General features: G+C 47.6%; 1 protein-coding gene across 1 annotated transcript; it reads right to left on the bottom strand.

The window, feature by feature from the left end:
* Positions 1-1,600: 1,600 nt before the first annotated feature.
* Positions 1,601-28,955, bottom strand: LOC140427385 (cytochrome P450 26B1-like). Its single transcript, XM_072512928.1, has 6 exons — positions 28,758-28,955; positions 21,062-21,286; positions 14,198-14,473; positions 6,851-7,000; positions 5,955-6,236; positions 1,601-1,975 (listed from the first exon to the last, which is right to left on the bottom strand). Exons 1-6 carry the CDS (start codon positions 28,953-28,955, stop codon positions 1,601-1,603), a joined length of 1,506 nt encoding a protein of 501 aa, XP_072369029.1.
* Positions 28,956-60,948: the final 31,993 nt, after the last annotated feature.

The following is a 60,948-nucleotide window of genomic DNA, read 5'->3' as shown; positions in this document are numbered from 1 at the left end:
GTGGTCCAAAGTGTGCGTACAAGGTTTACAGGGGTACAAATGTGGACGGAGGGTGTGCAAGAGTATATGAAGAGTATGGGGGTATATTGGTTGTACAGATATATGAGGATACACAAAGTACTGTACATACAGGGTGTGTGATATGCATTCTGTCAGGCTGGGGAAATATTATTGCTGGTGCTTTTCTATTGATTCACCTGGAACCATCCTGGTGTCTACTGTGTAGAAAATGAAAAAATGCATTATCTGGATAATTTTTATATTGACTTTTGACTAAACTTATCAATGTTTCTTACAGGATGATAATTCTTTTGGCATTTTTTTGTTACTGTGCTTACTGGATGAGGAAGACCTTTGAGTTTTTTGCTCCAATGTCAACAAGCAGGACGAGCAGGCGTTACCCCAGCTCAGGCAGTGATGAAGATAATCCACACAGATTTTGGTGGTGTGGACCCGAGGGAAAGGGAGCTAAACTGGAGAAATGCATTTTGTCTCTCAACATGTCTCGTTTTTATTTCAATTTCATATAGTTAAATACTCTATACTCAAGTAATGAAAGAAGAATCTTGTACATAAAAAAAGTTTAATCTTTTTAAAGCTACATAAATAAATTAGCATTCAAAATAATTAAAAGTAGGCAATCTATTCAAAGTCACACCAACAGATAACATCTGTCTGCCACAGGCAATGCAATTACTTTGCATAATCAAATATTAATAAACTTATACAACTGAACATTTATTAAACCACTCTGCTTTACAAGTGCCAAATGAAATGTTCAAGCACAGTTCTGTAAGTTTCCTGTATGAAATGCATCGGACATTCACCCGTGTGGTGAAAGGAGACAGACACAACCACGATAGTACAATGTTCATTCAACTTTGCAATGCGAGTTGAAGCAAAGTTTCAATAATTCTTCCTGCAGCTTGACTAACTCCATTGATCACGACAAATGCTGCATTGCACTTGGTGAGGACATGAAGCAGTTCATGTAAAAGAATGAACTGTTAAGCAGGATGGTGGATCCAACCTAACCGAATGAGATAAATATTGCTTTTCTCAATTGGTTGCCATGCTCTGACCTGGAATCAATTTGGAATATCTCAACACAGTTCATAAGTGTGAAGCTCAAGATCTATAGCACAAAGCTGCTCATAATTCGGTATAAAATTAACATTTTCAGTTTGTGAAGCTGGCTGATGACTAAAATTCAAAACAAATCACTCAGTTCAATTGGGCACTCTTCGGAATGTGTTAACACACATTACTTGAGAAAGTGTACTCTGCATTTAACTTGGGCTATTTCTGATCAGGAGGTGCTCAATGTTGACACTGGGTCCCAGGAAAAACTTTTTCTCCCCACAATAATAAGTGTTTAATATCTTTGTCATATTAATTCCATGAATTAGTGAGATCCATGACACAATATTGCATGAGCAGCAGGTCATCAATAATGTGCTCTTAATCAATCAATTCAACATCTGTGAGTCTGACTGGAATTGAAAAATTGAAAACAGTGAATGAATTATCATATTATTGGGGTATAAATTATCAATCACACCATAAGATAAATATTTCTCAGCTTTGATCGTGAGTTTGTCTATTCCAAACTAACCTCAGCAATGCCATTCTTATTACAAAGTTGAGCAGAAAACTGTACTTTCAGTTCATTAGCTGGGTGAACAACTGGCACCATCAGCATCTTGGGGAACGTTTTAGTGCCTAGTTCCCAATGACTGATTGTGGCCAGCTCGATAGCCAGGATTTTGAGGGTAAGCTTGGCGAGTTCTTTGCCAAGGCAGCGTCTAACTCCCCCACCGAATGGCAGGTACTGAAAGCGTGCATCCTTGCCCTTCATTTGATCTTCAGCAAATCTGTCTGGATTGAACGTTTCGGGATGTTGAAATAAAGGGGCGGTGTCATGTGTGTCTCGGATGCTGTACATCACACTCCATCCTTTAGGGATCTGGAAACCCTGTCAGAAACAAAATGATGGCCTGATTACATATTTGACCATTTCTTCCTCTCACGCACAAATTCAGCAATGTCTACCTTGTCCACAGAATCCCTTATGTCATAAAACATGAATTTTAAAATTGACCCACACAATTCTGTATTAAATAGTAACTCTGAAACCAGAGGTGACTGAAGCCACAAACCTCCACCAGTGAACATATGGGTCTGTTGATAAAAAGGGCCAATCTCTCCAGCTGGTGTGTGTGGTGGTATAATGGGCAAACTGGGAGAGGCCTTTAGGAAAATTGTTACATTAATAGGGCAGTCTTATTGTGTGGTTCAGTAAAGGGGAATATCTGTTATCCGGAACAAAACAGGGTGAAGACAAATTGAAAGCAAATTACTGCAGATGCTGGAATCTGAACAATCTCCGCAGGTCTGACAACACCTGTGGAGACATAAGGGAGCAGATGTTTTGAGTCTGGATGACACTTTTTCAAAGCTGAGGTTGAATATAATGTCCGGTTCCCTGCTGGTTATGTCAAATAATAATCTTTTCGCTCATTCATTCGCTCACACACCCTCACACACACAGACTCACAGTCACACACACTCTCACTCACACATTCACAGACACACACATACCCTCACTCACGTACACACAGACTCACACCCCCTCACGCACAGACTCGTAGTGCTGGATTCTCCGATGTTCAGGCTATGTCCACACCGGCCTTTTATGACCGAAAATCCGGCGCAAAACGAATTGCTGGGTCTGTGGCCGTGCATTCGCACGTCGGCCACCTGCACCCGGACCCGGCAATGCCTCCCCTTTGGCCAGCTCGCGACCCCTGGACCACCCCCCAACAATGCCCCAAGCCCCTGCCAAAATCCCCCCTGCTCACCGATCGGCTTTCCTCCGACTGTGACGCCGCTGGACTGAGTCTGGGGGAGGACCTCAGGCAACGTCCTGAGGCCGTCGATACGGCGTGCGGCATACTCCTAGAGTAAGCCATTTTGGAGGGGGCAGAGCACCGCAAAAGCGGTGGCGCCGCCGATTTTGCCGTGAACATTGATTCTCCGGCGGATCGCCGAACGCGATTTTGGCGTCGGCAACCGGAAAATCCCTCCTGTAGAATCATTCAGTACAGAGGTGGCCCTTTGGCCCATCAAGCCTGCACTGACAAAAAAAACTACTCTTATCTGCACTAATCCCATTTACCACCACTTGGCCCATAGCCTTGAATGTTAAAACAAGTGCTTATCCAAGTACATTTTAAAGATTGTGAGGTTTCCTGCCTCAACTACCCTCCCACACAGTAATCTAAATACCCCCCCAAAAGGAATGTATTTTCCTCAAATCCCCTCAAAACTTCCTGCCTTTCACCTTAAAATTATGCTCCCTTGTTACTGAGCCTTCGACTAAGGGGAACAATGGCTTTCTATCCACCCTATCCATGCCCCTCATAAGCCTCACGTCAGTCAGGTCCCCTCTCAGCCTTCGCTGCTCCAAAGAAAGCATCCCAAGCTTTTCTAGCCTCCCTTCATAGCTAAAATGCTCCGTCCTAGGTAACATCCTGGTGACTCTCCTTTGCATCCTCGCCAGTGCAATCACATCCTTCCTATAGTGTGTTGACCAGAACTGGACACAGTGCTCCAGCTGTGGCCTAACCAATGACCTGTACAATTTAAACATAAGCTCTTATCATATATGCCACGACTGATAAAGGCAAGTGTCCCATATGCCTTCTTAACTACTTTATTAACCTGTCTTGCCGGCCTCAGAGATCTGTGGACAAGACCCTGAGATTCCTCTGTTATCTTAACCTCCCGAGTGTCCTGCCATTAATTGACTACTCCCTTGTCTTATTACCCCTGCACACTTCAGACCTCACAGCATTTGTTGCCCATCTTTAAATGCCCTAGAGAAAGTGGTGGTGAGTTGCCTTCTTGAACGTCTGCTGACCATGTGGTGCAGGAACATCCACAGTGCTGTTCGAGAAGGAGATCCAGCATTTTAACCCAGTGACAGGGAAGGAATGGTGATATATTTTCCAGTCAGGATGGTGAGTGGTGTCACAAGGTGTCACTATCTTGTAAATTTTGTTCAGCTCACACAGGGATCTTACAATGTTCACCCAAGTAAACGGAATGCATTTTCAGAATTCACTATCTCTGAGGGGCTTGGAGGGAAGTTTCCAGGCAGTAGTATTCTCATTGTCTTCTCCCCTTGTTCTTCCCAATTGTTGTGGTCGTGGGTTTGGAAGGTGTTGCCTGAGGAGCCTTGGTGAGTTTCTGCAGTGCATCTTGTAGATGGGACACACTGCTGCCACTATGCGCCAGTGGTGGAGGGAGTGAATGTTTGTGAGTGGGCAGCTATGTTGTGGATGTGTTGAGCTTCTTGAATTTTGTTGGAGCTGCATTCAAGCAAATAAGGGAACAATATTCCATGATTGATCATACTTGTGGATGATTGGCAGGCTTTGAGGAGTCAGATGGTGAGTTACTTGCTACGGAACATGCTCGTGTAGCCACAGTATCTATAGGATTAGTCCAGTTCAGTTTCTTGTCAGTGCTAACCTCAGGATGTTGATAGGAGATTTAGCAATGTTAATGTCATTTGGGCAGCACGGCAGCATAGTGGTTAGCACAATTGCTTCACAGCTCCAGGGTCCCAGGTTCGATCCCCGGCTTGGGTCACTGTGCGGAGTCTGCACGTTCTCCCCGTGTCTGCGTGGGTTTTCTCCGGGTGCTCCGATTTCCTCCCACAGTCCAAAGATGTGCAGGTTAGGTGGATTGGCCATGTTAAATTGCCCTTAGTGTCCAAAATGGCCCTTAGTGTTGGGTGGGGTTACTGGGTTATGGGGATAGGGTGGAGGTGTTGACCTTGGGTAGGGTGCTCTTTCAAAGAGCCGGTGCAGACTCGATGGGCCGAATGGCCTCCTTCTGCACTGTAAATTCTATGAAATCTATGAATGTCAAGGGCGATAGTTTCATTCTCCCTAGTTGGAGATGGTCATTGCCTGGCACTTGTGTGGCGCAAATGTTACTTGCAACTTGTGAGCCCAAGCTTGGATATTGCTGTATTTGGGAATGGACTGGACTGCTTCATGGACTGTGTACTTGAATTCCAGCTTCAATCATCTGTGCTAAACCGACAACACTGACTTGCATTTGTATATTGCCTTTAATATAGTAAAACATTCCAAGGCACTTCATGGGAGAGTTATCTGATTGAAATCAGCATATTTCCCAACCAGGGCCGGAATTCTCCCCTACCCGGTGGGGCGGGGGAATCCGGCATAATGGAGTGGCGGGGACCACTCCGGCGTCGTGCCGCCCCAAAGGTGCGGAATTCTCTGCACCTTTAGGGGCCAAGCCCTTACCTTGAGGGGCTAGGCCCGCGTGGGAGTGATTTCCGCCCTGCCGGCTGGCGGGAAAGGCCTTTGGCGCCATTCCAGCCGGCGGCGAAAGGACTTCGTCAGGCGACGCATGCGTGGGAGCGTCAGCGGACGCTCACGGCATCCCCGCGCATGCGCAGTGAAGACCATGGCAAAGGCGGAAGAAAAAGAGTGCCCCACGGCACAGGCCTGCCTGCGGATTGGTGGGCCCCGATCGCGGGCCAGGCCACTGTGGGAGCACCCCCCGGGGTCAGATCGCTTCGCGTCCCCCCCAGGACCCCGGAGCCCGCCCGCACCGTCTGCTCCCGCCAGTAAGGTAGGTGGTTCAATCCACGACAGCTGGCGAGGGTTGACAGCGGCGGGACTTCGGCCCATCGCGGGCCGGAGAAGCGCAGGGGGGAGCCCGCTGACCGGTGCGGCGCGATTCCCGTCCCCGCCAATTCTCTGGTAGTGGAGAATTCGGGACACGGCGGGGGCGAGATTCACGCCAGGCCCCGCCGATTCTCCGACCCGGCGGGGGGGTCGGAGAATCGCGCCTCAGATGTAGTTTCATAGTTAAGTAGGAAGTATAGTTAAATTTAAAATAAACCAACTTACGCCCAGCTCGAAGGTCTGGAGTGCCACTCGATATCCTCCAGACACAGGGGGGAGCAGCCTCAGTACTTCCTTTATCACACCGTCGAGGTACTGCAGATGGGTGACATCGCTGAGACACGACACGTTCTCCCCTGTGGTACTTTCGGGCCAGAAACCATTGGTCTGGAGATCCATCCTCAACTTGGCGAGGACAGCTGGATTCTTCATAAGTTGCAGGATGAGAGAAGTGCAGGCACTGGCAGTGGTAGCATAGGCAGCAAACATCAGCTCCACCATGGCCTCCTACAATGAAAGAATCCAGTTTTTCAGCACGAGGTGAGCACCTGACCCTTTTGAAATTGTGACCCGCCAATGGAAACGCTTTTGTTCTTCATGTTTACTGCTAACATTTATTTTAGAAGGAATGCATCAGAGATTTTGTTTTCAAATGTTCACATCACTGATATTCTGCCAATAGATGTCACTAGAATGCTGCAATTCAGGCAAGCTGTTTGAGTGAGACCTGCATCCTTCCCATTCACTTTATTGGAAGCAAACCAGAGCACAAACTAGATTGAACATATCATTCAAATTCCTCTCATTTTCACAGATAAATTAAACTGAGTCAAATCCGAACTGTGTTGGTTTCAGTGCGACTTATTTTTATAAAATCACACATGGCTGAAAGGGGTAGCAGGGGTAGGCTGGGAATTTGTTTGAAGTTAGAAGGGAAGATACATTTATCTTATGTGTAATACCTGAGTTAGGCTTGATCTGGGAGCTTCTAACTCTGAAATGGTGCAAAAAGGTCTATTCCCCAGTGCTGGAAAGCCTGAAATTGATGGGATGAAAATCTCCTCCACTTCCCTGAGAAAAGCTGGCCCTGAGCTTTGGTTTGTAAGTTTATCAATTCCTACCTTCAGTTCCTGCATGCCGATCTTCATCCCTTGTTCTTGGCTACTCTTTATTAGGATGCCAAGGGCAGTCGAGTATTCAGGACTAGACTGAAGCATATCCTCAATGGGCTTTTCAAAGTATTCATGCAACTTGTCCCGAGCTTGCACACCCTGGAGGAAGACAACATTTCATGAATTTTCACATTTTCACTGCTCATTCTTTCTGTTTCATAAGAACGTAAGAAATAGGGACAGGAATGGACCATTCAGTCCTTCGGGCCCACACTGCCATTCACTGAGACCAAGACTGATCTTCCACTTCAACACCATTTTCCTGCACTATCCCCGTGCCCTTGATGTTTTCAACATGTAGAAATCTATTGATCTCAGTCTTGAACATAATCAATGACTGAGCCTCCACAGCCCTCTGGAGCCGCGTTCTCCAGCTGAGCAGCCTGTTACGTTCTTAGTCATTGACTGCCAAAGCCAACATTGAAGTGTCCAGAATGATCAAACAGAGGCGTTGCTTTTTAGAATTATATTTTTTCATTCATTGATCCAGAAACAGGATGTGGGCGTGGCTAGGCAGCATTTATTGTCCATCCCTAATTGTCCTTGAGAAGGTGGCGGTGAGCTGCCTTCTTGACCCCCTGCAGGTCTTGTGGTGTCGGTACAGCCACAGCGCTGCTCGGGAGGAATGTCGAGGATTCCATTGACAATGCAGGAACGGCGATACATTTCCACGTTAGGTTAGTGAGTGACTTGGTGGGGAACCTGCAGGCTGAGGGTGTTCCCATGCACCTGCTGCCCTTCTTCTAGCTACTAGAGGTTGCGGGTTTTGGAGGTGGTCGGTGCTGTCAAAGAAAGTTAAATAAAGAGGCCCTTGCCCCTCGTCTTTCTGTCAGTAAAGGCAATGCGGACTCAGTGTTGATGTTTCAGCTCGGTTTCACTGTCTGAACCATAAGCGACAGAGGAAGTTTGAACAAAGGGTACAATATTTCAGCAGCAATAAATAAACAATCGATAGACTTGCATTTATATTGTGCCATTCACAATACTTGTCAGCCTGTGTAGCCACTGTTGTAATATAGGAACTTCAGTAGCTAATTTGAGCACAGCAAGCTCCCACAATCAGCAATGTGATCTGTTTTAATGGTGTTGGAAGAGGGATAAATATTGACCAGGATATTAGGGATGGCTCCTCTGTTCTGGTCAATAATATTGTGGGATCTTTTATGGTCGCGTCAGTGCTTCACTTCCTCAGTATTTCACTGAATCAGCCTAGACTTTGTGTTCAAGTTGCTGTAGTGATGCTTGAAAACAATCTACTGACTGTTACAACTGAAGCATAACTGACACATAATTAATGCTATTATTAAGCTCACTGACAATGCAAACCCATTTTACAGTAGTGTAAAAATAATGGGATTTTCCTGATTACTTTCAATTCCGTGTGACACCAGAGTGTTCTATCTGATGCAATGGAGTTGTCAGATATACTTTGAGGTGTATTTATTGGAGGAATTCATTTTATTTGGTGGTCAAGGGATAAATATTGTCCAGGATACAGGGAAATCTTCCCTGCTCATTGTTAAGCAGTGGATGAAATCTGTTGTGTCCTTCTTGGGAAAGCAGAAAAGGCCTCAGTATAATGCCTCAAATGGAAGTGCAACACTCCCTCTTGAACTGTACTGAGATGTCAGTCTACATTAGAAAGTAGTTTCATTCAGTTCTGAGGTACCAAATGATTGCAGGGATTATTTTGGGAAGAACGCTGGCCGAAGGATGGTACAGGTTGGTTCTCGGACTTCATCGTCATATTTGTGGCGAGCTGCTGGCACCAGTCTCTCTTCTATAGACTGCTTGTCCAAATGAGAGTCCAATTTTAGGCCAATTACCTCACCGGCAGTAGGGCTCAGGTAGATTTTGGGGGCGAGGAAGGCAGTGAGCAGGGAACCTAGAGGATTGTGCTTACTGTTATAACTCCCACGAGGACCACAGGGAAACCATTGCTAATCTTCCAGTAGGAATCGTGGAGTGCGAGATTCCCAGATAGGGGGCGGAGGGCACCCAGTTGGAGCTTATTACAAACGAACATAAAAGCCGGCCAAAGCAGGGCCAGGTGTGGTTATTTCTCCCAGTAACGGTTGTACTGGGAGTGAGTTGCTGCTTGAGCAGAATGTTGTATGTAGTTAAATAAATCTCTGTTCTCTGACCGCTGGCTTCCTCAAGTTCCTAAGCTTTACTTATTGGTGGTGGCCATTGTCTCAACCACACCCAACTCCCACTCCGCTCAGGGCAGCCTAATTTGGCAGAGCGGTCGTAAAACTGTTTCTCAGTTCTTCATTAGCATGCAAGGTGAGACAAGGTGTTCTTGGGACGCAGGACCCCAAAAGTCAAATCTTGTGCCCTTTTTGGCCTGTAAAACAGGCTCAACAAGATCTGATGTCAACCATGTGATGGGAACCATCTTCGACTTTAAGACGAAGGTGTTAGGAGTGAAGAATGTTAATCCTTTTTGAAATTTGTTATTCATCTACTTGCATTATATGCCCTTATCTTCTTTTGGCTTCTCCCATTTTACTTGGGATCACCACAATGCTGGTTGATCACTCTTCTCCATCTCCTCCTGTCAGTCACACATTCATTTTCCAATGCTACTGCGTTTAAGTCTCATTTAAGTCTCTCATCACCGTCTGGTCTTAGGGCTAGCTCTTCTCCTTTTCCCTGGCAGTCCCATCTATATCACTCACCTCACCACGCTTCTTCTCTCTCGCTGTTACATATGGCCATATCATTTTAGTCTCTTCTTGGCTACTTTCTCCCCAAATCCTCACTGATCTCCTGATGTGCTGGTTCCTGATTTTGTTCTTTCTCGTTACTCCACACATCCATCTCAGGATCTGCATCTCATTAGGGGCCAGACGGTGTTTCTCTCTTCCTGATGTTGCTCAGGTTTCTGCACAATATAACAAGGCCCTTCTCACAACTGGCTTGTAGATTCTTCCTTTCAGTTTCAGCGATACTTTTCTATCACACAAACCTCCACTGCACTTCTTCCAAATACCAGAGCTAATCTGTTGCTTAATTTCCATTTTCATATTTCCATCTTCTGCCACTACTGTGAGGCTAATGAGCCTGGGTCCTTAGCACACTCCTCTGCAATGGTGAGCCATAGATGCTAGGCAGCAGAAAACGCTGAACAGTTTTCACCGTCACAGTTTCAGACGTGTCCTCAGCATCTCCTGACTGGACAAGACTACCCCCAATTCAGAGGTCCTGGAGCATTCTAATTCCGTTAAACCAAAGACCTCTGTGCTGGTTTGGTCATATTCCCTATGGATGACAGCCGTATACCTAAAGTCCTTCTATATGGTGAATTGGCCATCACCATCCTCTGGGTGCTGTAAGGATCCTCCTGTAAATCCTTGTCAGACCCTTGTTTTCCTTTATTATCTGTTCTTTTGGCTTTTATCATTTCTGTACCTGTACCCAGCAGGCTGTGCTGCTGCTCTGACATCAATGATGAGGCATCTTGATGGACTTGGCTGTCGGCCAATGGACTACTTTATTTTGCCGGGTCTTAACTGACACTTGATGCTGATTGGTGCTGATTATTCAGGAATGTTCTTTACTTTGTGAAGCTGTGTGTTGGCTTTCAGTTTTGTTTTGGAGAGCTGAGGGAAGCTCTTTTTGAAGCCATCTCTATCAGAGGGTAACACTCTCTCAAACACCTCAGTGTGGGCTCTGTTTTCTCCCCAGCCGAGCTGATCGATTTTCTAGGGAAACTGGACACCAAGTAAGATTAAAATCTGAGCTGAGAGCTGGCTTTGAGAGGAGACAAATAATCTTAAGGATCCAATCAGCCACTAGGGCAGCACGGTAGCATTGTGGATAGCACAATTGCTTCACAGCTCCAGGGTCCCAGGTTCAATTCCGGCTTGGGTCACTGTCTGTGCGGAGTCTGCACATCCTCCCCGTGTGTGCGTGGGTTTCCTCCGGGTGCTCCGGTTTCCTCCCACAGTCCAAAGATGTGCAGGTTAGGTGGATTGGCGATGATAAATTGCCCTTAGTGTCCAAAATTGCCCTTAGTGTTGGGTGGGGTTACTGGGTTATGGGGATAGGGTGGAGGTGTTGACCTTGGGTAGGGTGCTCTTTCCGAGAGCTGGTGCAGACTCGATGGGCCGAATGGCCTCCTTCTGCACTGTAAATTCTATGATTCTATAGATGATCTAGGTCAGTGTTTTTTAAAAAATCCTTCTTGCAATCTCATGTGGAGAACGCTAGTCTGATATCAGTGAGGCTGGTAGGTATTCTGGTGGAGTTAGAAACAAGTCAGAATTAAACAGACCTGAGGTGGATCTTCTGAGTGAAGGCCCAGGTTAATACAAGTTAAAGTGACTCCCCAGAGTGGATCCCACCACCTGAGATGGGATCCCACAGCCTGAGAGGTCTGCTTGAAGGTTCCAGCCAGAGTATCCCTGTTTGCCATCCAACTGGTCGTTTCAACACTCCTTGTCCTGGAAGGACAGTCAGCTGGAGAACAACTTTAACATCCGAAGCAAGGATACGCATCTTCAATCTCGCATTAATGCTCCTTTATTTTTCTCCTCCCCGTCCCTCTGCATGTGTATGTCTTGTGTGTTTTGGTAGAGGGTGGGTCGATAAAAAGCGGGAGTAGTAAATTAGCTGGCCGTTATTCCATTGTGGTTATTGCATGTCCTATCTCTATTGTTGTAATAAATAAATAATAATTGTGTTTTACGTACAAATCTGGTGCCTGTTAGTCATTGGAGCAGTCAAGGGTCAAAGATTTCAGAAACTCTAAACACATTATTGGTTAATTCACTTGTGTTGGGACTCTGGGGCCTGTTGGGATGGAATTGAATGTGCACTAGCTCAGAGTGTTGTAACAATAGAAACACCTCCATTACAAGGACTTCTGCAAATTTGAAATGAAAATGTTGGATATTGACACTGACAACTGGGAAGCATGAGTTGCAAAAGTTTGCAACAATCTTCAGCCACATCCATCTTGGTCTTCTCCCGAGATCCCCAGCATCACAAATGCCAGTCATTATGCCAAACATAATTCACTCCAAGTGATATCAAGAAACAGTTGAAAGGATATTGCAAAGGCAATGGGCCCCTGTCAACATTCCAGTAATAGTACTGAAGATAAAAGCCAATTACTGTGGATGCTGAAATCTGAAACAAAAACAGAAGATACTGGACAATCTCAACAGGTCTGACAGCATCTGTGGAGAGAGGACAGAGCTAACATTTTGAGTCTGGATGACTCTTTGTCAAAAGAATTGGACTAAAGACTTGTGCTCCAGAACTTGCCATGCCCCTAGCCAAGCTGTTCCAGTACAGCTACAACACGGGCATTTGCTGGCAATGTGGAGAATTTCCTGGAATGTTCTATCCACAAAAAGCAGCACGAATCCAATTTGGCCAATTACTGGCTCATCAGTCTACTCTCTATCATCAGTGAAGTTATGGAAGGGGCCACCTTTAGTGCTATCAAGTGGCACTTTCAGAGCAATAACCTACTCACTGACTTTCAATTTGGGTTCCGCCAGGGCCATTCAGCTCTTGGTCAGACAGGGACATAAGAGCTGAACTCCAGAGGTGAGATGATAGTGACTACCATTGACATTAAAGCAGCATTTGACCTGAGTCCCCCAATATCAACATCCTGCTGATTACCATTGACCATAAACTGAACTGGACTAGCCATCTAAATACTTTGGCTACAAGAGCATGTAAGAGACTAGGAATCCTGCAATGAGTAACTCACTTTCTGATCCCTCAAAGCCTCTCCGCCAGCACAAGTTAGAAGTTTAATGGAATACTCCCCACTTGCCTGGATGAGTGCAGATCGAACAACACAAGAAGCTTGACACCATCCAGGACAAAGAAGCCCACTTGATTGGCACCACATCCACAAACATTAACTCCCTTCACCACCGATGCACAGTAGCAGCAGTGCATACCGGGACTCACCGAGGCTCCTTCGGCAGTATCTTCCAAACCCATACCCATCACCATCTAGGACAAGGACAGCAGATTCGTGAAGACACCATCACCTGTAAGTTGCCCCCCCAACTCACTCATCAGCCTGACTTGGAAATATGTTGCCGTTCCTTCAATGTCACTGGGTCACAATCCTGGAACTCCCTCCCTGACAGCACTGTGGGAGTGCCTACGCCACATGGACTGCAGCAGTTCAAGAAGGTAGCTCACTACTAATTTCTCAAGGGCAACTGGAGATGGGTAGTAAACGCTGACCTAGCCAGCAATGCCCTCATCCCATGAACGAATAAAAAGAAATGTTCATGACCTCGGGAGGCTGGTGGTTTGAAGGGCATTGAAAAAGACAAAGAGAAATGAAAAGGTCAAAAGCAAATAAGAGGCCCCAGAGAAAACAGAGGCCAGTGAATCATTCATCTTCTCAGCCCACTGTCGTCCTCTGTGACAATTGTAGCAGAGACTGCCATGCCAGAGTGCGGCTCCTGAACGACACCAGGCAATGCCTAACACAGAGTTGGCCATCGGGGCATAGACCACCATCCAAGACTGCTACCATTGCAGTCAATTTGTATTACCCTCATTTGTGCCATACCTTCAAGATTCGTATCATTGGTAAATTTTGAAATGTTACTTTGTATTCCAATATTCAAGTAAGTTATTTATATATAAAAAAAACAGTGGTCATAGTACTGACTCTTGGGGACAACATTGTTTGCTATTCTCTAGTCTGAACAAGCTATTTTCTATCCTTAAGCCAATTATTATCCAAACTATACCCACCTTACTCATATAACTGTCTAAATTATATGGAGTTACATGTTTGTATGTTTAATTTTATAATACACAAAGTTGATATTGCAGTGATAAAGTAAGTGCTTGAATATTTGTGTAATGCATTATTACCACACCTTAAGGAAACTTGAATTTCCCAGTCTGTCCATAGATTGGAATTCCCAATTTGGTGTAGAAAAATTGGCATTTGCCAATGCAGAACGATGACAATTGACCTGAACAAAAGTGAATTATTGTTCCAACAGACTACACCATGAAGGGGTAGAACACATAATTCAACTACCAGCTCTCAGTCTCACCATCAGAGGAGGCGCCAAGTAAGTCTAAATATTTCCCTGTAAGGAGAAATGAAATAAAAGCTCATTGGATCTTTGGAGAACAACATACCCCTGAAGCTGTGCTCAAATCTTAACCTAGCACTGAATGACTTTTTACAGTTGTCATTACCGTAAGAACCAGGTGAAGTTTAATCAGTATGTACGAGGCCCCCCAGCACCATTCCCCAATTCAGGGGAGAATGTGGCGGACGGCAGGGATTACCTTTCTGTAGCCACTGCCTGGGACATCCACGGGCAATGAGAAAAGATTTTGGGTAAGTTGCTCAAAGACGGTGAACAGGTTGGTCAGCTCCTCCTTGCTCGGCAAGGATCCCAGCAGGACTGATACAGCGATTCGGAACGTGAGCTTCTTACTCTCTGAGTACACCGTGACAGGGCATTCCCTGGCACACCAGTCTCTCACTGTCTCTGCCACCACCTGCTTGATCCGTGGCATGTAACTCTCCAAGGCAGAATGGCTGAACATTTTTGCATAGACCTGTCAAGGAACAGAAATGATGTTGAAGGGACATGATCTGGTTGAGGAACACTCAGCAGATTGGAGTCCAGCAATTACTGAAAAATCTGATGCATAAGTTGCTCCATTTTCTACAGTCACCAAGATTGTATAAATCCTATGCTTTTCACCAGGAAGTAGGAGATGGGAAGGTGCACCTTATAGATCAGATTTTAAAATAATAAATATCGCAGAACTAGACATTTTCACATTAGTAAATTCTGGCTGTGGTTCGTACTTTACCAGTTAACCTGTGGACCCAGCCCTAGCACTATCTTAGAGAGGCACTCAGCACATGGTGTATGTCTGAGTGGCACGCTGTGAGCTCTGTGCTCTGTGCTCTGAGCTATCTCCTGGTGGAATGAGCGGGAACTGTGGTGTCCCCGTTTTATAGTGCGTGTGCTCTCACTGGTGATTGGCTGTGATGTTGTGTGTGTGTTGATTGGTCCGTCTACCTGTCCATCAGTGTGTGTGTGTGATTGCACCATGATATGTTTATATGGCTATCATGACACCCTGCACATCAGCGCGGGGATGAGACCCACTCAAACATGGACAGTGACCCGGGGCTGGTATCGAACCCGGGTCCTTGGCACCGTGAGGCAGCAGTGCTAACAACTCCGCTATTGTGCTGCCCCAGATGTATTTTACAATGGTTCGATATGCATGAACCTTATGGATAAAGAGTATCTCACCTTGCACAAGGTGACTCCCCAACATCTGGTGCAACCTCTGCAAAGGCAATTAACAACACACAAACAAAACACCTTGGTTCTCCGTGAGGAAATCATTGTTGTGCAATGTATAAATCTGCTTCTACAGACAAACGTTTTCAGTGTGAGCTGCAGGATTCTAATCCCGCTTTCATCGATACATTTTTTAGATTGACTGGAAGGTTTAAAAAGCAGTCGACGAGCAGGGTTTTTCAAAATATATTTTTATATTGAACATTTTCATTTATGAGAAACAAACATATCAAGCACATAATTGGAGTACACAATTGTATCTGCAAACTTAACAGGTATAAATAAAGTACATCCTTGAACTGAACATACAAGAAATGTTATTAACGTGTTTCTTGCATGCGTTCTCTGTATAGCATGCAAGAAACAATACTTTTCACTATATACTAATACATGTGACAATAATAAATCAGATCAACTTGTGGTAGCTGTCGTGTTGGGTGTTGCGATATACAAACGAACCAACACGGTTGTAGATGGTACAACTCTGTTTTATTATTCTGTACAATAACAACTATTAACTTCTGGCTGTGGTTTGTACTTCACCAGTTAACCTGTGGTGCGTACTTCACCAGCTAACCTTTCGGGAACTGGAGCTTCTCTGTTAGTTCCCCCAGAGTTTCTACTCTACTGTCTATGTAGAGCACCCCTTTGTCCTTTCACCACGTTTTGTAAGTGGCATCTATTTTTGCTGGAATGAATCTCTGGTTTCTGGAGATGGCGGCTGCAACAGACATATCACCAAGTTTGTAGTGGTGTCTGAGCTGGTTCCAGGTTCTTGGTGTAGTTACCACTACCGGGCTCACTGACTACTTGGTTGGGGTGAATGGAAGTGGGGCGGATGCCAGTGCCCGCAGAGACGTTCCAATACAGGAGGCCTTCTCCATCCACACCCATTCTGCGTCCGGCTCTTTTCATTATCATAGAATTTACAGTGCAGAAGGAGGCCATTCTGCCCATCGAGTCTGCACCGGCTCTTGGAAAGAGCACCCCACTTAAGCCCACACCTCCACCCTACCCCCATAAACCAATAACCCCACCTAACCAAAGGGCAATTGATCATGGCCAATCCACCTAACCTGCACATCTTTGGACTGTAGGAGGAAACTGGAGCACCCGGAGGAAACCCATGCAGACACGGGGAGAACGTGCAGACTCCGCACTGACAGTGACCCAAGCCGGGAATCGAACCTGGGACCCTGGAGCGGTGAAGCAACAGTGCTAACCACTGTGCTACCGTGCCCCCTCTCCCAGCCACTTCCTCACTCTTTCTATAGTTGCTGCCCAGTGGTAGAGTAGGTTCGATAGTGTCAGGCCTCCCTGTGCCACCCTCTCTGGAGGAGGATTTTGCGGATCCTGGGGTACTTTCCAGTTCACATGAAAGCTGTGATTAGCTTGTCCACCTTGGTGGAGAAGGATTTGGGGATAAGATTGGGAGCAATCTGAATATGAAGAGGACCATTGAACAAAGAACAAAGAAAAGTACAGCACAGGAACAGGTCTTTCGGCCCTCCAAGCCCATGCCGACCATGCTGCCCGACTAAACTACAATCTTCTAAACTTTCTGGGTCCGTGTCCCTCTATTCCCATCCTGTTCATGTATTTGTCAAGATGCCCCTTAAACGTGCTTGGGAGCACGTTCATTTTTATTGTCTGCACTCTTCCCGCCAAGGAAAGTGGGAGAGAGTTCCACATCTGCAGGGCCCTTTTCACCTCCTCCACTAGGTTGGACAGGTTCCACTTGTGGAGCTGTGGCCAGGTGTGGGCTACCAGCACCCCCAGGCATCTGAACTTAGTTTGGGCCAGTTTGAATGGCAGTGTTCCCAGCTCTGCTTTTCCCCACTGGGGGTTCACTGGGAAGACTTTGCTCTTGCTCAGATTAAGTTTGTATCTCGAGAGGGCTCCGAACTCCCTCAGGAGTTCCATTATCTTACCCATGCTGGCTAGTGGGTTCGAAACGCAGAGGAGCAGGTCATCCACATAGTGAGAGACCCTGTGCTCCTTGTATCGCCTCTGAATGCCTCTATACCCCTTCGCTGATTTAAGAGCGACGGCCAGTGACACAATTATCAGAGTGAACAGCAGTGGGGACAACCGGCTTCCCTGCCTGGTGCCTCTGTGCAGCCGAAGATAGTCAGAGTTGGTGGTGTTCGTCCGTACACGAGCCATGGGAGCACTGTACAGCAGTTTCACCCACGAGGTGAACCCTGGCCCAAACACAAACTGTTCCAGTATCTTCATGAGGTAGTTCCATTCCACTCGGTCAAAGGCCTTCTCTGCGTCCAGGGAGATGATTACTTCTGGTGTCTCCTCCCCGGGTGGGGACATGACCATGTTTAATTCGCCGTTAACTGTCTGCCCTTGACAAACCCTTGACAACCCCTTGACAAGCCCTTGATCACTGCCTTCACTGCCTTCTAGAATGTGGAGGGTGAGACTTCCCCATTCTGATTGCAGTCTGATGTTCTGTGATTACTTCTGGCAAGCAACTCTCCAGTTGCCCCACCAGAGCTATCACCAGAACTTTGGTGTCAGTGTTCAGGAGTGAGATGAGTCTGTATGACCCACACTGCGTCAGGTCTTTGTCTTTCTTTGGGATCAGTGAGATCGAGGCCTGTCCCAGCGTGGGCGGCAGGGTCCACTCCCTCAACAGTGAGTCGCTGAACAGCTCCATCAGATGGAAGGCGAGTGCTACTGCAAATGTTTCTAAAAGTCCACCAGCAAACCCATCCAGTCCCGATGCCTTCCCCGACTTCATGGAATTGATGCATTCCGTGACCTCCTGTAGACTTAGCAGTGCTTCAAGTCCCTGTCCCTTTTCTTCCTCACAGCCGGGATGTCCAGCCCATCCAGGAACTGCTTCGTCCTCAAATCTCCCTCCGGGGGCTTGGACGCGTACAATCACCAGTAGAAGGTCATGAAGGCTCCTCTGTAGCCATGACCACCCTACCATCTATATCCCTGACCTGTGCTATCTCTCTTGTGGCTGCCTGTCTCCTCAACTGGTGTGCCAGCAGATGACTGGCTTTGTCCCCATGTTCATAAATGGTCTCTCATGCCTGGTGGAGCTGGTTCACTGCTTTCCCAGTGGAGAGCAGGTCAAATTCCATCTGTAATTCTTTCCTCTCCATGCAGCCTCGGGGTCGTGGAATACCTCCGGTCCACTTCCAATATGGAGTCGATCAGTTGCTGTTTGGTTGCCCTATTCTTCCTGTCCCTGAGTGCCCTATGAGCTATTATTTCCCCCCTGATCACTGCCTCCTAGAATGTGGAGGGTGAGACCTCCCCATTCTGATTGCAGGTTATATACCTATTGATTATTGGTGTCATTCTTTAACAGAATGCATTGTCGGCGAGGAGGACTATGTCCAGCCTCCATGGGGGGGGCACTGGGCCCGGCCTGTCTCCAACCTCACATCCATGTAGTGTAGTGCATGGTCTGAGTTTACTATTGTGGAGTATTCCGTCCCTACTACCACTGGAAGCACTGACTTTCACACTATGAAGAAGTCTACATGGAAGTCAGCTTTGTGGACATGGGAGAAGAAGGAAAACTCCTTGAATCTCCATGGGTCATCCCCCCCATTTGCTCCATGAAGGTGGTTAGTTCCCTCATCATCCCTAATTTGGCATCTGATCTGGGGCTGAATCTATCTGCTTTTGGGTCCTATACGCAGTTAAACCCTTCCCCCATGATCAGTCGGTGGGAGTCAAGGTCGGGGATCTCTGCTATGGTCCTTTTAATGAACTCGGTATCATCCCAGTTAGGGGCATATATGTTGACAAATACCATGATGTACCACCCCCCTGGGTCAATTACCATGTTTGCCACTGTAGAGGCTATCCTTTTGTTAAATTGTATGGCCACTCCCCTCACTCTCGTATCGAAGTGTGACTGGTATGCCTGTCCCACCCAGCCTTTCCTTACCCTCAGTTGGCCCTTCTCTCTTAAGTGGGTCCCTTGGAGAAAGATTACGTCGACCCTCAGCCTTTTTAGATGGGCGAAGACTCTGGAATTTTTCACTGGTCCATTCAGTCCCCTCACATTCCAGGTGACAATCCTGACTGGGGCAGGGGGTGGGGGGCGGTTTTGTTCCCTCCTCCTCTTGGGTCAGCCATACTTACCTCATGGACATGCCCCTGCATGCCCAGACCTGCCTTTGTTCTTGGGCAGTCCAAAGTGGCCACCGCCACCTTCCTCTTTCATCCATCTCCATGTGTGACCTGTGTAACCAGCATTCTACCCTTCCCACCACGCAACTGTCTCCCCATCCCCCCTCTGAGCACCTCTGCATGTACATTCTCCCCTTTCCTTTCCCCGCCACCCCACTTCCTGCCCTTGTCTGCCCCTCTCTTCCCTGACACCCGCCCCCCCCACCACTTCCCTTGCCCCTTGTGTGGCTGGGAGAATGAGTGTGTGCGGTCTGTTCAAAGTAGTGATATCCCTGTAGAGTCTGATTCTGTCCTCACCCTGACCTCCACGTGCATACACCTTTCATGTGGCTAACTGGTGCTGATGCTAAGTGTAACACAAACTGGAACTTTCTGGCCCCGCCCACTGCCCGGTCATCTGGTCCCATCGAAAGTCAATGGACTTTTGGTCAGGCCGCCAAATCTCCTGTGGTGGGTCCCTCCAGGAAGAGGGGGCGGGGGGGGGGGGGGGGGGGGGGAAATCTGGGACTCAGTCTCTGCTGCCTTAACATAGGCCATGGAAAGAATTGGGATCTTTGTAATCGCATTACTGAGAATCATGACAGATTCTGTGTTTACATTTGGAGGAACTGGGACATCCCCATAGCATATTGTGAATTTAATAGTAGCTGGCATGATTTTGAAAATGCTTTTGCTCAGATATAGCTGACTGAAGAGATTGTGCAGTGAATATTTTTTAATGTGCAATGAGCAAGTTGATAAAGACTTTCTTTGTATGCCTTTTGAAGCAACTTGGAGGTTGTCAGTTGAGACAAACCAAGTGCCACATTTGAAAGGGACACCGCTAACCCACTATAACAGAAACCCAAAAGTTGAAAGGAAGCTTAACAAATCAAATTAGAATAACATTCCCAGTGTTGATGATGTACTCCAGTCACCCTGATGCCACTGGTCATGGAAAATCTAAAGTGGACCAGTGGACATCATGTGCTCCCTCATCCGGGACATTTCGGCATGGATCTCGCCATGGAAGAGAAGCAGACTTGACCATCTGCTGTCTGAACCTGCTATTGGCCACCTGGATGAGGCCCAGGAACAGTCCCATGAAGAGGTCTCCCAACCCCCACCCCCCCAACCCACCCCTCCATACTGGGTCACCAAAGTGGGTCTGAAGCGCAACCAGAAATTGAAGAGAAGCCCCTTCAGCTAATACAAGAGGAACTCTAAAGTCTATATTTGTAATGTGTACGTTGAAATTTTGCTAACACTATTTACCAAAACACTTCTTTGCTTTCTTTTGGCATATAAATACCAATGAATGAGTAACCCTTCCTTTAATCAGGAACAGCTTGTAATCTTAACTTTCTAGTTTTTAACAAGGGAACTGCTGAATGCTATAGCATATGCCCCTACCTTGGGCTAATGATATTCTTGGTTAGGCGACACTGGATACAATGTTGTAGAATGAGTCTATAACATATCTTTCTGGTGAGCCTCATTTAACTCGGAAGAAATGTAAACTCTCACAGAGAGAGGCAAAGGTCAGACTGCAAAATATTTGGCTCAAGAGCATGAAGTAAGCATGTTTCAACTGGCTTTTAAACATCATTATCCACAAAATCGTTGTTTGCATGTTTGACTTAAAATAATTGGCCTTCCCGAGAGAAACAGGTACCTTTCTTTTGTGATGGTGGATGTCTCCGATGGAGTTTGCCAGACTGGTGGGCCCCAGGATGACTTGGGCACTCTGTGGCCAGTTTGCACCAACCAAATTGTGTTCTTCCAGCAGCAGCCGCCGCAAGTGTTCCGCACCAGTGACACGCACCACCGGCCGCCCGAGCAAGTGTGTCTTGAACACGTTACCATGCTGCCTCCTTCTGGAAGCATGGAAGTTGGAACCCTGTAAGGAGTAGGAGAAATTTTACATATTGTATAATAAAAGGCTGTGCATTGAAGATAACTTTTACTTCTCTCTAACTGGCAATTTTCTAATTCCTTTATTTAACAAATGCATTATCCAAAATGGTGTTTTTTCATTTGTTCATGGGATCCGGACATCGCTTGCAAGGCCAACGTTTATTACTCATCCCTAATTACCCTTGAGAAGATGAGCTGCCTTCTTGAACCGCTCCAGTCAATATGGTGTAGGTATACCCATCTGCTGTTAGGGACAGGGTCCCAGGATTTTGGCCCAGCGATAGTGAAAGAATGGAGATATATTTCCAAGTTGGGATGATGAGTGACTAGGATGTGAACTTGCCGGTGGCAGTGTTCCCATGCATCTGCTGTCCTTGTTTATTGAGGTGGTTTTGAAAGGTACTGCTGAAGGAACCTTGGGGAGTTGCGACAGTGCATCTTATATACACACTGCTGACACTGTGTATTGGGATTAGAGTGAGTGAAAGTTGAAGGTGGTGGATGGGATGCTTGTTAAACAGGCTGTTTTGTCCTGGATGGTGTTGATCTTCTTGTGTGTAGCTGGAGCTCATCCAGGTAAGGGAGGAGCATTCTTGATTTGTGCCTTCCAGATGATGGACAGAATTTGGGAGTTAGGATTTAACTTACTCATCCCTGAATTCCAAGCCTCTCGTCTGGTTGTGTAGCTATATGACTGATCCTATTACGTTTCTGGTCAATGGTAACCTCCTAGAATGCTAATAATGGGGGATTCAAAGATGGAAATACCATTGAATGTCAAGGGGAGAGAGTTAGATTCTCTCTTGCTGCAGATGTTATAGCCTGGCACTGATATGGCACAAATGTTAATTGTCACTTAATATGTTATGCCAAGTGTTGTCCAGGTCTTACATGTGGGTGCAGATTGCTATAGTGCCTGAGGAGTTGAGAATGGAACTGAACCTGGTAAGATCATGAGCAAACATCCCCACTTCTAACCTTTGATGGAGGGCAGGTCATTGTTGAAGCAATGAAGATAATTGGGCCTAGGACACTATCTTCAGGAACTCCTGCCTCAATATCCTAGAGCTGAGATGATTGACCTCAGCTCTTTTCCCCCTGTTCGCATCAAGGTGTAATGAGGTCAGAAGTTGAGTGGTCCCGGTGGAATCCAAACTGAGCATCAGTGAGCAGATTATTGCTGTTGTCGCTTCAATGCACTGTCAATGACACATTTTGTCATTGTTCTAACGATCGAGAGTAGACTGGTGGGGTTGTAGCCATCTAAGATGGCCATCTGCAAAGGACCATGGGAATTATGGCCAACCCAGGACTCAGACAGATGCAGAGCCGATGTGTATCTGAAACACAAGTAACCATACCTGATCGAAACCCCCGCTCATTTGCATTTTAATGGCTCATTTTCCCAGGACAATAGAACTCCAATCAAGCAACCGGTACAGCCACAGACTGATTGGCGCCACTCCCCTTATTCAGAAAGCCCAACTGCCAAGGTCAATGACCGCTAAGGACCCGCCCAGCCACCAAGGCATCCACCCCTTTATTGGCCGAAATCGAAGACAGTGATCAGAGCCCTGTCGAACTATTGGGTCCAAGGTTAAGGACCGCCCAAAGAGCGCAAACTCCCAGGGGGATAAAAGAGAGCACAGCCATGTGTTCTGTCTCTTTGGATCCGGCCTGTGCCAACCCAATCGTAGCAGGAACAGCCAGCCAAGTTCAAGACCAACGATCGCTACCTGACGGATGAGCCCAGCAGAGACAGAGCCACTTTCTTCGAATCAGTCAAGTGAAATCCAGATAAAGGCCTTATCCATTTGCACAGTGCCAGTCACCCTGAAGTTAAGTATAGGTTATTGTAGCTGATAGGTGTAGTTTAACTCGTAGTAGATATTGTGTTTGCATGTCGAGTTAACTCTTGTGTATGTAAATAAACCATCTTTTAAACTAACTAACTGGTTGTGTGGTCATTTGATCGATATAAGGGAAGGCTTGTGGTTCACCAACATTATTAATAGAGCAATGGGTGTAATTGGTCGGGTTGGATTAGTCCTGCTCTTTGTGGACAGGACACAACTGGACATCTATCCACATTATCAGGTAGATGTCAATGTTGTAACTATACTGGACCAGCTTGGCTCGGGACAAGACTAGTTGTAGATCACAAGTCTTCAGGACTACAGATGAAATGTTGTTGGGGCCCACAGTCATTGCAGCCATTTTTTTTTTAATAAACAATTTTAATGAGGTACTTTTGGCATTACAAACAGCAACAATATAAAAACAATGTACAAAGAACAAGAAACATAGTGCCATCACCGACTCCCATCCCGCCAAGACCCGCCTAATTGACTCCCTATTCTACACTACCCTAACCGCCCCCCCTCACTGTTGACGATCAATTATCCGTGAAGGTGTCGATGAATGGTTGCCACCTCCGGGCAAACCCTAGCAGTGACCCTCTCAAGGCGAACTTAATCTTCTCTAGGCCGAGAAAGCTCACCATGTCAGTTAACCAGGTCTCCGACTTCGGGGCTTTGAGTCCCTCCAAGCTAGCAGAATCCGTCTCCGGGCTACCAGGGAAGCAAAGGCCAGAACATCCGCCTCTTTCTCCTCCTGGATTCCTGGGTCTTCTGACACCCCGAAAATCGCCACCTCTGGACTCATTGCTACCCTTGTTTTCAAAACTCTGGACATGACGTCCGCAAACCCCAGCCAATATCCCCTAAGTTTTGGACACGCCCAGAACATGTGAACATGATTCGCTGGTCCTCCCGCACATTTTACACACCTGTCCTCCACCCCAAAGAATCTGCTCATCCGGGCCACTGTCATGTGGGCCCGGTGGACCACCTTGAATTGGATCAAGCTGAGCCTGGCGCATGTTGCAGTCACGTTGACTCTGATCAACGCGTTTGCCCATAAGCCATCCTCCATCTCACCACCAAGCTCCTCCTCCTACTTACGCTTCAGGTCCTCGGTCTGCGTCTCCTCCGCCCCCATGAGTTATTTGTAGATGTCCAAGATGCTCCCCTCTCCCACCCATCCCCTAGACACTACCATATCCTGGATCCCCCTTAGTGGCAGGAGTGGGAAGGATGATACCTGCCTGCGCAGAAAGTCCCGCACCTGTAAATATCTAAATTTGTTCCTCCTTGCCAGCCCAAACTTCTCCTCCAGCGCCCTTAAACTAGGGAAGCTCCCCTCTAAGAACAGGTCCCCCATCCTCTCAATTCCCACCCGTCGCCATACTCAAAACCCCCCCATCCAAGCTCCCCAGGGCAAACCGGTGGTTGTCACATATTGGGGACCAGACCGATGCTCCCATTGCTCCAATGTACCTCCTCCACTGACCCCAGATCCTCAAGGCCTTTGCAGCCATTTCTTGAAATCATGTGGAGTGAGTTGAATTGGTTGAAGGTTTGCATCTGTGATGTTGGGGACTTCAGCAGGAGGCCGAGATAGATCATCCACCTGGCACTGCTGAATAAAGATAGTTGCAAATATTTAAGTCTTGCCTTTCGCACTCATGTGCTGGGCTCGCTCATCACTGAAGATGGTAATATTTGTGAAGCCTCCTGCTTTTCCTATCAGTTGCTTAATTATTCACCACCATTTCTGACTGGATGTGACAGGATTGCAGAACTCTGGTCTGATCTGTTGGGATCGTTTTTCTCTCACCTTTACGCTGCTTCGGCAGTTTAGTGTGCATGTAGTTTTATGTTATAGCTTCATCAGTTTGCCACCTAATTTTATATGTGCCTGGTGCTACTACTGGCAGATTCCTAGGATGGCAGGACTGATGTAAGAGGAGAGATTGAGTCGGTTAGGATTGTATTCGCTGGAGTTTAGAAGAATGAGGGGGGATCTCGTAGAAACCACTGAAATTCTAACAGGACTGGACAAGTTCGATGCAAGAAGGATGTTCCCGATGGTTGAGGATGTCCAGAACCAGGCATCACAGTCTGAGGATACGGACGGGGTAGACCATTTCGGACAGAGATTAGGAGAAATTTCTTCACCCAGAGAGTGGTGAGCCTGTGGAATTCATTATCAAAGGAAGTAGCTGAGGCCCAAACATTGTATGTTTTCAAGAAGGAGTTTGATAAAGCACCTGGGGCGAAGAGGATCAAAGGATATGGGGGGTGGGGAAAGGCAGGATGAAGCTATTGAGTTGGATTATCAGCTATGACCATAATGAATGGCGGAGCAGGCTCCAAGGGCTAAATGGCCTCCTCCTGCACCTATTTTCTATGTTTCTATATTTCTATGATCACTGACATTCTCAAATTCTAACAGAGAGAAAAGCAGAGGTGGTAAAAAAAAAGGAGAAAAAGGGAGTGTGAAGAAATAGCGATACAGGGAGTGGGGAAAGAGGGTAATGCAGACCCAGGTCTTCCAGGGGCATCCGAACTACCTAGTATGCCTGTGCCTAATGCGAACCTTCAACAACATGTGACAAAATGTAAGTCTTCTTCAACAGCCATCTGTTCTGAAAAGACAAAACACTGGACTGAAATTCGAGCTGGCTCCATTATGCATGTATGTTTCTCTCCTCCCCTATCTCCCTCTATTCACCATGCTCAAATGATCTTTACATTCAGCGCATTTATAACAAAATCTGACCTTGAATGTTTTAATCAGGAAAATGCTGCTTCCTTCCTGCTCACTTAGGGCCTAGAAAACTGAAGCCTATATGCGTCTGTCTGTCATATTAGTGTATGAATATCGCTTCTCAGCCTTTTGGCTAAGATTTTTTAAATATAAATTTTAGAGTACCCAATTCATTTTTTCCAATTAAGGGGCAATTTAGCGTGCCCAATTCACCTACCCTGCACATCTTTAGGTTGTGGGGGCAAAACCCACGCAAACACAGGGAGAATGTGCAAACTCCACATGGACAGTGACCCAGAGCCGGGATCGAACCTGGGTCCTTGGCGCCGTGAGGCAGCAGTGCTAACCACTGTGCCACTGTGCTGCCCCTTTGGATAAGATGAGCGTGAGGTCAAGTGTAATGCCTGGATCTGGTACGTCTCTCTTGTGGGGACCATGAATTGGATTCAATTTGAATTTGTTTTGGAGCAGGCAAGGAGTTTGATTAGCGGTTTGCCCCTATCCACACTCTGATCTCTGGCTTTGTAACTCTAATAAAGGAATTTTAAATAAAAACTTAGTGTATGAATCTTTAACATGCTCACACGTTTGCTATTTTAACAAAGGCTTTAATCCAAGTATTTTAATTCAGGAGTTGTGCCCTTTAAAATATTTGAACAAAACGTCACATGAACACATTGTTTTATTTAAGAAATTCAAACATGTTTTTCCTAAAGTGTTTATTGAAGCTAAAATGTTGCATAATAAGTTCCAGTCAGACCGACTGTGCAATCTTTGAAAATGTTCTGTTCCTCCTCTCATTATGATTTTGGCGTGCCTTTTTTCTTTTGGTGTTAGCATTTGCGATAGAATATTAAACCCATTTTCCACCTTTTGTGAAATTAGCCAGTTTGCCGCTTGCCAGTCATCCCTTATTTCTCACTCATCTTTTAACCTCGATCAGTGAAGTATTAGCCAGTCTTTTCCAGATGACAACTGACCATAGAAAGCATCCTATCGGGCGGCATCACAACCTGGTATGGCAACTGCTCGGCCCAGGACCGCAAGAAACTTCAGAGAGTCGTGAACACAGCCCAGTCCATCACACGAACCTGCCTCCCATCCATTGACTCCATCTACACCTCCCGCTGCCTGGGGAAAGTGGGCAGCATAATTAGAGACCCCTCCCACCCGGCTTACTCACTCTTCCAACTTCTTCCATCGGGCAGGAGATACAAAAGTCTGAGAACACGCCCGAACAGACTCAAAAACAGCTTCTTCCCCGCTGTTACCAGACTCCTAAACGTCCCTCTTATGGACTGACCTCATTAACACTACACTACACCTGTATGCTTCACCCGATGCCGGTGTTATGTACACATTGTGTACCTTGCGTTGCCCTATTATGTTTTTTCATTTTATTTTATTTTATTTTCATGTACTTAATGATGAGTTTGAGCTGCTCGCAGAAAAATACTTTTCATTGTATCTCGGTACACGTGACAATAAACAAATCCAATCCAATCAAGTGCATCCTTCTCACACTTTGATTTTCTTTCTGTACACATCCAACCTACCTGGCAATGACTTGGTAAATGCTGCTTGTTAGTAGTCCTTTACAGTAGCCTAAACCTGACCAGCACATCACTCTGCAAGCTCTTTCACAATGTGTGTCTAGGAGTTAATGAAGCACACACAAGCTGTGCTGTACCAGAATGGAGATTGTTGCCTCATGCACTTCACTTGTACAGGAGTTGACATTTGAGATGAAAGTGAACTGTGCAGTACCGGATTAGAGTAAACAGAATGTCATCTGTCACTCACTGCCGGCACTCTCATCTCTTAATCAGAAGGTTGTGGGTTCAACTCTCACTCCAGAGACATGAATTTAAGACCCTCAAGGTTGATACTCCAGTGCAGCACTGAGGGAGTGCTGCATTCAACTGTGCTATCTTTCAAAATTGAATTTAAACCAAGACATCTTTCGGCAGATATAAAGAAATTCCATGGTGCTATTTTAAAGTGGAGTGCGGAGTTCATTTGGTGTTCTGCCAATATTTATTCCTGAACCTACATCACTACAGTAGATTATCTGCCTGTTATTTCAATCCTGTTTGTTGTGACCTTGCTGCATGCAAATTGGCTGTTGTGTTTCCTACATTCATAATAGTGACGGCATTTTAAAAATACTTCCAAAGGTGTGAAAGGAACTATATGAATGTGAGTCTTTCTTTCTCTGTGTTTATTATACCTGACACTGAAATACGTAAAAGCTGTAAATTAGTATTTTGCATTGAATTCCAATTCTCTTCTCACAGCTCATAGTGCATTAAGGCAGACTTTTGTCTGTTTCCACAGCTAATTATTCCTGGAACAGGTCACTTGTCTGTCGCCAGAGGCATATAGCTTGAGGGGTGCCACTCAACATCAAGCATGGTTGATCAGGAGTCTCTTACTACCAGCCATTGGTGTGCTTGGAAGTATTTGCAGGTTGACACATTCAACCTGTTTGACCGTGTTATGAATGCACCTTCCTTGGCCATCAAGTTCTGGGCTGCGATTCCAACCCGGAGCTTCTGGCTCAGAGGCAAGGATGCTATCCACTGTGCAACAAGATCTATCTTGCATTGAATTGTTTGCTTTAAGGCCTATGCTCACAGGGGAAAAGTGAAGGTCGAACACTATATCACCCAGGGCCTTGCTGCTGACAGCAACACTGGCACAAATTGGGCCGCATACTGAACTATTAAAAAAAAAGACAAAAAATGAAATAAAAGGACCAAATGCTTACTTCAACGTACAAATGGTTTATTTTCAACCATATCCTTCAACTATTGCTTGGTATAATGAGAATGCAGACATACCTGCAGGAACCAGTGAAACGTTTCCCCAACAATTGGAAGCCCCATAGATCCTGGAGGCAGAGGGAGCTCCCAGTTCTTGTCTGCCTTTAGATTCCATCGAAGCTGCCAGAGAAAGAGACAAGCAGCAATAAGGAGGACGATAGGGGCCAGGACAGCAAAAAGGCTGATCAGCAATGGCATCATGACCATCAGGACCATCCTCAAAATGTTTCAACAAAAAGAATTAAGTGAGCGTAGCAGATCCTTGCTCGACGAAATTGGACAGACTGCACCAATTTGTAGATTCAGGTGTCTAGCAATGCCGCATCACAGGATCAGCTGTAAAGTCTGAACTGGAACAAACAAATAAGCTGAATATATAGAGGCATCAAAGTCCACTCAGAGGTTTGGTATTTAACATGAGTGTGCTCAAGCATCATTTCTTCCCCAGTTCCACCAACTCCTCAACCACAGCATCCCCACCCCCACCCCACCACCACCCACTCATTCACTCACGTACTCCAACTCCTCATCCACTCTGCGAATAAGAGAGGTGAAGAGCAGCTTGTTTTGATGATGTGATCCATCGTGTAGAGATTTGAGAGATTCAGAAGTCCTGCCATTATCTAGAGATGGCACTCCACTCTTGCAAATGAGTTAAAAAGTAAGGCTGCTATGTGTGGGAGCTACGACATACTCATGACACTTTCGACAGATTAGCTCAGGCACGAAGTTCAGATGCAGAAGGAAATGTTTGTCCAGTAGACAGGGTCGACAAAAGAATAGTCGGGAGTACGAGGCAAAAGAAAAGGGGGAAGAATAAAAAATAAATCTAAACAAATTGAATTTGCAGTAGGAGCTTCCAAAACATTTTTTACTCATCCTCACTTTTATTCAGCGTTTGGAATATATTCAGAAAAGCTTTATTCACTCATTATGGCTTCATAAGATGACATTGTAAACATCAGAGCAGTTTTAAGTTTCATTCATTTTCTACAGCTGGGGAAAAGCATCGTTCTGCATAAAGTATTAATAATCGTGTGTTTCCACTTTATTCTTCCAAAGATTGCAACAGCGCTTAGCAAGAAATAGCTCGTATTTACAAGAATCCGTGACCCCACTGAACACTGTATAGTTTGTCTGTGACTCAGCATCCGCTTCTGCATGCATCCTGCATCATAACGTCAGTCCTTGAAAGAAAGATTTTCAATTATATGACACCTTATCATGTTTCTCAGCACCTACCCAATTCACTTCACATACATTGTCCCATTTATAGAAAGAGATAACCAACACATGGTATCAAGTGAGTAAGGCAGTCTGCATTTGGTGCAGGGGATTTTCTGGATTCAGCAACATTAGAATTCAAATGCGTAACATTACGGGGTGGGGGGGGGGTGCGTCTTCCATCTGGTGTTTTACTGCTGAAAGATTTTGAATTTTGTTTTGGCGTTAGGAGTCTGACATTTTTCTGAAAATGTGCTTGATCCGTACTGAAATATAAACACAAAGTGCTGGAAAAACTCAGCAGGTCTGGCAGCATCTGTGGAGAGGGAAACAGTTTTTTTTTAATAAACAATTTTATTGAAGTATTTTTGGTTTTACAACGACAAGATAAGCAATATACATGAGTCTATAAATATAGTGCAACAAGCCTGCTTCCTCTTCTTCTTCTTCAGCTTCTTCTTCTTCTTTCTTTCTTCTTCCTCCCTTGCAGGTCTCACCTTTATTAACCCCCTACTCTAAGTTAAACTAACCCCCCCCCCCTCCCCTTTCTGCGGAAACAGAGTTAATGGGTTGAATCTTCCGGCCCTTCCTACCGGTGGGATCATCTGGCGGCGGAGGGTGCGAGCTTCGCAAAAGGGCCGTAGACATCGGTGGGACAGGGAGGTCCCCACGGTGACCAATGGCAGGGTGCTTCCACCGCAGGAAAACATGCTGCGGTGGACGGGGGTGGGGGCGGGGGAGTCCCCTCAACGTTCCAAGTCTGCATGACCCTTTTTCAGAGCTGTATTGATGTGGCGTATAAGCCAACTGCAATGTGCCTTGGAAGATTTAAGCAGTTAATTTATGTTAAGTATGCCAGAAGTGTTAACGTATCCAGGTTGCAAAAACAAAATTGGCAGTTAATCATTCTTATTGCTGAAGTAAGCTGTTTGCAGGAAGATTATATTACCTAGACATTCACACCCATCTCACAAGTACAGAACTTAATTCAATGGGACCATGGTTTGCGATAGATAGCTGAACACAATGGGCCCAATTTTATGATCCATGCTCCCATGCAGCAAGAATCTGTAGCTGGGGCCTCACTTCAATGAATTTATCCTCTGATGTACCCTCAATGCGTTTGGTGTCTTCAAGGAAGTGACTGCAATACCAAAGAACTCCCCAGTCAAATGTCACTCGGGTTGCTTGCATTAGAGCCTGAACTCCATGATTATTATTGGGACACCTATTACATTCACAGGCAATAGTGCTTCAGGAAGAACTTTAAAAAGGTACTTCCACCTGTACATCCCATCAGTTATCAAGGTTGTAAAATCATTTTTAAACCATTGTGGACTGATTATTTTGTTTAAATTCTATACTCGCAGTAAAAACTCTATGCATTATTCAGCCTGCAACGATATCAGACCATTAGACTTAACCTGTATCAATCTGTTTGGCGAGGTGGTAATCTATACCTTTGAGGGATGATGGGAGTATGTGGTGGCTATTGTGACTGCTGGTATTTTGGATAAGTAGGAACGACTACTCCCAAGGTTCAGACCAATCAGTGTTGTTTCTTGACTAAAGCTAAACAGATTACTGTTCATGAATTTTCTTCATAGTACTTTAAGTCACGTATCTGATACGCAAACAATTCACAGAATGAATCTTTACAGTGCGGAGGCGGCAAGACTCGCTGAAAGAACATTCTACCTAATCCCATTCCCCTACCTTGCACATTCTTTCTTTTCAGATAGCAATCCAATTCCTTTTGAATATCTCGATCGAATCTGCCTCCACCACCCTTTCAGGAAGCTTGCTCCAATCACCCCTGGGTGAAAGCATTTTTCCTCACATCTATTCCCCTCTATTCCTTTTGCCCATTATTTTAAATCTGTGCCCTCTAGTTGTGCTTCTGAGAAAGAACAGTTTCTCATTATTTACCCTGTCCATACCTCTCAGGATCTTAACTATCTCCATCAAGTCTCCTCTCAGCCTTCTTTTCTCCAAGGAAACAGTCCCAACCTCTCCAATCTGCCCTCGTAGCTACAGTTGTTTATCCCTGGAATCATTCTTGTGAATCTCCTCTGTACTCTCTTCAATTACTTCACATCCAGAACGGGACGCAGTACCCTTGATGAGGCCTAACTAGTGTTTTATACAAGTTTAACATGACCTCCCTATTCTTATACTCAACGCTTCTATTAATAAAACCTAGGGCACCATATGCCTTATTAACTGCTCTCTCGACCTGCCCTGCCTCCTTCAATTACTTAGGTGGATATACACCGAGGCCTGCACTTCCTTCAGAGTTTCTCCCTTTATTTTGTACAGTTCCTCCACATTCTTCCTGCCAAAAAGAATCACCTTACATGATAACTCATGTGTTATGTTCTTAAGCTTGGCCGGTAGGAATGATGCACAATAGAACATCTAGTTCTTGACTAGTTAAATTATTTTATTATAAAACAAATGCATGGTAAAGACAACTATAATAAATATATTACAAGCTACTAATACTGATAAATCATCCCAGAGCTGCTGCAAGTATAACTATCCACCAACACGACTAACTCCCAACGGAAGGTGAATTGTGACGAGGATGCAGGGATCCTACAGCAATATCTGGACAGGTTGGGCGAGTGGGCAAACCAATGGCAGATGCAGTATAATTTGGATAAGTGTGAGGTTATTCATTTTGGAAGCAAAAGTAGGAAGGCAGATTACTACCTGAATGGTTGTAAATTGGGAGAGGGGAGTGTGCAGCGGGACCTGGGTGTCCTTGTGTGCCATTCGCTGAAGGTAAGCATGCAGGTGCAGCAGGCGGTAAAGAAGGCTCATGGTATGTTGGCCTTCATTGCAAGAGGTTTTGAGTATAGAAGCAGGGATGTGTTGCTGCAATTGTACAGGGCCTTGGTGAGGCCACACTTGGAGTATTGTGTGCAGTTTTGGTCTCCTTCTTTGAGGAAGGATGTTCTTGCTCTCGAGGAAGTGCAGTGAAGGTTTACCAGTCTGATTCCAGGGATGGCGGGACTGTCATATGAGGAGAGATTGACTAGGTTGGGATAGTTCTCGCTGGAGTTCAGAAGAATGAGGGGGAATCTCATAGAGACTTATAAAATTCTGACAGGACTAGGCAGGGGAGATGCAGGGAAGATGTTACCAATGATGGGTTTGTCCAGAACCAGGGGTCACAGCCTGAGGATTCAGGGTAAACCATTTCAGACAGCGATAAGGAGATATTTCTTCACACAAAGAGCGGTGAGCCTGTGGAATTCATTACCACAGGAAGTAGTTGATGCTAAAACTTTGAATATATTCAAGAGGCGGCTGGATATAGCACTTGGGGAGAATGGGATCAAAGGCTATGGGGAGAAAGCATGATTAGGCTATTGAGTTGGATGATCAGCCATGATCGTGATGAATGGCGGAGCAGGCTCGAAGGGCCAAAAGGCCTCCTCCTGCTCCTATCTTCTATGTATCTATGTAACTCCTCGAGGTACAGAATCACATCGTAGATTTACACTGTCACCTGCTGGTCGGAGGTTGTGTACATCATGAGATGCATAATTGCTTATGCATATCATCACATCCCCTTTCCTTTGGAAATGTAATTATTTACATTCATGACTTTATTTTACAATACAATATGACATGCAGAATTCTTTATAACATTTAACTATTTACAGTACATTACAAATTTTGTCTCTCAGGTTTGCGTCTCTGTCTTGTTGATCTTCTGAGCAGTGGTTGAATTTGTGACCGTGTTTCATCTTCATTTATTATTATAGATGTTTCTTGTTGTTTTTCTTGCATTTGTGCATTTATACGTTATAATGGCTCTGTATGCTGAAATGTATCTTTTTCAACTCTCATCGGATTGCTCAGAAATTCTTCTTATGGTTCCATCACAAAAGGTCGCGGAACCTTCAGCGGAGAACTTCTATTTCTCCTTAAGACTGCTCCATCATCCGTGATGATCAGGTACGAATGAGGACCTGCCTGTTGCAGTATCTTAGCCTCCTTGAACCATCCATTCCCATCTGGATCTTCCAGCCTGACTGTGTCATCTGTTTGCAATGGTTGGAGCCTTTTGTGGATTTGTCGTAGAATCTCTTTTGCCTCCTTCTTTTGAAATATCAGTTTCCTCTCTCATGTTCGATTAACTGGTTCTTTTAGAATATAGAGCAAGGTCATCCTAAGTTGCCTATTGATCAGCAACTGAGCTGATGAAAGCCCATTGATTAATGGTGCTGGACGATAACTCAGGAGTGCGAGGTAAGTGTCTTCTTGGCTATCCACGGCTTTTCGTAGCAACTGTTTCATTATATGAACACCCTTCTCCGCCTTTCCATTAGACTGAGGATACAGAGGACTCAACGTGACGTGTTTGAAATCGCAATGACATGCAAAGCCTGTCCACTCATAACTGTTGAAACAGGGACCATTGTCGCTCATGGCTATGTTCGGTGTCCCATGGTGCGTGAAAATGCCTTTAGCATTCTTTATTACACATCTAGCAGTGGAGTTCGTCAGTTGTGCTGTTGCTGGATAATTGGAAAAGTAGTCAATGACTAAAAGGTATTCCTTTCCGCCCAGGAAAAAGAGATCCATGACAAACTTCTGCCACAGAGTTGTGATGATCCCGCCCATTTGAATCGGCTCTTTCCTTTGCTTGTGTTGAAAGTTTGACAGGTTTCGCAGTTATCAACCATTACTTGAATATTGTGGATTATACCTGGCCAATAAACTGTATCCCTGCCCCTACGCTTGCACTTTCCTATCCCCAAGTGCCCCTCGTGGATTTTTTAAAGACTCATCGACCTTAGTGATTGTGGAATTACACTCCTTTGCTGTTGAAGCAAAAACCCATTTGCATCACTTAACTCTGCCCTAACATTATAATAACTGGAGAAGGAACCTTTAGGCCATCCCTACTGGAAATATGTGATCACCTTTTGTAAGACTGTGTCTTTGGTCGTTTCTTCCTTTATTAATCTTGATTAGTCGTTAGATACCGGAAGGAACTCAGTGACAAGATTCACATGGACTTGAACATCCTTGTTCAACTGGTGTATCGCTTCTGTGCCTGTGGCTCGAGAGTGTATCAGCTACAATGAGATGCTTGCCTGGCGTGTAGATTAGATCCAAATCTGTCTTTTTAAAAATAAATTTAGAGTGCCCAATTAATTTTTTCCAATTAAGGGACAATTTAGCGAGGCCAATCCACCTCCCCTGCACATCTTTGGGTTGTGGGGGTGAAACCCACGCAAACACGGGAAGAATGGGCAAACTCCACACGGACAGTGACCCAGAGCCGGGATCGAACCTGGGACCTCGGCGCCGTGAGGCAGAAGGGCTAACCACTGCATCACCGTGCTGTCTGATCAAAATCATATTTTTGTAGTTTCATCATAATGAACTGGATCCTAGGGGACATTGTTGCTAACTTCGGTTGGCTCTTAATTCGTTGCTCGTTGTGTCTTTACTGAATTTGCTCTGTTTCTATAACTTTTGCTCCAGAGTCGCCAGGTAGCTCTATGATACCGCCACGAGGTTCGCATTCAAGTACTGATCAATAACTCAACACACCAATTCGTAAGGTTCAAATCAAAACACATTTATTATACACAGTAAATCACTACTCATGCATAAAACTCTACTTACTAGACTATCTCTATCACTAAAAGGCCTATACTTAGCTTCGGAACTGGCCCACCAGGTCAGGGGAGCAGATAGGTAGACAGATTTTGGAAAGGAGTAAAAGCAACAGGGTTGTTGTGATGGGAGACTTTAACTTCCCTAATATTGACTGGGACTCATTTAGTGCTAGGGGCTTGGACAGGGTAGGGTTTGTAAGGAGCATCCAGGTGGGCTTCTTAAAACAATATGTAGATAGTCCAACTAGGGAAGGGGCTGTACTGGACCTGGTATTGGGGAATGAGCCCAGCCAGGTGGTAGAAGTTTCACTAGGGGAGCATTTCGGGAACAGTGACCACAATTCAGTAAGTTTTAAATTGCTGGTGGACAAGGATAAGAGTGGTCCTAGACTGAATGTGCTAAATTGGGGGAAGGCTAATTATAACAATATTAGGTGGGAACTGAAGAACATAGATTGGGGGCAGATGTTTGAGGATAAATCAACATCTGACATGTGGGAGGCTTTCAAATGTCAGTTGAAAGGAATTCAGGACCGGCATGTTCCTGTGAGGAAGAAGGATAAATATGGCAAATTTCACAATCCTTGTATAACGAGGGATGTTGCAGGTCTCATCAAAAAGAAAAAGGAGGCATTTGTCAGGGCTAGAAGGCTGGGAACAGACGAAGCCTGTGTGGAATATAAGTAAAGTAGGAAGGAACTTAAGCAAGGGGGTCACGAAAAGTCATTGGCAAATAGGGTTAAGGAAAATCCCAAGGCTTTTCATAAGTCCATAAAAAGCAAGAGGGTAGCCAGGGAAAGGGTTGGCCCACTGAAGGACAGGGGAGGGAATCTATGTGCGGAGCCAGAGGAAATGGACGAGGCACTAAATTAATACTTTGCATCGGTATTCACCAAAGAGAAGGAATTGATGGATATTGAGTCTGGATAAGGGTGTGTAGATAACCTGGGTCACATTGAGATCCAAAAAGACGAGGTGTTGGGCATCTTGAAAAATATTAAGGTGGATAAGTCCCCAGAGCCTGATAGGATCTACCCCAGAATACTGAAGGAGGCAAGAGAGGAAATTGCTGAGAAATCTTTGGATCCTCACTGTCTTCAGGTGATGTCCCAGAGGACTGGAGAATAGCCAATGCTGTTCCTTTGTTTAAGAAGGGTAGCAAGGATAATCCAGGGAACTACAGGCCAGTGAGCCTTACGTCAGTGGTAGGGAAATTACTGGAGAGAATTCTTCGAGACAGGATCTACTCCCATTTGGAAGCAAGGGGTCATATTAGCGAGAGGCAGCACGGTTTTGTGAAGGGGAGGTCGTGTCTCACTAACTTGATAGAATTTTTCGAGGAGGTCACAAAGATAATTGATGCAGGTAGGGCAGTGGATGTTGTCTACATGGACTTCAGTGAGGCCTTTGACAAGGTCCCTCTTGGAAGACTGGTACAAAAGGTGAAGTCACACGGGATCAGGGGTGAGCTGGCAAGATGGATACAGGACTGGCTAGATCATAGAAGGCAGAAAGTAGCAATGGAAGGGTGCTTTTCTGATTGGAGGGCTGTGACGAGTGGTGTTCCGCAGGGATCAGTGCTGGGACCTTTGCTGTTTGTAGTATAGATAAATGATTTGGAGGAAAATGTAACTGGTCTGATTAGTATGTTTGCAGACGACACAAAGGTTGGTGGAATTGCGGATAGCGATGAGGACTGTCAGAGGATACAGCAGGATTTAGATTGTTTGGATTCTTGGGCGGAGAGATGGCAAATGGGGTTTAATCCGGACAAATGTGAGGTAATGCATTTTGGAAGGTCCAGTACAGGGAATATACAGTGAATGGTGGAACCCTCAAGAGTATTGACAGTCAGAGAGATCTTGGTGTACTGGTCCACAGGTCATTGAAAGGGGAAACACAGATGGAGAAGGTAGTCAAGAAGGCATATGGCATGCTTGCCTTCATTGGCTGGGGCATTGAGTATAAAAATTGGCAAGCTATGTTGCAGCTGTATAGAACCTTAGTTAGGCCACACTTGGAGTATAGTGTTCAATTCTGATCGCCACAATACCAGAAGGATGTGGAGGCTTTAGAGAGGGTGCAGAAGAGATTTACCAGAATGTTGCCTGGTTTGGAGGGCATTAGCTATGAGGAGAGGTTGAATAAACTTGGTTTGTTCTCACTGGAACGAAGAAAGCTGAGGGGTGACTTGATAGAGGTCTACAAAATTATGAGGGGCATAGACAGAGTGGATAGTCAGATACTTTTTCCCAGGGTAGAGGGGTCAATTACTAGGGGGCATAGGTTTAAGGTGCGAGGGGCAAGGTTTTGAGGAGATGTACGAGGCAAGTTTTTTACACAGAGGGTAGTGGGTGCCTGGAATTAGCTGCAGGAGGAGGTGGTGGAAGCAGGGACATTAGTGACATTTAAGGGGCATCTTGACAAATACATGAATAGGATGGGAATAGAGGGATTCGGACCCCGGAAGTGTAGAAGATTTTAGTTTAGATGGGCAGCATGGTCGGCGCAGGCTTGGAGGGCCGAAGTGCCTGTTCCTGTGCTGTACTTTTCTTTGTTCTTTGTTCTTTGAATGGAGTGTTGAAAGTGCACAGCTTTGTGCTCTCTTTGTCTAATTTGAGCTGCCAGAAACCTGTGAAGCATCTAACTTATTAAAACATGTTGGTCTTGACATCTCACATTTTTGTCCCTCTTCGGAATTGGATAATGTTCTCTTTTAATGTTGAGGTTCAGATCTTTGGAGTCCATACAGATTCGTATGTCGTTATTTCTCTTCTTAATGCAGATCATACAGTTTACCCAATCTGTAGATCCTTCTATGTGTTTGATTACGCCTGGAACCGTCATCCTTTCCAGCTCATCGTTCAATTTGTCTTTCAATGGAGCTGGCACACGTCTTGCTGCGTGTATTACTGGTTGCGCGTTCTCTTTTAACTGTATCTGATATGTGAAAGGTAAAGTGCCAAAACCTTGAAATATCCCAGGAATTTCCTTCAGTATGGAATCTACTGATGCAAGTTGGCTGATTGCAGTGTAGTCTGCACTGTAAACTCGCTTAACTAGCTCAGGTGCTTCATACGCTTCCACTCCTAGTAGAGACTCACGTTCTGCCTCAAAAATGGAAAATTTAACTTTGTGACCTTTGTTCTTGACTGTTATATCAAGTTCACATGCTCCTAGTGTAGTAATTTCATTTCTGTTGTAGTCTTTCAGTAGTACTGTTTATTGAACATTTGGGGTTTAATTCTCTGCTCTTTTAAATCTGACAAACTGATAAGGTTGGCCCTCATTCCCATGACAAGTTTGAAGTTAATTAATGTGTCATTAATCATTCATGGAACTATCCATTTGTCTTTTGGATATTTGAATTCACTTCACTGTTGTTGCCAATCATCATGAAAGTGTTGTCATTTTGTATATCTTGACTATCCTTGTCCTCACTGGAAATCATGTTGACGAAGAACGTGACTCTGAGGCATACTTCATCAACCATGTTGATTGATTTTGCTTGTTACGCTTTTTTACTGGTAAAGCATTGCTCAGCAAAATCAATTTTGCCTTTACATTTGGAGCATTGCTTACCAAATGCTGGACATTGTCGTGGCAAATGTCGCTTGCCGCATCGCTGGCATAAAATGGAGGATCCGGTCGGCTGCTTAAAATGGCCGCTGGTGCTGGGACCACGTTTTATACTCATGCCTCATCTACCTTTGCGCCAAAATGTCTGAGATTCAAAGTGCTAATCTGCTGTGCAGCTAACTCGCTAGCATGACAAATTTTGATAGCATCATCAAGCTGAAGCTCATTTTCTCTTAACAGCTTCCCGTGTAACTTCTCATTACAAATCCTGAATATGATCTGATCGCGTGTCATCGATGATTGTAGGGAGCAACATTACACAACTGCGCCTTTAATCACAAATCGGTCAAAAAACTATCAAACGATTCGTCTGCCTTCTGGGTGCGCCTGTGAAATATGTATGCATTCGAACGTCTCATTTTGTTTTGTAGAGCAATGCCGATCAAATTGTTTTACAACTTCCTCAAAGTTCTTGCTATCTGGCTCGCTATCGAAATCGAACATATTAAATATTACTATTGCTTGTGGACCTACTACAGTGAGCAGTAGCGCTGTGCACCTCTCATCAGGCTGTGCCTGCAGACCAAGGACTGCAACATAGAGTTTGAATTGCTGTTTGAATACACGGCAATTCTCATCTACATTAGCAGTGACTCAAATCTGGTGTGGTGCCATCAAACCTTCCATCCTGGACTTCGAAGCCTAACAGTGCATTGAGCACTAGTTGCCAGTAGTTCACGAGGTTACCAAAAGATTTTTTTCTTCTTTACCTTCTTCTTCTTTGGAGTTATCTTTAGTTGTTCGGATCTTCAAAGAATCTTTTTAGTTTTCTTAGTCGATCTTCAGTCCAAGTTGATAACTATAAGAAATATATTACAAACTAATAATTCTGATAAATTATCCTAGAACTACTGCAAATATGACTATCCACCAACACAACTAACTCCCAACTCCTCGAGGTAGAGTCACATGGTAGGTTTACACTGCCACCTGCTGGTTAGAGGTTGTGTACATCATTACATACATGATTGCTTATGCATATCATCACATCATGCACTGCAGCTGTAGGCAAATTGTCTTTGAAGATAAATTTCCTTTCTCAGGAAGATCTGCTCAAATGGAAGTAACACTGCAACTTTCTACAGCCTGGATATAAAATCCAATGACTATGAAGCATATATTTTTGTCTACGTCGGAATTCTGTTCGCTGCCTTTTCTTCACAGGAATTCATGTAAGATTTAAATGGATAGCTTTGTATGACTCCAATACTAATAAGACATTGTTAAACTTCAAGGAGAATGAAATTCGTACCAATGTAATAAAAAGAGAGAAAACATAAATACCTTTTAACAGAAATCAAAATTAATGCCAAGTGTGGATTGATTAAATAATATTGTCGAGCTCACACATTCCAAAGGAAGCTGCAATTCTTGAGTTATAAGGTAATAAAACCGAGCACTGCATGGTTTGTGTGAATTACACATTGTCTGGTAAAAACTGTTGAACTGTAATAAAAGTGACTGAAGCATTAATTTCATCAGAATCCAATCGAGAAAACATGGCATTTTCCTCAGATCTTTTTCAATTGCCTTTTGGGATTGACATGCATTTTGAAGGCTATTGAACAGACTTACCACAGTCCAACGTAAAGACAGCTGACCAAGTAAATGACTAAGTAAACACACAGAAGAATGTAATTGCTGGATGCACATTGGTGCTCACAAATCATAAATTTATAAATAACCAGTGCCTGCATCTGGTTCCCACAGATCCACTGTCTGCAATTCATTCATGGCTTTCTGGTCTGTGATTGACAGCTCCTAAAAACATCTGCAGTTTTGATCCATTCGTATCCATTCACTATTGGTGAGGATCTGTGTTGTAAGCTGTAAGCTCTGTCCTTCTGAGAGGCTGCATCCCGAATGAGCGAGAAAACTGATGCCCTCTGTCTTTATAGTGAGTGTGCTCTAACTGGTGATTGGCTGTGGTGTTGGGTGTGTTGATTGGTCTTGCTGTGTGTCCATCAGTGTGTGTGTCTGCACCATGATATACTGGTGTATATTATGACAGATACTGTTCAAATTGCTGGTTTAGTCAGACCAGTGTGACATTTACCACTGACGAGTGTAAGAATGCTATTTGGTGGTAAGCAGCACTCATGTTGTTAATTGGGAGCAGACTCCTGTTTCATCTCTGAACCGCTCACTATTAAACACCTTCTGATAGTGAGTAATGCCGCAATTCATGTTAAAAATCTCTGCGTTCACACAGTGCACAGCAGGGGAATCAATAACAGTGACTCCGCTGTGATAGAATTACCTCTTCTCTGTAGCTAATTAAGAAATGGTACGAGGGGAAATTATTTCTATCCACGCTGTTTGTCTTAATTAATGGATTCCATATCTAGCCATGTAGACACTAAAGTAATGGAAGCCATTCCTTGTTGGGTTAAAGGGAATCTGCATGCCACATGTTGGCAGCCAACTAGGCAGGAGTCAGTTCTAGCATGGAGATGGGAAGAAGCGGCCTACTTGACTGCTTGGTTACCTGATCTGAGGAGGACACCAGTGAAGCAGATGATCCCATTCTTCAGTTTTGCTTCTGTTATTAAAATTCGCAACACAAATGCGTAAAATTCCACCTTGGACTCATAGTCAGATTCACTTTCCCCAACCAGCAAAACAAGTAGATGAACACAGCTGAAAGCGTTAAAAGTTTAGACTTATTTACCTAAACATAAAGGAAACTCTGCACTATTTGTAAGTTATCCTACATCTTTCTTACTATCTGGGATGGATCCAACTACCCTGCCCATCTTTTTGGGTTGTGAGGGTGAGACCCATGCAGACACGGGGAGAATGTGCAAACTCCACACAGACAGTGATCCGGGGCCGGGATCGAACCCTGGTCTTCGGCGCTGTGAGGCAGCAGTGTGCTATCCGTCCTCCTATGCTGTTCTGCAATGCTGGCAGATTCTTCCCATTTATCATAGAATCCCTACAGTGTAGAAGGAGGCCATTCGGCCTATCATGTCTGCACCTAGTCTTTGCAAGAGCACCCCACCTAGGCCTAATCCCCCGCCCGATCACCGTGGCCCCACCTAACCCTTTGGGCAATTTAGTATGGCAAACCTAGCCTGCACATCGTTGGACTGTGGGAGGAAACCGGAGCACCCGGAGGAAACCCACGCCGACACAGGGAGAAAGCGCAAACTCCACACAAGGTGGGAATTGAACCCGGGTGCCTGGCGCTGTGAGACAGCAGTGCTAACCACTGTGCCACCGTACCACCCAATCATATTGGTGGAAATCATGTCATCCGCTGTTGTATAGGATTGATTCTCACTAGCTCTTTTGAAGACAGAGCCCACGGCTTCTGAGTAGAAGGTGATTCTTTCTCCACCCTCCGTGTAGAATAGCATTGTCTCTCTTGCTGCCATTCCTTGGAGTCTCGCTTGCATTGCTGCTTATGGCTGAATAATTAGGCTCAATGAGTGGAGGCAGGTGGATGTGGGATTTCATGTCACTGCCCTGTATACCAGTTTCCTGGCTCCATCCTGCTCATGAAGTCACTTTCCAGGATGCATGATGAGGGGAGAGGATGACGGTTAGCCATATAGGCCTAGTTAACGGCCTATTGAGGACTATTCTAGCAGAGCAGTGTAGCCGGTTGGAGGTGGCCTCCCAGAAGCAGATCAAGGTACCACTGCTCAATGCAGGCTTATAGAGACTCTTCCTCGCTGCCTGATGAGCTGCAGTTGAAGGTTGCCCTGATGATGTCCCCCACGATGACCTAGCTGCTATGGCTTCTTTTACTTGAAATTTCAAAATGTTGGAGAGGTGGCATGTCCATCTTGGAATGTTACCTTCCTCACTTACCAAGGGCAATTTCAGCTTTTTCAGTGCTGGCGGGTCTCCTGCTGGCTCTCTGACTTTGAGAGACCACCCACTATTTTAAATGGATGGCAAGCCCTGTCCCCCCCGCCCCCAGTCACTAATTGGCCAATTCGGGGAAAATTAGGCGAGTGACACGACACAGGCTATTGGCCTCTGCTTGAACCGGAAGGCAGCTTTTGGAAGCTGGCAGGGAAAATCCTGCTCCTAGTGTTTAACCCAGTGACAGAGTTCAGACTCAGTAGCTACTTCCATCCGAGTGCTCGGTGTTTGTAAGATGCTATGATGTAGTTGTTGCGGAAGTGAGAGAAGTTGAGGCTGTGGTTCTGGCAACAATTCCCCAGTGGAAGTGGCTCGTCATTGTGGCTGACCTCTTCCTGCAAGGCCCTCCCTTTGATCTGAACCACATTGAGGCTTGTTTTGCTACTCTTTGTGACATTTTGCCCTTGAAGACATATTTGCTGAGCATAAGGGTTTTGCAATATATGGAGACATTTCCTAATGCTGAGACTACTTCTGATATGCATTTTGCAGCTTTTATTAATCTTCTATTGCCACCTCAGCTGCGTGCCCAGAATGCACAGTCCCTCCTCTTGATGTACATTTGGCGGTTTTCAACATCATTGCTCCTTCACTGTTATATTTATTTGGCACTGGTTTCACATGGGACTTCACAGAATGCATAGCACAGGAACAGCTCCCTGCTCAACTGGCCCATTCTGATGTTTCTGGAGCCCCCAGCCCCTACACTCCTCTGCTTCTCATTACCAGCATTTCCTTCTAACTCTTTCTAAGCCATTCGATTATCTTGTTTCCTCTTCCTTGGGGCAAGGTGGCACAGCGGGCAGCACTGCTGCCTCACAGCACCAGGGACCTGGGTTCAATTCTGGCCTTGGATAACTGTCTGTGTGGAGTTTGCACTTTCTCACTGCATCTGTGTGGGTTTCCTCCGGGTGCTCCGGTTTCCTCCCACACTCCAAAGATGTGCGGGTTAGGTGGATTGGCCATGCTAAAGTGCCCCATAGTGTCAAAAAATGTGCAGGTTAGGTGGGGTTATGGGGTTGCGGATATAGGGCGGAGGAGTGAGCCTAGAGAGGGCGCTCTTTCAGAGGGTCGGTGCAGACTTAATGAGCAGATGGCCTCCTTCTGCAATGTAGGAATGCTATGGTTCTAAATGCAACTATTCTATTGACCTCAGATACTTCTTTTGGTAGTGATTTCCACACTTTCATCAATTTCTGATTTCCCCCACAACTGCAAAAGGCATTTTTTTTCCATTTGAAAGGAAATGAAGGGAGATGTGATTGTTTAGGCATGTGCACCTATAAAATTACATGCAGCCTGATAATGAGTTACATAGGTGCAGTGCCCCTTCAATTCATGCATCCATGAAGACTAGCTGGCAGGCAATTTGAGTTTGCAATGTACCTTTGAATAAAGAGGTCTCAGCAACAGTATCTAGACTTACCTGATTAACTTTGTGAAATCATTGAATTTCTTCTGGAACTGTGTCGGTCGGTGAGTGTTGAGTTTTTAAAAAAAAAGTATTTATTTATTAAATTTTTAACACAATTTTTCATCCTTGCAAACAACCCCTCCCCCGTAACAAAGAGAAAGAAAACGCACATAGCAAGACATAAACATGGTAAAACGATATGTTACAGAGCTTTGTACATTGGATTCCTCCCGTACATGCCGGTTTTCCAGATCCTTCATGTATTATCTTGCTCAAACACCCCCCAGACAGACCCCCTTCCCCCTCCCTCCCTCCCCCCCCCCCCTTCGCAAGACATCCCCCCCTCCCCCCCCCCCTTCTCCCCCTCTGGGTTGCTGCTGCTGCTGACTGACCTTCATCTAATGCTCCGCGGGATAGCCTAGGAACGGTTGCCACCGCCTGTAGAACCCCTGCGCAGACCCTCTCAAGGCGAACTTTATCCTCTCTAGCTTGATAAACCCAGCCATATCATTTATCCAGGCCTCCACGCTGGGGGGCTTCGCCTCCTTCCACATTAGCAAGATCCTTCGCCGGGCTACTAGGGACGCAAAGGCCAGAATGCCGGCCTCTTTCACCTCCTGCACTCCCGGCTCGTCCACTGCTCCAAATATTGCTAGCCCCCAGCTTGGCTTGACCCGGGCTTTCACCACCTTAGATATTGTTCCCGCCACTCCCCTCCAGAACCCCTCCAGTGCCGGGCATGACCAGAACATATGGACATGGTTCGCCGGACTTCCTGAGCACCTCCCACATCTGTCCTCTACCCCAAAGAACCTACTCAGCCTCGCCCCCGTCAAGTGCGCTCTGTGGACCACCTTAAATTGTATCAGGCTAAGCCTGGCACACGAGGAAGAGGAATTAACCCTACCTAGGGCATCAGCCCATAGCCCCTCCTCAATCTCCTCCCCCAGCTCCTCCTCCCATTTACTCTTCAGCTCCTCTACCATCGCCTCCCCCTCTTCGTTCATCTCCTGGTATATCGCCGACACCTTGCCCTCTCTAACCCATATGCCTGAGATCACCCTGTCTTGAATTTCCTGTGCCGGGAGCAACGGAAATTCCCTCACCTGCCGCCTCACAAACGCCCTCACTTGCATGTATCTGAAAGCATTTCCCGTGGGTAGCCCAAACTTCTCTAGTGCCCCAGGCTCGCAAACGTCCCATCAATGAACAGGTCCTCCATTCTTCTAATCCCCGCCCGATGCCAGCTCTGAAACCCCCTGTCCATCCTTCCCGGGACAAACCGATGGTTACCCCTGATCGGGGACCACACCGAGGCTCCCGTCGCACCCCTGTGCCGTTTCCACTGGCCCCAGATCTTTAGCGTTGCCGCCACCACCAGACTCGTGGTTTACCTTGTCGGCTAGAGTGGCAGCGGTGCCGTCACCAGCGCCCCCAGGCTCGTTCCTTTGCAGGACGCCATCTCCAACCTCTTCCATGCCGCACCCTCTCCCTCCATCACCCACTTACGGATCATCGCCACATTTGCTGCCCAGTAGTAGCCCCCCAGATTCGGCAGCGCCAACCCTCCTCGGTCCCATCTGCGCTCCAGAAACCCTCTCCTTACCCTCGGGGTCTTATTCGCCCACACAAACCCCATAATGCTCCTGCCTACTCTCTTAAAAAAGGCCTTGGTGATCACGATGGGAAGGCACTGAAACACAAAAAGAAACCTCGGGAGGACCACCATTTTGACCGACTGCACTCTACCCGCTAACGAGAGCGGCAACATGTCCCATCTTTTGAAGTCCTCCTCCATCTGCTCCACCAGCCTCGTCAGATTCAGTTTATGTAGGGCCCCCCAACTCCTAGCTATTTGGATCCCCAGGTACCGAAAGCTCCTTTCCGCCCTCCTCAGCGGTAGATCGTCTATCCCCCTTTCCTGGTCTCCTGCCTGTACTACAAAGAGCTCACTCTTCCCTACATTAAGCTTATAGCCGAAAAATCCCCAAACTCCGTTAGAGTCTGCATGACCTGCACCATCCCCTCCACTGGATCCGCCACATACAGCAACAGGTCATCTGCATAAAGCGACACTCGATGCTCCTCTCCCCCTCGGACCACCCCCCTCCATTTCCTAGACTCCCTTAATGACATGGCCAAGGGTTTAATTGCTAATGCAAACAACAGGGGGGACAGGGGGCACCCCTGCCTCGTCCCACGGTACAGACAAAAATACTCCGACCTCCGTCGATTCGTAACCACACTTGCCACCGGGGCTCTGTAAAGGAGCTTAACCCAACTAATAAACCCTCCCCCGAACGCAGACCTACGCAGTACTTCCAGAGGTACTCCCACTCTACTTGGTCAAAGGCCTTCTCCGCATCCATAGCTGCCACTATCTCCACCTCTCCCTCCACCGATGGCATCATTATCACATTTAGGAGCCGCCGCACATTGGTGTTTAGCTGCCTGCCCTTTACAAATCCCGTCTGGTCCTCGTGAATCACCCCCGGGACACAGTCCTCGATCCTCGTAGCCAGCACTTTTGCCAGCAACTTAGCATCCACGTTGAGGAGCGAGATCGGCCTATACGACCCACATTGCAGTGGGTCCTTGTCCCGCTTCAGGATCAAAGAGATCGTCGCCTCCGACATTGTCGGGGGCAGGGTCCCTCCCTCCCTTGCCTCATTAAAAGTCCTCACTAGCAGCGGGGCCAACAGGTCTACGTACTTTCTGTAGAACTCAACCGGAACCCGTCCGGTCCCGGGGCCTTCCCTGCCTGCATACGCCCCAAACCTTTGCTCAGCTCCTCCAACCCAATTGGTGCCCCCAAACCAGCCACCTCCTGCTCCTCCACCCTCGGGAACCTCAGTTGGTCCAGGAATCGTCTCATCCCCTCTTCCCCCGCTGGGGCTGGGATCTGTACAGCTCCTCATAGAAGGCCTTGAATGCCTCATTTACCTTTGTCGCACTCCGCTCCGTAGCTCCCCTTCCATCCTTGACTCCACCTATTTCCCTCGCTGCCATCCTCTTACGGAGCTGGTGTGCCAGCATCCGACTCGCCTTCTCCCCATACTCATACGTCGCCCCCTGCGCTTTCCTCCGCTGTGCCTCTGCCTTCCCCGTGGTCAACAGGTCAAACTCCGTCTGGAGACGTCGTCTTTCCCTAAGTAATCCCTCTTCAGGGGCCTCTGCGTATCTCCTGTCCACTCTTAAAATCTCCCCCACTAACCTCTCCCTTTCCATACCCTCTATCTTCTCCCTATGAGCCCTGGTGGCGATTAGCTCTCCCCTGATCACCGCCTTCAGCGCTTCCCATACCACCCCCACCCGCACCTCCCCGTTGTCGCTGGCCTCCAAGTACCTTTCGATACACCCCCTCACCCTCCCACACACCGCCTCATCTGCCAACAGTCCCACATCCAACCACCACAACGGGCGTTGGTCCCTCTCCTCTCCCAACTCCAGTTCCACCCAGTGCGGGGTGTGATCTGAAATGGCTATGGCCGAATACTCCGTTCCCTCCACTTTCGGGATCAGCGCCCTGCCCAGAACAAAAAAATCTATCGGGGAGTAGGCTTTGTGCACGCGGGAGAAAAAAGAAAATTCCCTGGCCTGCGGCCTGGCAAACCTCCACGGGTCCACTCCCCCCATCTGATCCATAAACCCCCTAAGCACCTTGGCCGCTGCCGGCCTCTTTCCGGTCCTAGATCTGGAGCGATCCAGTGCTGGGTCCAACACTGTATTGAAATCCCCACCCATTATCAATCTTCCTACCTCCAGGTCCGGAATGCACCCCAACATGCGCTTCATGAATCCGGCATCGTCCCAGTTCGGGGCGTATACATTTACCAATACCACCCACGTCCCCTGCAACTTACCGCTCACCATCACGTATCGACCTCCTTTGTCCATTACGATATTCTTGGCCTCAAACGACACCCGCTTCCCAACCAATATTGCCTCCCCTCTGTTCTTCGCGTCCAACCCCGAATGGAAAACCTGTCCTACCCATCCCTTTCTTAACCTGACCTGATCCGCCATCTTCAAATGTGTCTCCTGGAGCATGACCACGTCTGCCTTCAGTCCCTTTAAGTGCGCGAACACTCGGGCCCTCTTTACCGGCCCATTCAGGCCCCTCACATGCCACGTTATCAGCCGGATTGCCCCCCCCCCCCCGCCGACTAACCATCTCCTTTTCTAGGCCAGTCCCGTGCCCGCGCCGCCCTCACCCTCCAGTCCCCCAGACGGGACCCACCCCGACCGCCTCTTCTGTATCCCATTCCCCTTCGGCCAGTGCAGCAGCAACCCTTTTTTCCCCCCTCCCCCCCCTCCCCGCTAGACCCCTGTCTAGCTTTTTTGCTCCCCCCATAGCACTCCCGTAAGTCAGCTGACACCTGCTGACCCCGGCTTCCCTCGCTGTCCCATTGACCCCCTCGTGTGGGAATCTCCCAATCAGTGTGCGTTCCTCCATTCCCCCCCCCTCCTTTCTTCCCTAGTGCGGGAAAAAACCCGCGCTTTCCTAAGCCTGCCCCGCCCCCTCTGGCGCAGCTCCTGTCACGGCCTTGTCTCATTTCCCCCATCCCCGAGCCTCCTCTCCTTCCAGCACCAGCGGCCACCGTCTCGTACGGTCTTCTCACCCGGTCCCTTTCCCCATCCCCATCCCTCCCCCAGCCCGTGGAACATTTCCTGCGCGTGATTAACACCCTATGTACACAAACATCCAACATCCCCCCTACCCTCACAAACCCTCAGTTTGAGTCCAACTTTTCAGTTTAAATAAAGGTCCAAGCCTCCTCAGGCGTTTCAAAATAGTGGTGTTGATCCTTGTATGTGACCCACAATCGCGCTGGCTGCAGCATTCCGAATCTCACTCCTTTCCGGTGCAGCACCGCCTTGGCCCGGTTGAAACCCGCTCTCCTCTTTGCAACCTCCGGGCTCCAGTCCGGGTATATTCGGATCTCCGCATTCTCCCAGCTGCTGCTCCGCTCTTTCTTGGCCCATTTCAAGACCTTCTCTCTGTCTGTGAAACGGTGAAATCTCACCACAATCACCCTTGGCGGCTCATTAGCCTTGGGCCTCCTCGCCAGCACCCGGTGTGCCCCATCCAGCTCCAAAGGCCTCGAAGGGGCCTCCGCGCCCATCATTGATTCGAGCATCATGCTCGCATATGCCCTGGCATCGGCCCCCTCCGCTCCTTCAGGGAGACCCAGGATCCAAAGATTCTTTCTCCTCGACCTGTTCTCCTTGTCTTCGAATCTTCCCGCCCACCTCTTGTGCAGCGCCTCGTGCTCCTCCACCCTCACCGCCAGGCCCAAGATCTCATCCTCGTTCTCATGGACTTTTTTCTGCACCTCCTGGATCTTTACCTCGTAGGCCTTCTGGGTCATCCCTAGTCCTTCAATCGCCGACAGCATAGGCGCCAGCATCTCTTTCCGCAGCTCCTCGAAGCAGTGCTTGATGAACTCTTGCAGCTCCGGCCCACATTCCACTTTATCCCCGGCCGCCGCCATTTTGTTTTTCTTCCCTCGCTTCTCCCACTGCTCCAACGCCGCTTTTTTGGCCGTTTCGCTTCTAGTCCGGTCCATAAACGGTGAAGGGGGACCTCACTCTTCCCTTCACACACGGAACGTCTTCAAAAATTTCCCGTTGGGGCTCCTCTAGAGAGCCCGAAAGTCCGTTATCGCGGGAGCTGCCGAATCGTGCGGCTTAGCTCTGCATCGCCGCAACCGGAAGTCGGTGAGTCTGGAGTTGATGGCCGCTGCCGTCTCCCACAATGCAGCCCAGAGGATCCTGTTATGGAGCCTTCTTCCCAAAGTGCCCACCTTTTTTGTCAATGATGACCCTGCCGTCTGTTAAAAAGGAGCTCGCAGAATGCATCTTAGAATTTGGAAACTCATCCAACATCTGACGTCTGTCATGTCACCCTCATAGCCCCAAATTATTTATGGACATAATGAACTTTTAAGATGCGTTTTTAGAAAAAGGGCATACAAGCAGAAACTGGCTGAGGCTGCAAAAACTTGCGAGAAAATTCCGATGTGGATTACACTTGACTAGCTAGTCCATTGAGAATGGAATATCGCACCTTTTTTCAGACAGAGACACTTCCAAGGAAGAGATGCAATACAAAATCTGAGCTGTTATCTCCTGTGGAGACAATGGAGGCTGATGGCCATTTCAGCAGAAGCCATCTCCTGTGAGTTATATCCCAGACTGTGGACATGGTGTGGGTTTACAGAAAGCAGTCTCTGGGTGAAAGACATGTTTGTATTTTCCTCTTCCAGGAATACAAAAGATAAGGGGTTAAAAGCCAGTGGAACCCTGGTCTGTGTGTTACTCTGGTGTTCTAGTTATACTGTGCTAGTGTGCATTGTGAAGGTCAAGCTGAAGAACATTCACTAAGCATCCCTGCACCTGCAGGTAAAAAAGTCCATCTCTTTGATAACTGGAAACAAGTCATGAGTCAGCACAGTTGAAAAGGAATCAGACAACCCCATTCAGCTAACCTACAGAACCAAGAATCTCCAAAACGACAGTTCCAAGGTTAAAGCTACCGGAATCGCCCAATTTTACAGCCATAACATTTCAAGATATACTCCTCACGGACAAGCCAAAGGCAGTTTCAAATATCTTTTTGAATTTTTATTTTTGGACTCACTTCTCATTTCTAATCTGTGTGTATGTGTGATAAATGCAGGATTTTAAACATATTTGATTATATACATTTGACAATTTAAGGTTTAAAAGCCTGGGGTTAGAGTGTGTTTGACTGCAGTAGCCATGTTTTTTTAGAAGGAATCTTACTATGCAAACCAGAAAGTTTTTAGGAGCCAGAGATGAAATTGACCAGAGTAATGTGTTTTCAGCCTGGGCTAGTGCAGTAATGTTTGACTAAGGGCAGTCCCTGGGGAGTTCATGTGTTTTCAGCTTGGAGAATTAATTTGTTTTCAGCTTGGGGAGATGATGTCATTGCTGGCTGGGGCTAAGATGTTCAGACATTTTGAGAAAGCTTTTTTAGTTGAGTTCTGATCTGACTAATACTTTATTTTTTAAATAAATGTTTTATTAAAGTTTTACCAATGAGCATTTTTACATAACAAAAATAGAAATACAGATAATAATAAAAAATAACAATCAACATATCCCAAAGCTTACAGTGAAACTACTTACACAACAGAATTTTTAAAAAAACATCACAAGGTGGGTTTTGTCTCCATGCCCAACTCACATTATATCAACAGTACCCCCACCTGAACCCCCCCACCCCCTCTCCCCCAGGATGCTGCTGCTGCTGACACTTACTGCTCCCCTAGAAAGTCAAGGGAAGGTTGCCACCTCCGGGAGAACACCATCAAGGACCCTCTCAAGGCGAACTTTATTTGTGCAGGCTGAGGAACCCCGCCATATCGCTAACCCAGGTCTCCACACCCGGGGGATTCGAGTCCCTCCACATTAGCAAGATCTGTCTCTGGGCTACCAGGGAGGCAAAGGCCAGTACCTCGGCCTCTTTCGCTTCCTGCACTCCCGGATCCTCCGACACCCCATATATCGCTACTGTTGGACTCGCCTTCACCCGAGTGTCCAAAATCCTGGACATCATCCTCGCAAACCCCTGCCAGAATTCTTTAAGCACCGGGCATGCCCAAAACATATGGGCATGGTTCGCTAGATATCCTGCACATCTCGGGCACCTGTCCTTCAACCCAAAAAGCGTACTCATTCTTGCCGCCGTTATATGCGCCCGATGCACCACCTTAAACTGAATTAAGCTGAGCCTGGCACATGATGAGGAGGAGTTCACCCTGCCCAGGGTGTCGGCCCACAGGCTGTCATCCAGCTCCTCACCCAGCTCCTCCTCCCACTTATCCTTCAACTCCTCCAGTGAGGCTTCCTCCACCTCCTGCAGCTCCTGATATATGTCTGACACCTTCCCCTCCCCTACCCAGATGCCAGACACCACCCTGTCCTGGATCCTACGCGGGGGCAGCAGCGGAAATGTCCCCACCTGTTTTCTAAGAAAGTCCCGAACCTGGAGGTACCTGAACGCATTCCCCGGGGCAGGCCGAACTTCTCCAGCGCCTGTATGCTGGGGAAAGTCCCATCTATAAACAGGTCCCCTATCCTCCTAATACCTGCCCTATACCTCCATTCTCCATCCTCCTAATACCTCCAGCCTTGGTATCCCCCATCCAACATACCCGGAGCAAATCTGTGGTTATTCCGTATCGGGGTCCACACCGAGGCCCCCTCCTCTCCCTTGTGTCTCCTCCACTGCCCCCAGATCCTCAGTGCCGCCGTCACCACTGGACTAGTGGTGTGTCGCGCCGGCGAGAACGGCAGCGGAGCCGTAACAAGTGCCCCTAGACTGGTGCCTCTACACGACGCCGCCTCCAACCACCCCCATGCCGCCCCCTCCTCCATCATCCATTTCCTGATCATGGCCACATTGGCCGCCCAGTAATAGCTGCAGAAGTTCGGCAGAGCCAGTCCCCCCTCCCCGCCCCTGGCTACCCTCCAAGAATGCCCTTTTGACTCGCGGGGTTTTATTCGCCCACACGAATCCCGTCACAATCCTATTCACCTGCTTAAAGAAGGACTTGGGGATGAAAATGGGGAGGCACTGAAATACGAAGAGGAACCTGGGGAGAACCGTCATCTTCATAGTCTGCACCCATCCCGCCAAGGAAAGCGGGAGCATATCCCACCTTTTAAACTCTCCCTCCATCTGCTCCACTAGCCGGGTTAAGTTGAGCCTGTGCAGGGCATCCCAGTTCCTGGCCACGTGTATCCCCAAGTACCGAAAGCTCCTCTCCACTATCCTGAACGGGAGCTCCCTCAGTCTCTCCTCCTGGCCCCTACCGTGGACCACGAACAGCTCACTCTTCCCCACATTCAACTTATATCCCGAGAACCTCCCAAAGTCCCCCAGGATCCGCATGACCTCCCCCATCCCCTCTAACGAGTCCGAAATATGCAACAGCAGGTCATCCGCATAGAGGGAGACCCGGTGCTCCTCACCTCCGCGCACCAGTCCCCTCCAATCCCCCGAAGTCCTGTGCGCAATGGCCAACGGCTCGATTGCCAGGGCAAACAGCAATGGGGACAGGGGACACCCCTGTCTCGTCCCCCGATGCAGCCTGAAATATTCCGACCTTAGCCGGTTTGAGGACACACTCGCTACAGGGGCCTGATACAGCAGCTTGACCCACCCTATAAATCCCTCCCCAAATCCAAACATGCCTAGCGCTTCCCACAGATACTCCCACTCCACCCTGTCAAAGGCCTTCTCCGCGTCCATCACAGCCACCACCTCCACCTCCCCCCCCCTCCGAGGGCATCATGATAATATTCAGGAGCCTCCTAGCATTCGCGTTCAGCTTCCTGCCCTTCGCAAAACCCGTCTGGTCCTCCTCAATCACTCCCAGGGCACAGTCCTCTATTCTGGTGGCCAGAATTTTTGCCAACAGCTTGGCATCCACATTCAGGAGCGATATCAGCCTGTAGGACCCACACTGAAGTGGATCCTTCTCCTTCTTCAGGATAAATGAGATCAATGCCTGCGACATTGTCGGAGGGAGGATCCCTTTCTCCTTTGCCTCATTGAAGTTTCTCATCAGGAGCGGGCTCAGCAGCTCCGAGAACTTCTTATAAAATTCTACGGGGAAGCCGTCCGGGCCCGGGGCCTTGCACGTCTGCATGCCTGCCAGCCCCCTGACTACCTCCTCCGACCCAATCGGGGCCCCCAGTCCCTGCACCCGCTCTGTTTCCACCCTTGTGAAGCTCAACCGGCCCATGAACCACCTCATCCCTTCCCCCTCCCCGGGGGGGTTCCGACTCGTATAACCTTCCATAGAACTCCCTGAAGACTTCATTGGCCCTCTCTGGGCTCAGCACCATGTTGCCTTCCCTTTCCCGCACTCCCCCAATCTCTCTGGCCGCCTCCCTCCTGCGCAGCTGGTGCACGAGCATCCTACTCGCCTTCTCCCCATACTCATAAACTGCCCCCTTCGCTTTCCCCAGCTGCGCCTCCGCCTTCCCCGTGGACAGCAGGTCAAACTCCGCCTGTAATTTCCGGCGCTCGTTCAACAGCCCCCCCTCTGGGGCCTCCGCGCTGACTAATACTTTAGACCACAAGTAAGGTATTTTGCTCCCAATAGGATAGTTACAAAATCGAATAGTATTTAAAGCAGATCAGACTTTCTGAGGACAAGGGAAAAGCTGAAACAAACCATTTGAAACAGCTTTCTGAACACACCCAGCCAGAGTCTGCAGGGGTTCAATTTGCCCCCTGCAGGGGTTCAATTTGCCCCCTGCAGGGGTTCAATTTGCAGCCAAGTCAGTTCTGGAAAGTAAGTATTAAGCTGTGCCATTGTGATGTGAGGTGGATTGAGAGCTGTATATTTATTTTTCCTTTCTTGTTGTTTAATTGGGAATAGAGATAGTAATTATGGGTATTGCAATTACTGTATTGAGCAGCAATGATTCAGGTATAATTATATTATATTATGAATCCTGTTCACCCTGAACGCTGTTCACCCTGAACCCTGTTCATCCTGAACCCTGTTCACCCTGAACTCTGTTTACCCTGAACCCTGTTCACCCTGAACCCTGTTCACCCTGAACCCTCTTCCCCTGAACTCTGTTCACTCTGAACCACCTTCACCCTGAACCCTGTTCACCCTGAACCCTCTTCACCCTGAACCCTGTTCACCCTGAACCCTCTTCACCCTGAACTTTGTTCACGCTGAACCCTCTTCACCCTGAACCCTGTTCACCCTGAACCCTCTTCACCCTGAACTCTGTTCACCCTGAACCCTCTTCACCCTGAACTCTGTTCACTCTGAACCCCCTTCACCCTGAACCCTGTTCACCCTGAGTTTTGTTCACCCTGAACCCTGTTCACACCGAGACCTGTTCACCCCGAGTCCAGTTCACCCTGAGCCCTGTTCACCCTGAACCCTGGTCATACTGAACGTTGTTCACCCTGAACCCTGTTTACCCTGAACTCTGTTCGCCCTGAACAGTGTTTACCATGAGTCCTGTTCATCCTGAACCCTGTTCACTCTGAACCCTGTTCACCATGAACTCTGTTCACTCTGATCTCTGTTCACCCTGAACCCTGTTTACACTGAGTTCTGTTCACCCTGAAACCTGTTCACCCTGAACCCTGTTCATGCTGAACCTTGTTCACCCTGAATCATGTTCACCCTGAACCCTGTTCACACTGAATCCTGTTCACCCTGAACCCTGTTCCCTATTCACCGTGAACCCTGTTCGCCCTGAACCCTGTTCACCCTGAACTCTGTTCACCCTGAACCCTGTTCACCCTGAATCCTGTTCACCCTGAACCCTGTTCACCCTGAACCCTGTTCACCCTGAGCCCTGTTCACCCTGAACCCTGTTCACCCTGAAACCTGTTCACCCTGAAACCTGTTCAGCCTGAACTCTGTTCACCCTAAACCCTGTTCACCCTGAACCGTGTTCAGCCTGAACCCTGTTGACCCTGAGCCCTGTTCACCGTGAACCCTGTTCACGCTGAACCCTGTTCAGCCTGAACCCTGTTCACCCTGAACCCTGTTCACACTGAACTCTGTTCACCCTGAACCCTGTTCACCCTGAACCCTGTTCACCCTGACCTCTGTTCACCCTGAACCCTGTTCACCCTGAACCCTGTTCACCCTGAACCCTGTTCACCCTGAATCCTGTTCACCCTGTACCATGTTCACCCTGGACCCTGTTCACCCTGAACCCTGTTCACTCTGAAACCTGTTCACCCTGAAACCTGTTCAGCCTGAACTCTGTTCACCCTAAACCCTGTTCACCCTGAACCGTGTTCAGCCTGAACCCTGTTCACCCTGAGCCCTGTTCACCGTGAACCCTGTTCACGCTGAACCCTGTTCAGCCTGAACCCTGTTCACCCTGAACCCTGTTCAGCCTGAACCCTGTTCACCCTGAACCCTGTTCACACTGAACTCTGTTCACCCTGAACCCTGTTCACCCTGAACCCTGTCACCCTAACCTCTGTTCACCCTCAGCCCTGTTCAGCCTGAGCCCTGTTCAGCCCGAACCCTGTTCACCATGAACCCTGTTCACCCAGAGCCCTGTTCCCCCTGAACCCTGTTCACCCTGAACCCTGTTCACCCAGAGCCCTGTTCCCCCTGAACCCTGTTCACCCTGAGCCCTGTTCACACTGAACCCTGTTCACACTGAATCCTGTTCACCCTGAACCCTGTTCACACTGAACTCTGTTCATCCTGAATCCTGTTCACCCTGAAACCTGTTCACCCTGAACCCTGTTCACCCTGAACCCTGTTCACCCAGAGCCCTGTTCACCCTGAACTCTGTTCACCCTAAACCCTGTTCACCCTGAACTCTGTTCACCCTGAATCCTGTTCACCCTGAACCATGTTCACCCTGAACCCTGTTCACCCTGAGCCCTGTTCACCGTGAAACCTGTTCACCCTGAGCCCTGTTCACCGTGAAACCTGTTCACCCTGAACCCTGTTCACGATGAACCCTGTTCAGCCTGAACCCTGTTCACACTGAACTCTGTTCACCCTGAACCCTGTTCACCCTGAACCCTGTCACCCTGACCTCTGTTCACCCTCAGCCCTGTTCAGCCTGAGCCCTGTTCACCCTGAACCCTGTTCACGCTGAACCCTGTTGACCCTGATCCCTGTTCACCCTGACCTCTGTTCACCCTCAGCCCTGTTCACCCTGAGCCCTGTTCACACCGAGTCCTGTTCACCCTGAACTCTGTTCACCCTGAGTCCTGTTCATCCTGAACCCTGTTCACTCTGAACCCTGTTCACCATGAACTCTGTTCATTCTGAACTCGGTTCACCCTGAACCCTGTTCACACTGAGTTCTGTTCACCCTGAAACCTGTTCACCCTGAACCCTGTTCACGCTGAATCTTGTTCACCCTGCATCCTGTTCACCCTGAACCCTGTTCACGCTGAATCCTGTTCACCTTGAACAGTATTCACCCTGAACCCTGTTCACGCTGAATCTTGTTCACCCTGAATCCTGTTCACCCTGAACCCTGTTCACACTGAGTCCTGTTCACCCCGAACCTTGTTCACCCTGAGCCCTGTTCACACTGAACCCTGTTCACCCTGACCTCTGTTCACCCTGAACCCTGTTCACATTAAACTCTGATCACCCTGAACCCTGTTCACACTGAGTCCTGTTCACCCTGAACCCTGTTCACCCTGAACCCTGTTTATCCTGAGTTTTGTGCACCCTGAACCCTGTTCACCCTGAACCCTGTTCACCCCGAACCCTGGTCACATTAAATTCTGTTCACCCTGAACCCTGTTCACACTGAGTCCTGTTCACCCTGAACCCTGTTCACATTAAACTCTGTTCACCCTGAACCCTGTTCACCCTGAGCCCTGTTCACCCTGAGCCCTGTTCACCCTGAACCCTGTTCACACTGAGTCCTGTTCACTCTGAACACTGTTCATCCTGAACCCTGTTCACAGTGAGTTCTGTTCACCCTGAACTCTGTTCACCCTGAACTCTGTTCAGCCTGAGACCAGTTCACCCTGAACCCTGTTCACCCTGAGCCCTGTTCACCCTGAACTTTGTTCACCCAGAACTCTGTTCACCCCGAGACCTGTTCATCCTGAACCCTGGTCACCCTGAGCCCTGTTCACCCTGAACCCTGTTCGCCCTGAACTCTGTTCACCCTGAACCCTGTTCACCCTGAGTCCTGTTCACCCTGAACCTTGTTCACCCTGAACCCTGTTCACCCTGAACCCTGTTTATCCTGAGTTTTGTTCACCCTGAACCCTGTTCACCCTGTACCCTGTTCACCCCGAGTCCTGTTCATCCTGAACCCTGTTCACCCCGAGTCCTGTTCACCCTGAACCCTGTTCACCCCGAGTCCTGTTCATCCTGAACCCTGTTCACCCTGAACCCTGTTCACCCTTACTTCTGTACATCCTGAAACCTGTTCACCTCGAGCCCTGTTCACCCTGAACCCTGTTCACCCTGAACCCTGTTTATCCTGAGTTTTGTTCACCCTGAATCCTGTTTAACCCTTAGTCCTGTTCATCCTGAACCCTGTTCACCCTGAGCCCTGTTCACCCTGACCTCTGTTCACCCTGAACTCTGTTCACATTAAACTCTGTTCACCCTGAACTCTGTTCACACTGAGTCCTGTTCACCCTGAACCCTGTTCACGCTGAACCCTGTTTATCCTGAGTTTTGTTCACCCTGAACCCTGTTCACCCTGAACTCTGTTCACCCTGAGCCCTGTTCACCCTGAGCCCTGTTCACCCTGAACCCTGTTCACCCTGAGCTCTGTTCACCCTGAACCCTGTTCACACTAGGTCCTGTTCACCCTGAACTCTGATCACCTCGAGTCCTGTTCAGCCTGAACCCTATTCACCCTGAGCCCTGTTCACCCTGAGCCCTGTTCACCCTGAACCCTGTTCACACTAGGTCCTGTTCACCCTGAACTATGTTCACCCTGAACCCTGTTCACAGTGAGTTCTGTTCACCCTGAACTCTGTTCACCCTGAACCCTGTTCACCCCGGGCCCTGTTCACCCTGAACCCTGTTCACCCCGAGCCCTGTTCACCCTGAACCCTGTTTATCCTGAGTTTTATTCACCCTGAACCCTGTTCACCCCGAGCCCTGTTCACCCTGAACCCTGTTTATCCTGAGTCCTGTTCATCCTGAACCCTGTTCACCCTGAACCCTGTTCACCCTGACCTCTGTTCACCCTGAGCCCTGTTCACCCTGAACTCTGTTCACCCGAGTCCTGTTCATCCTGAACCCTGTTCACCCTGAGCCCTGTTCACCCTGAGCCTTGTTCACCCTGAACCCTGTTCACAGTGAGTCCTGTTCACCCTGAACCCTGTTCACCCTGAACCCTGTTCACAGTGAGTCCTGTTCACCCTGGACCCTGTTCACCCTGAACCCTGTTCACAGTGAGTTGTGTTCACCCTGAACTCTGTTCACCCTGAACCCTGTTCACCCCGAGCCCTGTTCACCCTGAACCCTGTTCACCCTGAACCCTGTTTATCCTGAGTTTTGTTCACCCTGAACCCTGTTCACCCCGAGTCCTGTTCACCCTGAACCCTGTTCACCCTGAACCCTGTTTATCCTGAGCTTTGTTCACCCTGAACCCTGTTCACCCCGAGTCCTGTTCATCCTGAACCCTGTTCACCCTGAGCCCTGTTCATCCTGAACCCTGTTCACATTAAACTCTGTTCAGCCTGAACCCTGTTCACCCTAAACTCTGTTCACCCCAAGACCTGTTCCTGCTGAACCCTGTTCACCCTGAACCCTGTTCACCCTGAGCCCTGTTCACCCTGAACCCTGTTCACCCTGACCTCTGTTCACCCTGAACCCTGTTCACATTAAATTCTGTTCACCCTGAACACTGTTCACCCTGAACTCTTTTCACCCTGAGCCCTGTTCACCCTGAACTCTGTTCACCCGAGACCTGTTTATCCTGAACCCTGTTCACCCTGACCTCTGTTCACCCTGAACCCTGTTCACACTAAGTCCTGTTCACCCTGAAGCCTGTTCACCCTGAACCCTGTTTATCGTGAGTTTTGTTCACCCTGAGCCCTGTTCATCCTGAACCCTGTTCACCCTGAGCCCTGTTCACCCTGAGCCCTGTTCACCCTGAACCCTGTTCACCCTAAACTCTGTTCACCCCAAGACCTGTTCATGCTGAACCCTGTTCACCCTGAACCCTGTTCACCCTGAACCCTGTTCACCCTGAACTCTGTTCACCCCGAGACCTGTTTATCCTGAACCCTGTTCACCCTGAACCCTGTTCACCCTGACCCCTGTTCACCCTGAACCCTGTTCACACTAAGTCCTGTTCACCCTGAACCCTGTTCACCCTGAACCCTGTTTATCGTGAGTTTTGTTCACCCTGAACTCTGTTCACCCTGAGCCCTGTTCACCCTGAGCCCTGTTCATCCTGAAACATGTTCACCCTGAGCCCTGTTCACCCTGAGCCCTGTTCACCCTGAACCCTGTTCACACTGAGTCCTGTTCACCCTGAACCCTGTTCACCCTGAACCCTGGTCACCCTGAGCCCTGTTCATCCTGAACCCTGTTCGCCCTGAACTCTGTTCACCCTGAACCCTGTTCACACTGAACCCTGTTCACACTGAGTCCTGTTCACACTGAGTCCTGTTCACCCTGAGCCCTGTTCACCCAGAGCCCTGTTCACCCAGAGCCCTGTTCCCCCTGAACCCTGTTCACCCCGAGTCCTGTTCACCCTGAACCCTGTTCACCCTGAACCCTGTTTATCCTGAGTTTTGTTCACCCTGAACCCTGTTCACCCTGAACCCTGTTCACCCTGAACTCTGTTCACCCTGAGCCCTGTTCACCCTGAACCCTGTTCACCCTGAACTCTGTTCACACTGAGTCCTGTTCACCCTGAGCCCTGTTCA

Source organism: Scyliorhinus torazame, chromosome 7 (genome assembly GCF_047496885.1).
Source record: "Scyliorhinus torazame isolate Kashiwa2021f chromosome 7, sScyTor2.1, whole genome shotgun sequence".
Lineage (NCBI taxonomy): Eukaryota > Metazoa > Chordata > Chondrichthyes > Carcharhiniformes > Scyliorhinidae > Scyliorhinus > Scyliorhinus torazame.
Note: the sequence above shows the minus strand (reverse complement) of the source record. Positions and strands in the feature narration are given on the sequence as shown.

Coding starts and splice junctions, on each gene's coding strand:
- LOC140427385 (XM_072512928.1), bottom strand. CDS start 28,955: ATGGTCCTGATGGTCATGATGCCATTGCTGATCAGCCTTTTTGCTGTC. Junction 14,474..21,061: donor TCCACCATCACAAAAGAAAG/GTACCTGTTTCT, acceptor GTTCCTTGACAG/GTCTATGCAAAAATGTTCAG. Junction 6,237..6,850: donor TCGGCATGCAGGAACTGAAG/GTAGGAATTGAT, acceptor CTTTCATTGTAG/GAGGCCATGGTGGAGCTGAT.